General features: G+C 43.2%; 3 protein-coding genes across 5 annotated transcripts; 2 read left to right on the top strand and 1 right to left on the bottom strand.

Moving 5' to 3' along the window:
* The first annotated feature begins 517 nt into the window (after positions 1–517).
* Positions 518–14,339, top strand: smurf1 (SMAD specific E3 ubiquitin protein ligase 1). 2 transcript variants are annotated; one of them, XM_086056288.1, is made up of 18 exons: positions 518–777; positions 6,807–6,845; positions 7,746–7,854; positions 8,144–8,277; positions 8,401–8,466; positions 8,579–8,654; positions 9,010–9,221; positions 9,302–9,386; positions 9,483–9,629; positions 9,962–10,190; positions 10,493–10,596; positions 10,823–10,937; positions 11,020–11,198; positions 11,540–11,677; positions 11,829–11,949; positions 12,040–12,241; positions 12,626–12,701; positions 12,790–14,339. In XM_086056288.1, exons 1-18 carry the CDS (start codon positions 723–725, stop codon positions 12,887–12,889), a joined length of 2,187 nt encoding a protein of 728 aa, XP_085912414.1. In that variant the 5' UTR covers positions 518–722; the 3' UTR covers positions 12,890–14,339. The 2 variants fall into 2 exon arrangements, with proteins under 2 accessions (XP_085912414.1, XP_085912412.1); XM_086056286.1 differs by having other exon boundaries at positions 12,617–12,701.
* Positions 14,340–14,673: 334 nt separating this feature from the next.
* rnf216 (ring finger protein 216) lies at positions 14,674–29,097 on the top strand. 2 transcript variants are annotated; one of them, XM_086056431.1, is made up of 17 exons: positions 14,674–14,933; positions 15,899–16,031; positions 16,166–16,299; positions 17,922–19,121; positions 19,207–19,283; positions 19,561–19,669; positions 19,872–20,033; positions 20,238–20,349; positions 20,448–20,581; positions 20,671–20,721; positions 20,811–20,948; positions 21,525–21,673; positions 21,822–21,900; positions 25,994–26,091; positions 26,837–27,059; positions 28,154–28,223; positions 28,302–29,097. In XM_086056431.1, exons 2-17 carry the CDS (start codon positions 15,962–15,964, stop codon positions 28,682–28,684), a joined length of 3,189 nt encoding a protein of 1,062 aa, XP_085912557.1. In that variant the 5' UTR covers positions 14,674–14,933; positions 15,899–15,961; the 3' UTR covers positions 28,685–29,097. The 2 variants fall into 2 exon arrangements, with proteins under 2 accessions (XP_085912557.1, XP_085912556.1); XM_086056430.1 differs by having other exon boundaries at positions 14,926–15,051.
* A 5,696-nt stretch (positions 29,098–34,793) lies between these two features.
* On the bottom strand, positions 34,794–49,933 carry fscn1a (fascin actin-bundling protein 1a). The gene is made up of 5 exons (XM_086056147.1): positions 48,889–49,933; positions 40,335–40,491; positions 38,190–38,311; positions 37,542–37,709; positions 34,794–36,730 (listed from the first exon to the last, which is right to left on the bottom strand). Exons 1-5 carry the CDS (start codon positions 49,727–49,729, stop codon positions 36,522–36,524), a joined length of 1,497 nt encoding a protein of 498 aa, XP_085912273.1. The 5' UTR covers positions 49,730–49,933; the 3' UTR covers positions 34,794–36,521.
* Positions 49,934–53,334: the final 3,401 nt, after the last annotated feature.

The raw sequence follows: 53,334 nt of genomic DNA, 5'->3' as shown, positions 1-53,334 counted from the left end.
TGCATACTTTTTGTGACATTTTGTTTGATGGTGCATGTGCCGTGAGATTTTTCCAATGTAAAATGTGTCTTGGCACAATAAAGATTCAGAAATTAAAACAAATCCACTACCACTACAAGAACGTAAACCATATTTCTGTTTGTTAGCGTTGTGTGTGCATTACAGGCAGAACCAATTCAGAGATCAGCATACATAATGTTAAGAGAGAAACTATTTAAACTGAATTACATTTGGTGATTTCTTAGTGAAAATGTAATCTTCAGAGGAATCCAGAATCCAAATTAATTTAGACGGACTGGTTTTGTTTGCATGATGCATTTCATTTGGATTAATTTGAGTGAATAATGAAAAATATATCGGCTATTAAACAGCACTTCCATTAAACAAATAAATAAATAAATAAATAAATAAATAAATAAAATAATCCTACTTTGTGCAGGGACTTCCACGGGCACGCCCACCGGACGCGAGCACGCACGGCTGTACAGTTAAGACTGTGACGTCATTACGTGCTTGAGCCTGCCGGAAAATGTTCTCCCGTGTTGTCGGATCTCGAAGAAGCGCAGGACTTTGCCATGAAATAATACAATCGCATCCATGAAGAACCGAAAAACCAACCGCATGTTTGTAATCTGAAGACATTCACCATCCGACCGAGTCACGAAACGGTCTCTTTTAGGAGACCCGAAGGGGAAGTTTGTGGGATCGTTTTTCACGGAGTGATGTCGAATCCTGGAACTCGGAGGAACGGGTCCAGCATCAAAATCCGACTGACAGGTAAAAAAAAAGAATCGAGTCTGGAAGACACCACACACTACGTGTTTCAGTTTCGATATTCGGTGCACTGCGGTGTATGGTTTATGTTAAGGAAGCCTAATATGACAACACGAAGTCGCTTTGAAGGTCTGCTATTTGCCTAAACATCCGGTTTTTGTGCAGTAGACAGAGGCACAAGTGCTAGCTTGTTAGCCGCAATGCAAGAAAGCAGTCCACTATGAAGAAATAATTCACTGTCCCGTGGAACTTGCACCCGAGACAGCAGCCTATTCTTAGCCGCTGGGGTCATTGGAAAACTAGCCGCTGCAAAACCATTAATACGTGATGAATTATTAACACAAGCCAGTCAGCGTTAGCTCGCTCTAACGCTGTAGTTAACGTTGACCGCTAATGCTCGCTAGCTACGCCCGTCGGTGGGCTCAACAACCACCACCCCATTATAACGTTCATGCTTAACCGCAATATGAACGCAAACATTGAACACTTATTTGTAGAGCGATCGAGTCTATCGGTTTGTTGATTTTACCAGCCGATTGCATCTGACAGCTATTTTAATCATCATAACTGATTGACATCGTAATGCTATCCTTAAACGTTACGTCCCCCTTTTTGCCTTTTGGCTGCTTAATTGAACCGTTTAAGATTGTTTTGGGCGTTCAAGCTCTCCTGAGTAGCACATAAAGGAGTCTGTCTGGTACAGGGACACAGCAGGAACAATGGCTTCTCACTGTAGCCGGTGTGACCCCACAGGGCTCCCAGGGGCCTCTATTCAAATGGAAATGTCTCTCTGTGCCTAGGGCCTGACTTGTCGGTCACCTGATGCTAAACTGAGCAACCGAAGAATTGGCTTAATTCTTAATGCACATATGCTGCATCAGAAAGAATCGGCACACCACCAAACAAGGATGTAACAGAAATTGGATGCAGATTAATTATTTACCTTTTGCAATCTAGTAGAAAAATATTTCATTGTTCTGCTACTCACCAGACGTTGCTGGCATTGATAGTTGAATACAGATGCATATTTTGTAATAAATAAAGCCATATTACACCGTCACAAGGCACATTTTTTAGCTAAACAGAACAATCTCAAAGTATTCACTCAGTGGCAATTTGTGCATTTGGTACCTGGGTCTTAAGTATGGATTACGTGTCTACCATCTTGAAATACCACCACTATCATGTTGCACTTTTAGAAACCATCAATAATAAACAAAAACACAATTTAATTTACATCACCTAGAGCAGTTCAGAATTAGTATAGATCTAATAGCTTGACCAAAACATAAACCTTTCAATAATATGCATCATAGTCACCGGAGATGCTGATAGTAAAATGTGTGCAAATCGCTACGGATTTGTTTTGTTAGTTAAAGTTGGCCTTAACAAAACTTGTTAAGGGTTACCGTAACACAAGGTAGATTTTGCTCTGACCAGCCAATCACAGGAGAACATTTTAAATTTGATTGGGTCATGAGGAAGTCCCGCTATAGTTTAAAGTCAGCCAGCTCTACTAATTCACCAAATGCACTTGATCAAACCTGGAAAAGAGGTTAGCGTACTTCCTGTGTATGCCGCGATAGCTAGCATTATAGTGATGCTTTAAACCCGAACTTGCAAAGGTTTTGTTTTCTTTATGGCTTGACTTATGTTTTTGCAAAAAAGTTAAATGCATGTGTATTATTTATTTATATGAATATGGTACGATTATAGTTCAACATGAGCAAAGCGTAAATATGGGATATTGTCATCTTTCGTGGCTCTCAAAGATATTTTTCTTCAAACAAAGGACATTGTATATGTTTAAAGTTCCTACAGGTGATTTGTCCCAGTCTCTTGCTATGGAGCTCCACCATTTACCTGAGCCGGTAGGAAGTGCTTCATTCTGTTTTGCCAAATGCGGATGGTTGCACATATACCAGATTCTGGAGGCCCTTGATGTATTAGATGCATATGGAAGCTCACAGAGATTAAAATCTGATTGGACCAAAAAAAATGTGCTGGAAGCTGTAGCAGTCAAGACAAATGCCACAAAAGGAAGAGACTTTGGGAATTTTACTGAACAAAAATGAGTACAAATTTCATGGAACAAAAAAACAATTTTAGGTTGTAAATGTAGGTTTATTACTTCTGGTAGTTTTTAGGCCACCTGAGAAGGGTTTTCTGGCTCATACTAATCACCACTGTATTCCAATACAAGAGCTATATGAAAAACTGTACACTCTACAAAGACAGGTCAGAGTGGTGCACCTAATAATGTTTCTGGGGTGTTGCCGTTATTGAGGCAGGCTGGTGAAGAAAATCCATATTTGTGATGGTCAGTACCACATGTTGATAAATTCCGGTTGCACTTTTTTGTGACACAAGCCTTGAGAAATCAAACACAATCACATCATTTTTGACAATTCTTGTAGTTATTCCTGTTATGTATCATTTCTGGTGCTTTTCACTTTAGTGTGAGTCAAATTTGTTTTAGAGAGGGAGTAGTCTAACAAATCTGCTTGTCATGGCAGCAAGGATCTGACAGTCCTGAATTTGGATTTTGGCCTCCAATATCGTAATATACAAAATCTCACAACCAGAATGGGATTGATGACCCTTTAATGACCCCAAACGATGTTTTAATTAGTAATGAATACGAGCAAATAAAATTAAAGATGGGAAATAAAATGAATTGATAGGTGAATGGAAGGAGTATATTGTAAATCTAACAATATCGTCGATTTAAAAATGTGGTTGAATGTCACTGACAATCTGTTCAGTTGTTTAGCATCATCAGCCAGATGAGCCCCCCCAATGATAGAAAGCAGAGAAAGTGTGTTCGGTGTGTGTGTGTGTGTGTGTGTGTTACCCAGATGCTCATTAGTTCTGCTTGAATGCAAACAAAGGTTATTGCCCATGACTTTGCCCCGCCCCAACAGGTATGAGGGGAATTCTAATTGGCTGAGGAATGTGTGTTGAACCAATGGCAGAGTAATGCTCTTGGGCTGGCCAACGTGTTTTTGTTGAGTCTGTCAAGCAGAGGGGATGTTTGGCCTACATTAGCACAAGGTTTGTGCGCCTGTGGCAGGGAGACACATACAAAGGCCTGGCCCCCGCTGACTTTATTGTTTGGTATTTGACCGACAGTCTCTAGTGGATACATTCAGCTGATAAAAAGAGCAATGCTATGTATTCATATTCCCACGTGATAAGGTAAAAGGGTAGTTTGAATTTTGGCAAATGTAGCATTGCAACGTCGACAATCATTATCTACTCATAAAATATTGCTCCTCATAGGTCCTGTCACATCGGGTCAATGATTGTATGCGGCGCGTGTCCTTGTGTTGCACTCGCCCCTCACTTGCTTGTCTAAGTGTTTTTAAGAATGTCAAATCAATGGTGGGAAGAGGAGTGACCTTGGTTGGTTGGTCTGCATCTTCAAAGGATCAGTCACTCTTTGAGTAAACCTGAAAAGGATGCTTAATATTTGGTAGTACTGGGCTGGCCAAGCGATGTTTGAAGCATCTGCATAATTCAGTATTGTCTCACAACATTGTCTCATTGTTGCTTGGACATTTTTTATATTTAGATGTGCCTGTACAACATACTGTGATGGTTGTTCCAATTTGTGTTTCTTGTGCCAAATCAGATAATAACATACGGGAAGGAGTGTTTGAAATACTCTGTTATAAAACTGTTTTGTCGGTCCTGAACGAAAACAGAAATGAGACTTAACAGCAACGTATATAGGCCTCGATGGGTGTGCTTTCCACCTATGTCGTGTAATGGCAATGAATATTTAGGCCCCAAAAAACTAAAGCGTGGTTTGGTCAAAGGTGGTATAAAGGGTTGTTTTGTCTAGCGAAGAAGGAGGTTCGTGGGCTTACTGCGCAAAACATTGTCGGCTGAATGTTTGCTTGCTCAGGCAACACGTGCTGCTCTGGTTTGGTTGCCAAGTATTTGGATTGTGTGGCGACTGGCTCATTCAACACGGGACACTCACAAGATAGGGTAGAAATGAAAGAAAAGATGAGGGAAAATATGGATATACAGTGCATAATCAAGAGTGAAAGAATCACAGTCACACCAAGTAGTTTGCGAGTGAGGAAAGGGGAGACAACGCGTTTAGTAGGCAACCTAAGCACCTCTAATCCTCTCACGTCCCTGCCTGAGCCTGCAGCATGTGCACAAACATACACATGTATCCAAGTTTAAAAGCGGACATGCACAAAAATGAAGCAATTTATTTGTATGTGGTTCACTGTGTACATGAAATCCCCTTGTGTTTGGATGCAAGTGATTTTGATCAAATAGTTGCTCTTGGGTTTGTGTTTCTCTTGTCTCACAAGAAGTGATGACAATATCTCACACAAGGCACTCAAACGCTAAAGTCGAAGCAATATTTTATCGATTGAAGCGGAAGTCAACCCAAACATATATTTTTTAAGAATATGTTCTGTGCAGTTGAAACAGCATTCTCATGAATATTGTTTGTGGAATATGAGTTAAGCAACAAAATCCACACATTTTTAGCCATCTCTGGGGTTGGCCATTTTGTCACTTCTGTTGACTGAAAATGACATCACACACCCTCAGGGCTCAGATAACGACCAATCATGGCTCTGCTTTAGAAAACAGGTGAGCCGTGATTGGTCGTTACCTGAGCCCTGAGGTTGTGTGTTTTTATTTTCAATCGACACGGGTGACAAAATGGCCGCCCCCTGAGATGGCTAAAAACGGGTGGATTTTGCTGCTTAACTCGTATTTCATACTAATCATATTGCCTTGTGACAATTAATGGGCCTGCATAGAACATATTCTTGACCAAGAAACTACACATGGCATTGTGTCTTAAAAAAGTAGGAATCATTTCAACTGCAAAACTCTTGCATATCTGTAGCCCGTGTGCTGAAAAATCATGTCGTGGCTTTTGGATTCCTCGAGACAGCAGATGCTCACTTTTGTCAGCATCACCCTTGTGATGTTTCTGCTCGTTTCCCCCAAGACCGGATGAAAAGGATTCTTTCCCTGCTGGCTCCCACCGGTTCTCTCAGGTTCTCTAAAAAAGATCAGGCTTGAATGCCAAAAAGGAAAAGCAGCAGTGGGGAAGTGGAGAACCAGCTGAGCGGCTGTGTATGTATGTGTGTGTGCGTGCGCGTGCGTGTGCGTGTGTATGAGTGTGTGTCTTTACCAGCCATGACCTTGGCAGAAAGAGGAATTTCCTGAAATGCTGAGAAAGGGCCCGTCACACATTTACTGCCACGGAAGAGCTGGACAAAAGTCTGAAAAGAAAGAGCGGTTGAAAAATTCTTTGTCGTACTCGTTTTCCTGGCAAGAGACGGACGGAAGAGCAAAGAGGGACGGGGCGGTCGAGTGGTAGTTGAGCAATGACAGAAAGTATGTAAGCGGATTCGGGATAGATAAATGTGATTCTATCTGTCTCGTGGTTGCGCTTCTCTGGTAGTGATGTCTCTCTGTGGAATGTGTGAGTCAAGGGAAGAGGGAAGGATCTCTCGCAGCCATTCTCCCCGGGTTATTCACAGGATGTAGAGGAGGACACAGCAGACATGTCTGCGCCACCACTGTCACCACATCCTAAACCTGCGGCGGACTGACTTCCTTAACGGCCGTCTGGGCCAAACTGAAGCATTCTACATTTTGAATTAGAGCACAGAGCCAGGATAACATTGCGGCTGGTGGAACTGATCAATTAATAGCAGCCCGTCAATCAATAGGTGATGAGATTACTCTGTACCATCGTCACCATTTTTTCTTCCCCGTGACAGGGTTCACTTTATGGGGCAACTAATCCACAACGAAAATACCATGACATACTGTGGACAATTTAAATAAAATAAATGTATTATCCCACTCTCACTGTGGGTGGCCTCCATGTGTATATCTTGTGCGTTATTTATTTCTTCATGTTTTAACACAGGCAGACAGCTTTTGTGAATAGCAGCATGCATTGTGGCAACCTACACAATTTTACATCACTTGTAATTGTGTGCGTGTTCCATATTCATTCTGTTCTGTCTTCCCTACAGTATTATGTGCCAAGAACCTCGCAAAGAAAGACTTCTTTCGTAAGTTGCTCTTTTGTTTTGCATACGCATGAAGTTTGTGCCACGTTGACGTCTGTAGATCAGGGTTTGATTGAATGAGATTCTTTGTGCAGTACGTCTTATAGTACTTCGACTGTGTTTTCGCTTAGTAACTCTTTGGTTAGATCAATGATTCCCATAGTCCGACATCAATGGTGGCCTGATGGCCCTGGGCCAGTATGGCACTGTGTTGGAATCAACAGTTACATTTACATTGATTATGGTATTTTATCAATAGTACTTTATACAGCCCAAAAACACTACATGCAAAGCAACTACACAGAAATAATAATTTCTTAGAGGCTTAAATAATACAGTATAAAGACGGTAAACATGAAATTATCTTTGAATTCGTATTATATCATGAATACTTGTATTTCGGGCCAATACCAACACCGCAAATTGGTGCCACAGGACCACCACTCAAAAAGACTTAATGTCAGACCCCAATTCTAAAAGTGTGGTCCGGGTACGACTAGTTGTGCATGAAGAATCGCTAAATTCAGTGTTCAAACTGTATATAATGTTACCGTGGTTGAAACATTTTTGAAGTCCTGGAGAGTACATTTGTTGATTACAATTCAGCTGTATTGAACTTTTTTTTGTACAATACATTGGCATTTAATCTTTTAAAAGTGTTTAAGTGCAGTTTTTTCTGTATTCAAGCACAGCGTAAATGTTGTAACTGTTGCATAATGTTACATTGATTAACCAAGTATAATATGCACTTTATAGGAATAAAACCTCTGCCTTGTTTTTGACGAACACTTGGACATACTACTGTATATTTTAACGTTGGTCATAATGGTGGTACTTGGTTTGCTAATTATGTTTGAGAACCACTGAATTAGGTGCTAACAGTTGTGAATGGTGGGCACGCAGGTCTACCCGATCCTTTTGCCAAGGTTGTGGTGGACGGATCAGGTCAATGCCATTCGACAGACACAGTTAAGAGCACACTGGACCCCAAATGGAATCAGCACTACGATCTGTAAGTGTCCTTCGCCCACTCACGACAAACTCTCTTAAACTCTTTGGAGGAGCTGGCCTCTGCTTGCTGTGTCCTCCTAGTTCTGCTTTGGAAAGCGCATGATCCTCTGTCACTAATCACCCGTGGGTGTGTGTTATGCACTTTACAAATGTGTTTCAGTAGGTGTCACACTTCAAACTTCCTTGAACACATTGTGCTGACATTAGGTTGTTAATAGTAGCTCATATTGTTTTTTTTTAAGGGTATGACTCTTTCAAAACAATAGCATTGTGTTTTTTTTCCCCCCCAGCTACATTGGAAAGGCAGACTCGATCACCATCAGTATATGGAACCACAAGAAGATCCATAAACGGCAGGGGGCAGGCTTCTTGGGGTGCATTAGACTTCTTTCAAATGCCATCAGCAGGCTAAAAGACACAGGATGTAAGCTCTCTTGTCTTGTCATGGCGCTTCTTGTACGCAAACCCTCTGCTGCATAAATGTGGCGGGTTGGTTAAAAACAAAAACAAAAAAACAAGCAATGTGTCTTTTTACGTCTCCCTCCAGACCAGCGGCTAGATCTTTGTAAACTGAACCCTTCAGACAGTGACGCAGTGCGGGGACAGATTGTAGGTGAGGCTGCACACAAACATGATGATTCTCTTTTGTCTGTAGAGCCGCCCCAAAAATATTCATGGCTTGACATTTACGTTATGATTCTTTTCTTTTTTTTTTTTTTTTAAAGTGAGCCTGCAGACACGAGACCGCATAGGTAGTGGAGGCCCTGTGGTGGACTGCCGAGGTCTACTTGAAAATGATGGGTGAGTGTGCCGCCAAATGTTTATGCTCCTAGCATCGAATAGTGACACTTCAGGATGAAAATACCTATGATGGTATTTTATCAGGATACATTGGATGGAATTTGTTGATGATGTTGTAATTTGCCAAGATCCCCACATGGTCCTCAAATACGCTCTGAGTGTGCTTTGATCAACATGGTATTGGAATGCATGAGAAATTCCAGATTATGTCCAGTGGGATACATTTTTGTTGTCGTGTCATTCATGCAATTTTACATGGGTCACGTTTAATAAAAAATGTAACATTTTAAGGACAACACGCATTTCCATTTTGGTGTTTTTTTGCAATGTAACATCCTAAAATATGTGTGTGTAGGCCTGTCTTAGAGGGATGTTTCAGTGAAGAACCGCTGCCTTATTCGGACCCCACTGGTGCTGCGGGTGGTGGGAACTGCCGTCTCGACTCACCTAGTCAAGAAAACCGTCTTCAGTCCCAGCGAATCCGGGGTCAGGATTCCCGAGGACATGGCCACACACCTCAGAACAGACCTCACGGACACCAGCCACCCGATCTGCCTGAAGGATATGGTTAGTCCGACATGGCTGGGTCTCATCTCCAAATTGGCCGTCCACTCATCATTTTCTCTTGTTTGTTTCTTTTCATACAGAGCAGCGAACAACAGTGCAGGGCCAGGTGTACTTCCTTCACACACAGACAGGTGTCAGCACCTGGCATGACCCTCGGATACCGAGGTATGAAATATTGCTTCTGTTCATTTTGTCTCCAACAAATTATGTTTGGTTTGTGCAATTTAGACTTATATGCTTGTTTGCATGGTACTGGTGCAGGGACCTGGCCAGTGTAAGCTGTGAGGAGCTTGGTCCGTTGCCAGTGGGCTGGGAGGTCCGAAGCACAGTGTCGGGCCGCATTTACTTCGTGGACCACAACAACAGAACCACACAGTTCACAGACCCACGTCTACACACCATCATCAGGTAGCAGCCGGCTCAAAAGACGTCTATGAATCCAGCCCATGGATGTCTGCACCACATTTAGAGATACCCCCAACACGTGGGGAAAAATAAGTAGTTTTAACACTAATCTGTTGCTAATCTCACTGCTGCAATGCGGAACTCAGACTGGATCTGAACATGACCTACTAAATGTGTGGTTTTATGGAAACGTGGTCTTATGGTAGCTGGTGCGTGGATGTGTAATCTAGTACACACTGTATACTGTATAATATCCATATTTGTTAATGTTTTGAATTCGTAAATGTGTTAATTTAACAAAGTTTTTACCTCGACATGTGTCTTCCCACATTCAGCCAGCAATCCCAAGTGAAGGAATCCCCACAAGCCCCCCAGATGGATGTGGGGGTTGATGAGGGCGGAGTTGGAGGAATGGGCGGCGGCGTCGGGGGCGATGGGGACGTGGCGGCCCGCTATGAGAGAGATTTGGTCCACAAACTCAAGCTGCTGCGCCACGAGCTCTCCCTGCAGCAGCCCCAAGCTGGACACTGTCGCATTGAGGTGTCTCGTGAAGAGATATTTGAGGTGGGCACCATTTTACTGACTTCATTCTTTTCTCCGTTAGTGTGGCCAGCACATGAGTGGCATCAGATATTGTGCATGCAGATAGACAGGAGAAGTGTACGGACTTCTCACAAAAGCAAATATAGTAGTGTGTCTTTTTTTCTCCACTAAGTCATTTTTTAATCAAACAACAGTGGCTTACTTATATAGTTTGTCACTTTATCATGACTTTTGATTGGAAATTTAAAAACTGTAGATATTAACAATGAGGTTTGTGTGTTATAGAAGTTCATAATTAAGGTTGCGCGTATCTGTTGTTTTAGGAGTCGTATCGGCAGATAATGAAGATGAGGCCAAAGGACCTGAAGAAGCGTCTCATGGTTAAATTCAGAGGAGAGGAGGGACTGGACTATGGTGGTGTGGCCAGGTGATTCTCTATTTATACCAGTTTTGGACGCAAAGAACTTAGGGTTACAGTTATTACATGCTTGGGTAATACTGTTGACAGACGTGGTACTCTGAAAATTACAAATCAGAAAAATCTATTCACCATAAACACCTGTATGATAAAGACTGATGTTAAAAAGTGTTTTTCTGTCATTTTTTTGTATGAATGAGTTTGACCTCCATAACATTGTGGTTGTTCTCTGTAGGGAGTGGCTGTACCTGCTGTGCCATGAAATGTTGAACCCTTATTACGGCCTATTCCAGTACTCCACAGACAATATCTACACATTACAGATCAACCCTGACTCCTCCATTAACCCAGTGCGTGCTCGCAGACACATACAACACTCCACAATCGACCTTACAACTCTTATATACATATATTTGCCTGCCCATATTTCAGGACCACCTTTCATATTTCCACTTTGTGGGCCGTGTAATGGGGCTGGCAGTTTTTCATGGTCACTACATCAACGGGAGCTTCACACTGCCCTTCTACAAACAGCTGCTAGGCAAACCCATTCAGCTCAGTGACCTGGAGACCACCGACCCAGAGTTGCACAAGAGTCTCGTCTGGATATTGTAAGTTAGATCACCCGCAAACAAGTCAGCTTGAGAGAACTTTTTATTCTGGACTTCATTTAGCTACATTTGCCACAAATGTGCCATTGTCTGCAGGACAAAATCACAACCCAAATAAGTAAAATGGCCTGACAACATCAACACGCCTTTTGTAATGCAATTCATAAACTAGCCATAGCTGCCTGTGTATAATTAAAGATCTGGATCTGCAACAGCAAACCACTCTATCAACAAAATCATTAATAATGGATACAGTCAAGTGGTAAAAGGGAAGGAAAAGTAAATGCTATTGCATTATTACGCCGATGATGCTCATTGTCATTATGATGTTGTGTTTGCAGAGAGAACGACATCACTTCAGTCCTGGACCACACCTTCTGCGTGGAGCATAACGCCTTTGGGAAGTTCCTACAACATGAACTCAAACCTAACGGTCGTAACATTCCTGTTACTGAGGAGAACAAGAAGGAATATGTGAGGTAAGGACAGTGTAAAAGGGAATTGACGCATACTTCCTACTGTACCCTACACCTAACTATTTAGTCTATGAACAATAATGTCATTATTTCATCAAATCAATGACCACTAAATAAGTGTGTGTGTTGAACATATGTTTATTGTTCTCTTTAGGCTTTATGTGAACTGGAGGTTTATGCGAGGAATTGAAGCCCAGTTTCTGGCTCTCCAGAAGGGATTTAGCGAGCTTATCCCTCAACATCTCCTAAAAGCTTTTGACCATAAAGAACTTGAGGTACATTTGTTTTTTTTTAAAGGAACTGGCTGCCTCCTTAATTTGCTATGTTTATCATGGCCTTTTCTTCCTGTGTTTGTCGTAATTCAGCTGATCATCGGCGGATTGGGGAAAATCGACCTGGCTGACTGGAAGACCAACACGCGCTTGAAGCACTGTACAAGTGAGAGCAATGTGGTGCGGTGGTTCTGGCAGGCAGTGGAGGCCTTCAGTGAGGAGAGGAGAGGACGCCTGCTACAGTTTGTCACAGGCTCCACCCGGGTCCCGTTGCAGGGGTTCAAAGCACTGCAGGGTGGGTCATGCACTGGTTCAGTGGGCCACACACGCACACATCCAAAAATGTCACAAAAAGTATCATGAAATAATAATCTCGTCTCAATATACTCCATGTGAAATTTGGGCCTGTTTATCCGAACACAAAGTTATTGTGTTGCATGAATGGCAACAGGTGGACACGCGGATTAAGTGTGCTTTCTGCCACCTAGTGGATGAGCATTTAATTGATCCGTCACTACATGTCGCTGGTACACACATGCGTTATTTGTAGTAATTCGAATTTTCAGACCAATTAAGTGAAACACCTGATGATTAAAGTAATTAGACTTTTAAAAATGTTTTTTCTGTGTAGTAGAATAGAGCAGTGATAACTAGAATGTATGTGTGTAAGGCTCTACAGGTTCTGCAGGACCAAGACTATTTACCATCCATTTGATAGACGCCAACACTGACAACCTGCCCAAGGCGCACACGTGGTAAAGACACAGCAAATTGACCCCAAAAATACCCCTTTAATTAAAGTGGTCCAGCTTGGCTTTGCTAATTGTGTCCCTCTGTGTCTAGTTTCAACAGAATAGACATCCCCCCCTACGAGTCTTATGAGAAACTTTATGAGAAACTGCTGACCGCTGTGGAGGAGACCTGCGGCTTCGCTGTGGAGTGAAAGGCCCTACAACCAAACTGACGTCCACGGTCACACTTGTGCTTGCACTTGCATTCAACTCTTTGACTTTTTTTTAAACGTACACAACATGCACAGAACATGGAGAATGCACAGAGTATGGCTGGCGGCCAAGCACGGCGAGAACACCAACCGGGCCCGACGCCACCCGAACCGTTGGTAGTTAAAGACGGAAGCACAGCAAGGAAGTCAAATGGAAGAAAACAAAACGTATTTTCAAATCTTTTCACATGTTTTGAAGAAGCATTTTTATCTTTTGATTTTAACGAGCTATGATGTCAACTCCTTGGAATGTCTACAGCCACTGCGAACTTGTCACCAATCAAACAGACACGGTGCAATGATGTCTGGATGGAAAACAAAGCTTAGGCTGACTGTGACGTGTGTGTGAATGAGTGAGAGTGACATCCCGATCGACTGACTTGTACTCATGCGTTCACTTTTGACCACTGTCGCGTATCCGAATGTGTCTACGTACGTATGTGCGCATGTGAGACAGCGTGGGTGGGTGGGTGTGGCATGGCACCTGGCTACGCTGCAAAACGATCAAATGAGCCTGCTCCTTGGTTTGATTACTTTGTGTCTGTCTGTTCCGTTTGTACGTTCCTGCAACCACTCTGATCTTCTCTAATGTTTTATTATTTATTACTAAGTGATTACTGACCAAGCTGCTATACTGTATGCTCTGCAAAGAGCTCACACTAATCCTTTCATACCCTCTCATTGAGTTGATGGGTCAATTCACTTCCAATTCAAGTAATCCACCAAGTGGTTTTTGACGAATTTCTTTACTTTTTTAACATGCATAATGATGCAAATATTCTTGTGAGTGTATGTAAACTATGAATGCTATGGTATGTTTATTGAGATGAAAGGGATCAACCTTACAAGCCCTGATTTTAAAATTTCACTCTACTGAGAGGTCAGTGGGTGCGACATGGTTAATTTCTAAATGAGCCGAGGAAATGCAAAGGAGGACTCCGCTTCAGGAAAGTATTATGTGACCGCTTCAAAAAAAAAAAAAAAAAAAAAAAAAGCTCAAGCCATTGACTCACGTTTTAATATCAACTTTTCAAATGTTCCCCTTTGGCAGCCCCTCATGTTTCTGTCCATTTTTCTCCAGCTCTTTGTCGAGTACTCATTAACCTCAAAGCAGCCATGAATGAACAAGCGCTCTTTAACGTTACCAGTCCTCCACAGATGTGAATCAATTAATAATGAAAAAAAAAGAAGCTTCTGAGAAATGTGGAAGATATCAGGCTTTACTGTAGATTGAAGACTGTTAAGGCAGAATAGTTTCAATCTGCATTTTTGTAGATTCTGAGTTCACTGTGTAATGGATGCAAGAGTATTGAAACTTACTTATGTGCTAAAACATTTATGAAAAAAAATACATTGTAAATAAGATTATATTAAAAGAAATTAAATTGAATATGTACTTGTGTTGTATGATTAATTATTCTCCTTTTTACATTTTTTTATTATTTATTTATTAGTGCTGCGACCATTTAAGTTTTTATTATTCCCACTAGTAGGGAAATAATGTATTGAAGAATGTTATTTTTATTACTCCACTAAGGAAAATAGTGCAAACAAAAACTCACGATGTAACCACGTTTTGTAAAGCACAGTAGTCCTGTATTACAAAGGCAGACACAAAAAACATCATTCATGAGACTTGAGTTGTTCGAAAGAAGTTGTTTTCAAATAAAGTATTTCCCTATTTAGACGACGCCCCCATCCCACAATCAGTATGAAGAGGAGCGACGACAGGCGATGCGATCACAGCATTTTGAAAGGAAGTTTTTGATCGGTCTATTTCCATTGAGCCATTTCCGAATGATGCATGGATGTCAAATTCAAATAGCCATTCAACTAAAACGTGTGTGCTGATGTTAATTGCATCGTGAGCTTTGAGGAGACAATCATGCTCAAAACTAGTCCAATTACTGAGCTGTATTCCTACTCTGAGGGCGACAACTTAATGTGGACTACATTTACCAGGACGCCATTGTCACCAGGCTTTGTACGTATGACGTCACTCACTTCCCGGACGCTCTTGTTTTGGCTGCTTGTTTGGCTTTTCCGTGTTCTATCAGTTGCTAAGAAGACGGTTGTTACTGGCATTCCAGCAAGAAGCAGCGGTATTGTCATGTTTTGTTATCTTTCTACCTAACACGCTGATTCCAAACTGCATGTGCGTGGTTTGAAACACTGTTGTGGAATCTAATTTAGAAGTCCCTCAACTAGTTACCCTGCTGGCTAGCTCGCTAGCTAGCCGAGCTAATTAATGTTAGCTTAGCTGTCAGCATTGCTTTTTCCTGTGTTTAAATTTAATTTGAAAGCATGTGCTTTTCTTCGTGTGTATGTTTTATGGCGGCTTCCTATACACACCGATGCTATTAGTACGTTAGAGCTAATGTCAGCATGATCGAGAACTAGATTTCACATTTCAGTTTTGTGAGCTAGACGTCGTTGATAGCTTTGATAGTCAATTCTATTTATTCATACAACATAGACCGATTTCAAAACTTTATTGTGTTAGTCTTTGTCTTTTAAGTCAAAGTCCTAGCCTCGACGGACGACGTTGCTTGTGTTCTGGTTGCTTCAGTTTACTTTTAATGAACACTCGTCAAGCTCGGGAGTTTTGTGCGTAAGTGACGCCAATCTAAACTCCATAGTGATTCGCTTCGTTGAAATGAGATGTCGGCCTTCTCGCAAATATTGTTCATCTCTTCAACTTCCTGCAAGATCGAGTAACGGAATCCATTTAACGGTGTTACCGATTCAGGATATAAAAAAGCTTCATTGCGTTACAGTTACAGGGAAAAAACATGTAATCAGAATACACGTACATCTATTTTTAAAGATTTGGATCATTTCATAGATTATAATTACCATGCAGACAGAGGGGCGGGTGAGCACAGACATTTTTTTAGATTATTTCTAGATTTTAGAATAGCTGTTATTGAACTGGTTTGTGTGTTTTAGATGGTGTAATCAAGCAGTAACTGGGTACAAGGCAACTTAGGGGGGGCTGGCGAGTTGTGTATCATGATGGCAGATGGATGCAGTGATGACGATGTCATTCACCTGGCAAGTTTCAACATCCACCGAAGTCAAGGTAAATAGGCCCAAAATAATACGTTTAGGGAATTTGAAGCAAACTGTATAAAAGAAAAATCATAACTCATGACATTTTGTTATTGAATTGCCTATCTAGGATGTCTAACAATGTCAATGAATGGTTTTGTTTAGGCTCCAGCGGTCGTCAGAGGGAGCTGATCACAATTTCTGATGATTCTGATGAGGAGACTGTAACTTTGGTCCCCCGCAGTCCTGTATTAGTTCCAGATGATGCTGCTGAAGATGATGATGTCAGCATATTAGAGGTAAGTGAGAAACAATTCTTTCTTCCTGGCTAGATCTTCTTTATCAGCTGATTTAACTTATTTTTTTTAAGTATTAAGTATTCTAAAATGTAGGTATAAAAATTGGCGTCTGTCTCTGTGTATCTGCTTATAGGGGCCACCATTTTTAGGTTTAATGTCCTGTGTAACATGCATTGTTACTCATGTTATGGTATTGGTGCTGCTAGTAAAGGTACATAAAAATACGCAGTGGATTTGCGTTTGTTGTTGTAGCATTATTCAGCCATAGCTCATATCCTCTTGACAGTTAGTAGTTCTTGACAGTGTGGGGTAAATGCTGTAAAAGAATTGAACAAAAATATGTCTCAACGTGCCTAATTTTTAAAATTGTCACAAGATTCAACAGAGTGTGACGGTGAGCAGTCGTAAAGACCAGAGAGACACACTTTAGCTTCACTGAAGAACACACACACGCTCGCTTGCGCATGTAGAGCCTACTTGTGGGACGAAAGTGCGGGAGGGAGAGTGGTGTCTCACATGTGCATGTCTGAGTCTGCCAGAGATTCCGCCAGGAAAGATAAACCTTGTTACAACACAATGCTTCTTACAAATAGTCAATGGTCTTCTTCCTCAATCGGCCCCATTCACAGAAGCATGGCGCGACACCAGACCCGTCACCAAAGCCCAGTCTTAAGGGGGGGCACAGGAAATGCATGAGGCTGCTAATTCTTATTAATACCCGACAGAAAGCGCTTAGTTTGTTCCATATATTCGCGAAGCACTGCCGCTCGCATCTTGAATGGCGCCCTTTGCGACAACAGCAAGCAAGTATCAACACTTTTACAATACATTGCCTTTTTGATTACGTCGACACCGCAATCGCATTGTGAAGATGTCTCGTTCACTTGTTCCTTGGCGATGGACCATCAAGCAAGAACCCACTGGATTAATACCGAATCATTGCTTTTGATTGCATTATGTCATTCTAACTCACTTTACGAATATTATTTGCCAATTTTATGGCTAGTAGAATAGCCACATCCAATATGGCGGATGCCCCTCTTCGACCAGGCCACCTGGTTCAACGGGTTTCCACTACAGAATTTAAAAGAAAAAAGGAAAGGCAAATTTATCTTAATTTTAGATGTCCAAAAACCAAAATGTAAAAAAATCTTTAGACACAGTTCAAATGGCTTTTTTTTTTACTCTTTTTACCAGCAATTGTGTAGTGTGACATCATAAGACACTGGTTCTTTAGATTAGATTACTATATATTGTATAACGTTTTTATTCATTTGACTTTTGTCAGCCTTTATTTTTAAAATTCTTCTTTGTCCATCCTGCATTCTATTGTACCAACATTTAACTTTATTAAGCAGTGGACAGCAGCACGTCTAGTTCTACCTTACACAAGTAAACCATTGCGTGCTACTTTGCCTGGTACCCCAGCAAAGGATGTTTAAAAGTTTCTATATGTTAGTGTGTTTTGTGTGGCACAATAACATGTACACTAAACACCCTTGTAGTTTATGCATCACAGGCTGCAGTTAACACTCCTAGAAATGTCATATTACCTTATCATTATTATTGGCTTCAGTTATAATTGTTGAAATGTTGTGTTTTTTGCAACCCCTTTGCCCTAGGCACTAGCTCCTGCACGCAGACATGTAATACGACCGGCGGCAAAGTGGAGTGGGGCCTCGCAAAACCCTATTAAAGCCGGTGCAAATTCTGCGGCTCTTATAAGGGATCCATGTGCCCCCTCTACCTCCAGAGATGCTATTGCACACGCATCTGTAGTCGGCGCATCTGTACTCACACAGCCAAACCCAATGACAAACCCCCAGCAGACAAAAGCTGGGACGCCACAAGAGATAAAGGTGGAGGCCCGAGGACTTGATTCTTCGACTCAAACCCAATCTACCTCCGTACACACTCCAGTGATCAAACTAGGTGCAGAGCACCTTCGGCCAAGCACATCTGGACTGGCTTGCGCCACGGGACAATTATTTGCTGGGCCACAGCCAAGCACATCGCACAGTGTCGTTTCAAAGACATGCCCTTTCTCTACGAGGTCTCAAGAAAGGGCATGTAAAAGTACCAGCGTTCAGGACAATCCTCAGGCAAGCACTTGGTCTGCAGAGCCGCAGCCGAAAGCCAGCACATCTACACACCTTCAGCCTAGCGGGCCATCGAAATATGTAGCCCAGCTTCCCCTGGGGAAGTTGAACCCCGTCATCCTTCCACAGCAACCGAACATCCAAGCCTTCGCTTTGTTCACGCAGCCGCAGCAGCAGAACAAACCCCGGACTACGCCCCAGCCTGTCTTGCATCCCATGCGCGGCAATCTTATTCAGATTGAACCCCAACCCCTCGCCCAGGCCCCGGCCCATGCTCCGACCCAGGCACCCCAGGCCCGTCAAGTGGCACCTGGAAACCAGTCTGCAGTGCTAATTGCTGCAGCCCCTCAGAGGCTGGGACCTCCAGAGGCGGGTCACCAAATCATGCTTGGGAGCCAGGCAGCTGGGATGGCTGGTTTCAATACCCGGCCACAGGGTGGCACCTCCAGCGCGTTTCCGCAAACCCACATCAACGCAAATTCAAACCATCCCGCTGGGCCTGCTCCAGTTCCAGCAGTTTCGGTTCCCCACAACAGAATAGAGATGAATCAGAATCTGGATCTAGGACCAAACCCAGAAAGGGTGAACCCTGTCCCCGGTCTGGTCGCGTTCCCTCCTGTTCCTGAGGACATTCCCAGAATAGAGGATGCAAGGCCCGGTCCATCTGAGCCTCGAGAGAGGTTGGAGCTCCAGCAGCACATCAGAACGCTCATTACCGGCGTTGTAAGTAATCATGTTCACCACTTTATGTGTCATTTTCTCTGCCATTCAAATATCTGGCCTAATTTTTTTTGTTCTCTTTCTCAAGTTGGATCTCTTCCCAAATGTCCAAGAAGCTTATGTAGCAGAACTGATCCGAACAAATTATGTGAAAGACCTGAATGTGTAAGTCTGCAGTTCTGAAGTGATTTGCTGCTCTGCTAAATGTGAGAACACAATCTAGGGAGAGCATTTGGCAGTGAATTTGGACTCGTATTTGAATGTCAATTAATGAACGTGTTTGTATTATTTCATGATTGTTTGCACTGCTTCACAAATATTGGGTTTGGATGATCTTTAGTAGTCTGGCTGCTACTACTGCCAGATCATCACTGCAGTTAACTAAAAGTTGTACAGTGCACACAGTCATGTTTACATGCACATTTCCTCTGTGGTTTTCAAGCATCTGTAACCTGCTGTTGGAGAACCCAGAATATCCAAAGACAGAGGCTGCTGCAGCCACAGTAGCGCCCACCAGCATTTTACTGGAGTCCGGAGACAGTAACACAGAGGTACTCACACTTGGAAGCATATAAAGAACTGTGACTAATTTTCAATAAGACAAATAATTGCGTGTAAAATATGACACACTGTATATTAAAACACCTGGGAACGCTTTTGAATTGTGCACTACAAGGTACACTGTAACAATACATCTAATCCTAATTTCAGTGAAATAACATGATCTATTTTTATCTTTATGTATCTTTTCAGGTAACTGAGGATCTGTTTGATTACGACAAGCTGGGCCTGGTAGGTCCGGAGACAATGACGCAAGCTGCAGACTTGCTCATGGCAGACTTCCGGATGATCAGCTGTCAAGACATCAAATGGGCCCTCAACGCCCTGAAAGGACACTATGCAATCACACGCAAGGTGCTTGTTTTGTTTTTGTCAAGGAATACAACAGCAAAAAGTCGGTTTGATGGAAGTTGGGCGCACGTTTTTGTTTGATGGCTTCATAACAGCGAGTTTTGTAAAGAAAGCTGAAACTTCTCTTTGTGTATATGATATTGTTTTCACGCTTGTTTATGTTTTAGTGCTTGTACGATGAGTGGCCTCTCTCTTACTCTCTCTTAGGCCTTATTTGAAGCTTTGAAGAAGTTTCAAGAATCAGGCGACTCCTCAGGAAAGCGTCGACGAAGCAGAATGTCCACTGAACGCTGCTACATCGATTTCCATTTTGAGCATGGTGAGGAAAAAAAGCTTGCGTCTGTGTGTGTGAATTGATTTCAAACCATAGAAGTAGACGTGTTAAAGTTATCAGGGAACTTTCCCTCTCTGCTGCAGGTCAGGTAAAGTTTGACAAAAGGATGTACTTTTTGGAGAAAGGCCGACGCTACTGCAGGACGTACATGAATTTGGAAGCTTCTTTACAAAAGGAGCTTACCTTCTTCCAACAGAAAGCCAAGGAATGGGCAGAGGTATTCTCATGCGCACTTGTTTTTGTCCCACGGTGTTACTTTTTGTTTCAAATGTGATTTCAAGTATTTATTTCTTGTTCTCTTTCCAGCATGAGGACTTCCTCCTGGCGCTGCAAGTCAATGAAGATGAATATAAGAAAGTAGGTTTATTTCACTCTCCATAAAATTAAATGTAGTGTTATTTTCCACCCTAATTCTCTGAATCTGTGATTGTTGATTGTTTGTCTAGGACGGTCAGCTGATTGAGTGTGGCTGTTGCTACGGAGAGTTTGCCTTTGAGAAAATGACGCAGTGTTCGGACGGCCACTTGTTCTGTAAAGAGTGCCTCGTCAAATATGCTCAAGAGGCAGTGTTTGGCTCCGGAAAGGTACGTCCTTGATGCCAATAAGCAATGGCTGGAGGTCTCCACAGTACCCAAATATATACTACAGCAAGTGACAGTGGAATACAACCCTTAACTAAATAAATGACCCACTGCATTAATCTTTTTTTTTTCCCCCCACTTAACTGAATTGATCACACACAAAAAAGTTTTAGCATTTGACTTTTGCTGTTTCTTAAGTAATACATTTGATTTCCCCAAATTAGGTCCTTAATGATGAAAACACAATTTTACAAAAAAACTTGTAGGTCATAAAAATGCTATAGTTGTCTGATTATGTCGAATCAGTGACAAGAAAAGTACTGTATTGTTTGGCGTACAATAAATGTATTTAGCCACTTGTCCAATACTTTTGGATGTGAGTGTATAAGGTAGTTTGCATTACTAAATGCTACTGTCTGTAATCAATGTAAAAATGTGACGTTGGGCCCGCCCACCGCTACTTCAGAAGTATGGCAGAGGTACGGGTTTGGATTTATTTCCTAATTGTAGCAATTCAAAATTTGCTGTTACTAAAATACTTCAAATTACTTTGTGTATGTGTGTGCATTGACTTTGCAGTCAGAGCTGAGCTGCATGGAGGCGGGCTGCCTTTGCTCGTACCCAGTCTGTGAATTGGAGAAAGTCCTACCAGAAAACATCCTTTGCAAATATTACGAGAGGCAGGCGGAGGAGGCCATTGCTGCCACATGCGCGGATGAACTAGTAAGGTAAGAGTGAAATAAGTGCGTTTGTTGTAGACCTTTTAAGTTGGATTGCAATGTGTGTCTAGGCTGCATCATTATTACTATTGTTAATATATTTTCTGTGGTTTGACTGTAAACAGTAACGTCCTCTCTTACTTTCATCCGTCCCTAGGTGTCCCTTCTGCAACTTTCCAGCCTTACTGGACAAGGACATGTCTCTTTTTAGCTGTCCCAATCCTCGCTGTCGCAAGGTCAGTCATGTATTTGCTTAAATTGTATCATAATATTTATGGAAGTTTTGTTGAGGCCAAAATGAGTCTGAACTATCAGATGATAAAGGCGAATTCTGTCCGATAGGAAAAACACACTGGCTCTTGTACAGCCTATATTATATTGTCTCAGTTGTAGAGGTGGGCGTTATCGATATCATTGTCAATCTTGCTTTCACGATGTGTCATTTTACATTATCGAGTAGTAAATACTGCCTCGAAATGCGAGTCAGCCGAAGGCCGCAAAGTATGAGGAAATGCTGAAAAATCAGTGTGAATCGACGTGTGTGCATTGGGAATAACATTGTTAGATATGCCAAAACGGTCACCGTGAAGAGCAATTCTGTTTCACCACGAGCCATATTGATTACGAGGAAAACATGGCGACGGCGCAAGCACGCTAAACAAAAGCTTAAACACACACACTCAGAAAAGAGTCGCCGAGTTGAACCAGCAAATAAAAACGCACGCACGCACGCACATACACACTCAGTACTTTAGCGAGCAAGTCAAATGTGACATCCTGGATGATCGGTTAACATTCAGTTTACATTCTTTTAGTCCGCATCATTCATAACTAGCCTGTGTTCCTGAGGCATGTTGCACAAACTACGACGGTATATTAGTGTGACGCCAGCACACACCCTAGTCTACATATCACAGCGATGAATGAGTGGGAAAATGCACTTTTCGGTAAATTGCAGTTTTGTTATTCAACTTTATTCTGAATACGTTGGCCAATGGATGCGAATGGGTGTTGTCATGACGACGTTTTTTTTTTCTCTCGCTGGGTGACACTTCGCCACACATCAAATCAATTTTTTTCCTCATTCTGATTGCTCTAGTGGCAGTGGTACACCAGGACTTACTGCAGCTCAAAATGTCACATCATTATGGAATAACAGCAGAGACAGCTAAATGACATAAATATTCCCAAAAATCAATGTAAGTCTATACATTGTTTTTATTTTTTTATATTGTCGTAGAATATCATTATGCTTTGCAGAAGCCGTATTTAGCAATTTAAAAGAGATGTTGTTCACAAACGCTGTCTATCCACAATTGGTCTGTGAATTAAGTGCAGATTTAAAATGTTTTGTAGAATATCGTCAAATTATCGTTACAGAGTTTTTGGAAAAAATAATTAGATTTTTTTTTTTTTGCCCAAATCGCCCACCCCTACTACGTTGTTTAGTGGAATTATCACAGTTAAGTAGGAGACAACGTGAATGTTTTTGTCCATTGTGACCAAATGTACTGACAGTGAGAGGGTCCAACAAGAATAATGTTGGCGGCAGAGGTCAACCCATGTGTGAGAGCAAGGATTGATGGGCACCAAATGGTTCCATCTGGAGAGGTCGCCGCCTGTTATCACTGCCTCCTCCCACTGTCTGAGGAATGCAGAGGCAATGCTATTCAGTCTCTAAATCACCTTTTATCAGGAAGAAACGCGCACCAACGCACACAGCCCCCTCGTGTGAGCTGCAACCTTTTTTTTTTTTTTTTGCACATGTGACATTTTGTTACTACCTTTCTCGTGGTGTGCCTGGATGGAGATAAAATAGTTGTTGGTTCCTTTTTTCTGAAATCACGTGTTTAACTGCAGTTTAAGTTTCCTTTTGCACCCCAGTTTTTGCAACTGTCAGTAGACAATCTCGACATTCCTACATACTCAAGCCTGGCCTCCTTGTTCGCCTCAACATGTTCTGACTTTTGGTAATCCAAACGCCACATGATGAGCTGTTGAAGCTTGAGTTTTGCAAGGTAGTTGCTGTACGTGTTCAACATCTGATTTTGATGTTGAAAGTCTTGGATTTACGGGATGCAAATACAATAATAAGTACATTTCATCATGGATAACAGCGTCTTTCTGCAAGTGTATTAACCATTACAGAAAGCATGACACAGCTTCTCGTGTGTAGTTTGTACGTTCTCTCCAGTGCGTCCTGGTACTCCAGCTTTCTCATTCCAGAAACATGCATGTTAGGGTACTTAAAGACTCTTTAGTTGTCCATAGGGGTGAATGGGGGTTTTTCCAATTGACAAACGATTGCCAAATGACCAATCCAGAGTGTACCTTTCCTTTTGCCAAAAGTCACATGGGGCAGTTGCAGCTCACCTAAAGAAAGACAAGCAGTATAGAAAATGTATGGATGAATGTACTGTGCGTTTATTCCCATGCAGTTTCACCTTTGAAGCCTAGGGGGAGCCCGTTACTTTTTGAGGACAACGTGTGCTCATTGCACAGCCGCACATTATTTAAGCAAAGGCACACACCCAAGGTCCTTTACTCAAGAGTAATCGCTTTATATGCAACAGCTGCAAACGGTAGTCAGATATTACACATTTGTTTAAAAATGTGCTCTTTGGAGTAGATTGGCTGAAAAAGGATGGCTTTTTGGTTGTGGGCGTGAGTAGATTGGCTGAAAAAGGATGGCTTTTTGGTTGGGGGCGTTTTGCTAAAACCTTATCTGTGAATTAGACGTCCATTGTTAAAGTTGGTAGTTTCCTTTGTTGAGTATGATTCATTTATTTATTTTTTGGGGCTGTAATTCACTGTGAGTCATTGCAGAGCAGCCCCATGGCCTGCTTGGGCAGTGACCAGGGCGGGGCCTTATTATGTAATCGACACACGCCACAAGCCCGCCCACCTTTTTTTTTTTCCTTTGCCTTATGCTTCATCATTGGTAGGCCCCACTCTCCGCACCCATCCATTCGTTTCCCATTGGCCGAGAGCACTTCCTCCTCCATTTCAAATGTGGTTCACTTCAAGTTTGACCCACATTCTCCTCCCCTCCATCCCGCCCTCACCTAATGTATTCCACATGTGCTTATGAGCACATCTGAACAAGCTTGTTCCTGGCCCGCATAGGATTTCTCCATGGCAAATGTAGGCCAGTGGAAAATTGTCTTTGTCCGACAACTGCTGCACATTTGCTCTCTTAATGCAGTAACGTCACTGCACGTTCAAACAGAGCAGTAAGCCTCGCCATTGTTCCTCCCTGCAACCTGTCGATTACCTCAGTGGCTGCAAAAAGCAGCTCGTATCATGGCACAATGCAGACCCCACCCCCGTCGCAACCTCTGCAATAAGTCTTGCGCCACCTTAAAAGGTAATGTGCTGACATGAGTGAAAGAAATGGAGGATGAGAGGAAAGGCATGCTATGAATGAAGGCGTGGAGAACCCCAGGGGATGGCGTCTAATGACAAGTTAGCACAGGAGGAACAGAAGCTCGGGAGCGGCACAAGCTGCGGCTTGAAAGAACGGACGTGGGCCGCATTGTAAATTGTGTTCTTGGCTACTGCATGCGTGCGTGTGAAGCATGTGTGGATAGGTCTGCCATTAAGCAGCCACGCTTCCTGGTAAACATTGAACGGTAGGGGGCGATGGTGAACCACGCTCTTGCCCCTCCCTTTGTTAGCCACCCTTTTTGTGAAAGTACATTTCTGCAGCATGTCACATTTTTATGTTGTCTGTATTTCATGCGCAAATACTCTGACCGTTTAATGCATCACATCAACACACCCAAAACATTCAAATGTGTTATTTTTGGTCAACGGCCCACATGTTGGTCAAAGCGTCGACCACAAGCTGACTGCTAAAGGCTGGTCGGTTTAATCAGTGGCCATCCTCAAGTGCGCCTTTCCTCCGCATAGCTGCATGCCAGCTTAAGTTTCCTCTTTTTTTTTTTTTTTTTTCTTTGTCCTCCATCTGACCTTGGATGAAAGAGCACATGCACTCAACGCCCCCCTCCCAGCCAGTTTTTCAAGGTGGATGAGTGATGACTCAAATATTGATGATGCCTGCCTCCACTTAGTTATGGATTAGCATAGGTTCAGCACGCGCATGGAACGATGCTGTACATGCTGTAGCTGAAGCTCAGAGGATGGATTTGCAGTTTCTAGGCAACCAGGCACTTGGTAAAAGGGCAAATCCCGCCCCACGCGTGCGCGCTGCGGGGCCACACCTTGCCGTGTCTGCAGTGCAGACTGATATTTTTCCCTGGTTTGAGTCCAAATAAATAAATATTTCCAATTCAAATTCATTGTCTTTTTCTTTCTCTCGATGTGTAGGAAAGCTGTCGAAAGTGCCACGTGCAATGGAAGCTGCATGTGGGGAAGACGTGCGAGCAAGTCCTGGAGAAAGACGAGATCCGCATGAGGGTGCTCATGTAAGTGCGAACCCACCGAGAACATATGGGGGGGGGAACACACCCCATTCAGTCGCTTTAATCCTCCATCTTTGCCCCTCTACACGCTAAAGAGGATGCTGGGTAAATCGCTCCGTTTCCCGGACAACTCTACGGGAAGCAAAGGGGCCGGCTGCTTCCCGTGGGCCTGCTAGGCACTACTTCCTGTTTTGAGCCATTGAGTAGATCTTCCTACTTCCTGCTGATGACAGAGACGGGAAGTAGCCTGGTAGAAAGATCAGTGGATCGACTTGATTATTAGCACAAGACAGCAAATTTCAACAGATTATATTACTACATACAAATGGTATTTTTAAAAGAAAACTATTATTTTCGACCACATTACATCTAGACCAGGGATGGACAACTGATGGCCTGCACCCACACTCTGACTGGCCCCTTGATTAATTTCCCCCCGAAATACACAATATCTACGTCATCTACCTAGTTTGATTCAAGATGTAAAACCAGGCTGAAGCTGTCAAAAGCACACAAACAACAGCGTTGTTTGCAGAACCGTTGACGGTTCGTTGAAAGTTTTTGAGGAGTTACTATAATGTGTGTCTTTCAAAAACATTACGGCATTAATAGTGTTGCATACACGTATGGTGGCTTGGACAAGGGATACCTGACCTTGGATTGGGATGATCGCTCTCTCTTACCTGTGTATGGGATTTTTTTTCTTCTTCTTCTTCTTAACAGTCTCGTGTCCTTTTGTGCTCCTCAGTGAGGAGCGCATGACAGCCGCCCGGGTGAGGAAGTGCGTCAAGTGCGGCACGGGCCTGGTCAAATCGGAGGGCTGCAACCGCATGTCATGCCGCTGCGGCGGCTTCATGTGCTACCTCTGCCGAGAGGCCATCACGGGGTACCACCACTTCTGCCAGCACGCTCGCTCGCCCGGCGCTCCCTGCCGGCACTGCCGCAAGTGTTCCCTCTGGACTGATCCCACGGTACACGCACGCGGAGTATATTCTTGTGAATTATGTTTGGTACAGGGCCGCACAGAAGAGATGATTATTTTGAAAATCAGGTGATCAGCCTGTGCCTAATCTTACAGCGAATGCAAATTTATCACAGGAGGTACGTTTCAGACTTGTGTGTGTGTGTGTGGCCTTTGAATACATTCTGTTAGTGTACACCAGGTCCCAACACCTAAAATATGCACAAACGCCCCCACACACTTTGACCCAGACCATCTGGCCCCTGTGGAGGCCCACAGTGACCTGGCAACCAATAGTAGCAATTAGCACCCATGCTGCTCATGAGCCACAGTGAGCTTGTCATTAAGGCGGAGCCAAGAAATGGCAAAATACTTTCAACAAGGTTTGGCGAGAGGCTTGTGGAAAACAGACGCTATTTACCATTAACTGTGTTGAACTGTTTTTAAACTCGAGTAATACAGTTTGAAAGTGAGAGAGTATTTCTTGGCATTAGTGTTTTACTGTATTGGAGGCTTAAGTTTACCAATGTCAACTAGCCCTTGTATTGTGTTGGTCAAAATTTACCCGTTTTTCAAGTCAATTCTGGGGTCAATTTGAACCCAACACAATACAAGGGCTAGGAGTGGGTGGCTAATCAATTTTATCGATTAATTTGACTTTGTCAGGACGTTTTTCTTTATTTAATAGTTTTAGAGCGTGTTTGCTAGTCTTTTTTTTATTATTATTTTTTTTAGAAAAGCTTCGATTTGATTTAGCCTTTTTGGGGGTTTAATTTTTTTATATGGAGTATTTGTTGTGGAAGATAAAAAAAAAAAAAAACAGTAAGTATTGGGGATTAAAGTACAATTCCGAGTTCGACCTTCCTTATGGCCATATAGTAATACTGAAATAATTACAATTTTAAGTATTTCGTTAGTTTTCATTAACTATGACTTTGTTTATGTTTTGAGCTCAGTCACGTAACCAATTACTCGTAAGTCAAGGCTCCACGCAAATCACAGGTGGTGCAGCCTCCAGAAAGCAATCTTTTTCACTTTGGAAGAGACCGCAAACATGTGGCCAACTCGCTAACGTTGCGTGTGTGTCTTGGCGTGTTCCTGCAGCTGGATGACGAGCGAAACATTCAGGAGATCCAGAAGGAGGGAGAAGTGCAGCTGAATAAGAAGTTTGCAGGTGAGTTTGTCTGTGATTTGGCAGGGCCGACCAAGACCTTTTGGTCACTAACTCCCCCCCTCCTCCTTCTTGGCTCAGATCAATTGGGAAAGAGAGTCGGCCCGCCCCCGGAGGCCATCCAAGAGAGCAAGCGTCCTCGTGTGGGTCCGCCCCCTGAAAACCCTCCTCCCCCGGTTCCCCGTCATCCCCAAGCTGTGCAGGCTCCCCTCTTCGTGCCCCCTCGTGCCCATTACCCTCCTGGCCTAGCCCAAGGCCAGATGTACATGATAAACCGGTTGCCCCCGGCGCCCTACGTCCCCCCACTGCCAAACCTGCTCCCCTTGAACAACAATAACCACCACCACCACCACCACCATCAACATCACAATAACCGGCACGGCGACCGGCACCCTCTAAACCTGAACATGATTGATATGCCCATGCACTTTGGGCCCGCCCACCGCTACTTCAGGCATTTGTAACAGACACACACGCAACTGTCAGCTGCAGGCCATGCATACAGTGGATCTACAAATCCACTTCCTGTTTTGAGAGCCTCCTTATTTTTTCAAATCTTTTTCTCGGTGCGCCCGCTTTCTTCCAACCTTCATCTGATGCCAATCGCTTTGCGTTTGCCTGAAGGAACGCGCAAGTGACTGAACTACATCTGTAGAGATACACACACTTGGCCTTCTCACACTGAACCATGGATACCGGCTTGTGTTATTCCACATCTATTAAAAAAAAAAAAAAAAGAAATTCTGAAATCATTGTTAAATTTCCAGTTTATATGTAATTTTTCTGACAAAAATGTTCAGCATTCCCGTCTATACGTCTGGCGAAACGCGTGTGTAGCCATGCGTTTTTCTAATAAAGTTTTCTGTTCACATTTTTATTCTTGTCATACACGTCTTTAATTTTGCGGCCCTCTGGTTAGCACAGCCGCTTCTCAGTTGAGAGGTCGTGGGGTTGAATCTGTTAGCATATTCTTTCTGTGATTGTGTGAATTTTCTCCAGGTACACCATAGGTGTGAGTGTGAATGATTGTCTATAGTCTAGGGTGGTCCAAGCCTCTTGCCTGAAGTCAGCTGGGATAAGATCCAACTGACCTGTGACCCAAATGAGTAATGGATGGAATATACAGAACAACAAGGGCAATTATAGGACAAACCAACAAAAAAGAGGACCAGGCATGGTGGATGGTTTTCTGGGCTTTCCTCTTTTCTGTCTCCCACAAAAATCTGAGTCATGATAAGTGAGCCTTAGGCTGCACAAAATTCACAGCAGAGGATGCATTTAAAGCATGGGTGTCAAACCAATTTTTGCTGTGGGCTACTTTGTAGTTAGGACTTCCTTCAGAGTACTGATGGTGAAATCAAAATTGTTTAATTGTCTCATCATATTGCTAAAGAAGTCAACCCAAAGTTTTTTTCTTTACAATAATATGTTCTATGCAGCCCCACTTGTCTAAACACGGCATTCTGATATTGTGTTTGTGGAATAGGAATTGAGTAGTAAAATCCACCCGATTTTGTCCATCTCGGGGCGGCTGTTTTGTCATCATAAAGTAATGTGGCCTGCCGGATCCGGTCCCCGGGTCTTGAGTTTGACGCCCGTGCTTTAAAGCAATTGCGACGTAGCGATGGGCCGTGAGTGGACTTCTTTGTTCAGCCAAGTGTGCTGCGACTGTGACGAATCGCTCGAGCGTGGCGTGTTTGCATGAGGACAATAAAAGCAGCAGCATGCTCAAGCTTCTTTTACCCGCTTGATGGCTTTCGTCACGCCTGCTACGTATCAAATATTTGTAGTTTCTTATTTCTCGGTCAGCTTGGACCACAGATATGGGAAGCCAGCTAAGCATTTATTCGAATTCGCTGAACTGTCTCTCTGCTAGTCACTAGTAAGACAATTCAGCACACTAGTAGACAGATTGTCTCACCTGTGACGTACTGTACTAGTAAAAACAATAGTAAGCAAAACTGTGCACCAGTTGACAATTGTGTGCTACTAGTATACAAGTGATATAAAACTACTAAATTGACATTTCTATGAAATTTCTTTGCACTAGTAGAACGTTAATAATGAGGCAAAGCTGTAATCATTAGGTGCTACTAGTATTACTCAGCACGTTTTAAAAATCATTCTCAAGATCTAGCACTTCACTAATAGCATTAGTAGCATGCAGATGTCAATTAATAGTTTTCTTTTCCACTAGCATCATGTTCTATTAATGCACCTTAATCGTTTTACTAGTGAGTAGTAATCACACAGTAGTGGGAGTAGTGTTAAAAAAAAAATGGTCGTTTTACTAGTTCTACTAGTGCTCTGAATTGTCTTTCCAGTAAGGACAATTCTGTGTACTAGTAGAAGAACTATAGCTGACTAGCAGAACTGCTTGCTGCTAGCACTACTAGTGACATATTTCACTACTTTACAGCACTTCACTAGTAGCGCACGGATGTCAACCAGTGCAGTTTTGCCTCCTTAGCAGTTTGTCGTTCTGTCAGTGAATGCTTGTGGTTCTACTTGTAATCTGAATTGTCTTCTAGTGAGACTAGTAGTACATGAACAATTTAGTGCGCTGGTAGGATATCGGATAAATAATTCTACAGCTTTTGATATACATAAAGCAAGTACTCATGTGAAACATGAGGACTTCCATTCGTGTTCAAGTTGCTTTTGGTACACTTTTGTTTTCTTGTGATCCAGTCACATGATACAAGTATTTCCCAAACGCCTTGTGGGCATTTTGCTCATTTACGGCCCAGTCGCCCACTTTAAACTGAGGGCTCATCTCATAGGTCAGTGGAGCTCATAAAAACAGCATGTGGACCCGGGCGTATGTTACGAATAATAACTTAATAACATTAGAATGGTTGGAGTGGAGAACAACTCGTGAAAAACAGTTATTCAACTGAAAATTGCAAAATATTTTATAATAACTCTGATACTGAAATTTTCTTTTGTAATAAATATAAAGTACATGTCAAGGAGCCCCTCATCATCCTCCCCAAAATGCCAATCAAACATAACTACTATATTGTTAGCATAATTGCCCAAGATACGTTTGAACGTTTTCGGAAAGCAATAAATAACGACAAATTCAAAACACAATGACAATCCAATTATTGGAGTATATTATAAGATTTGTTTTACGGTTTTGTCTCACCTTAACCCTTTTAAATAAGTAAATAAAAAATAGGTGTGTGTATGTGTTATTTGGCTTTGCTGATTGGGTGATAATCAACTTCTGCATGATAGAGCATTTTGTGGTAAAGCTATCAAATCAACTTTTTCTGTAAGATGAATAAATGAAGTCTTTTTTTTTTTTTTTAATTACCCATTCCAAACTCTGCATCTTCATTTTCTAATGATATCTGAGAAAATCCTATTATACTGCTTATTCTGCCTTTGTCCTTAAAAGACACCCCACGCCTTTCAGATGAAGGATGGGGATTACCAATAATAGTCCATTATCCAGCATTATCTGCTAATGACTCAATTTATCCAAAGCCGAAATGGTGGGTTTAAAAGATGATTCAGTTTAGCGCATTCCTCTCAAGTTTTAATGCTGGCCTTCAACTGAAAGTCCAAATGTAGCACACTGTTACCAAAAGCACTGACACACCCGATGAATAGAAAACAGGCGGATGCATGCCTCCACCTTTCTTATTAGTTGGTAATTATATGAAATATTCTTGTATACTGTTTACACATTTGAATTTCTTACATTTTTATGAAAATAAAAGCCCAATAAATTCCTTGCCTGATACTTTCTTGTACAGCTAAATGAAAAACAGTTGTCATTGTGTCTGTAGCATGTAAAGTAACCTTAGTGATAGCACAAATCTGAAGGTCAATGGTGGCGCCACAGTTCTGAATTCCAAACTTTCAACACACACAAACACACTCATAATAAAAAAAGTGCTTTGGACATGATGACAGCAGAGTGCTCCCATCTACAAAAAAAAAAAAAAAACACAATCAATGAAGCAGACATGACCCATACAAAGTTCTGACACTTCCTGTTGCCCTTGTTCAACTTCCCCTGACTTTAACTATATAATGCCCCCTTTGAAATGACCTTTACACCATTTGCGCGTGGGTGCATGCGTGTGTGCGTGGGTGTGTGTGTGTGTGTGTGTGTCCACAGGGACGTCTGGTGTCTGGTCGCATGTGTTCCCCAGACTATTCCTGTGGACGACATTGTGTGTTTGAGTGTGTGTTATTGTTTCTGTTATGTGTGTTTTTAACGAGTGTGTGTTTTTGCAGCTGTACAGTGTTTGTTTGCATTTTTCACCCATAATATGATCGGTTTTTAGACCTCAGGATATGTGCCCTGTGGTAGCTTTATGCCACGATGTTGAATATTAATTCACAACCTTGCAGCGTTTAATGAAAAAAAAAACAGTCTCACAACTGGCATCTCCCAAGGATGGTGATGCATTGTTCTAAAGATCCCTTTTCTGTGTTTTTACTGCCAGTCACCATAGCAACATGAACAATTCAGGTGCAGCTGTTTTTCAGGGAAGGCAGGAACCATATTTGCTGACTTAAACTGAAGTGGAAGCATAATCCAATAGAACCATCACAGACAATCAGCAAAGGGGGCTAATAATAATATGGAAAAGAGTGTAATTAGATATCATTTTAAATTATATTTCTATATCATAGCCACAAAATTAAAATATGTTGTTTTCTCCTGGCACTCTGGCTTCCTCCCAAATTCCCCCCCAAAATGCATTTTAGGTTCATTTAAGACTTTAAATTGCCCATCGGTGTGATTGTGAGTGTGAATGGATGTTTGTCTATTCAGTCCCCGAGTTTGGCTGGTGACCAGTTCTGGGTGTGGCCCACCTCTTCATTTCTGTAGAAAATGGGATGGCTGCCCCCGAAAGTTTTGAAGTGTAATTGATGTTTAAGATGCTGTAGCTAAAGCCAAAATGGGTGTCTTTTATCAATATATCTTTAAACAGACATTTTTTGTGTGTGTAATGTTTTCTACATGCTGCACACACTTCCGAACTTTAACATTAGCATGTATGCTAACGCTAACGCAACATGAGCGGCAGATTGTAGCGTGACTGGGGTGTTAACTTCATAGTTAATATATTAAGATGCATATTGTTTTGATCACTATCAGAATAATGTGGCCTTTCCAACATTCACATGCATTATATATTATTATTATTATGTATTACCGTATTTGAATATCTTGAGGAGCTAAACTGTTGTCATTGTTCTGCAATCACGACAATGAACGCCTATTCAATGCTGTTGTTTTCTTTGGCGTGAAATAATGCTTACACAGCATACTGAGCCTTTTCCTTATAGGCCTGACCTGTCTGTGTCCCTTTCATGTGAAATTGAATTTGTGTTTGGGAAATCTAGGTGTAATTTGCCCCCCTAAAGAGATTACCCACTGACCCACTGACCCTCTGTCTCGCCTGAGAGAGAAAGAGAAAATAAATGAAAGTTAATATTCATTTAGAGGAAATGTAGGAAGGACTGTACAGACGCATACACGCACCCACACACACACACACACACAGTATAAATGGGGTGAATGTGCTCATCCTAGCAGTTTTCTTGTGTGAGCCAGCCAAAACGTCTATGCAATTAAGGTGGTTGAGACAAAACACATACACTAACACACACACACACACCTAATCCCCTGTCCATCTGCATTGTGGATGATGAACGTACGGACACCCACCTCGCATCGTCACAGCTCTCTTTTGGTTGCCATGGCGACAGGGGGATGAGTTTTTCCGAACAGGGGGTGGAGATGGCGGCCATTTCACACACGCAGCCTCCCTGCCATCCCCTCCCCCACAGCCTTTCCCTGTTGCTCAGGGGGGAGAACAAAAAAAAAAAAAATAATGTGGAGAGCCATCCGTGCCTCCAGCATGACGCTTTACCCACAAACCACTGCTCCCATTTCTGGGATCTGGGTCATATTTTGTGTGACTCATCTTTTTAGGCTAAGTGGAACCGAGGAGGGAGGGCGGCATGGACGGAGGCCCGGGGGGCACCAAGGGTGTGCTGACTGTCGACTGATTGAGGGATTCATGGTCGGGGATGAAAAGCAGGAAGCAAGGGGCAAGGAGAGGTGTTGGGTGGAGGGGGTGTGTGTGTTTGTTTTGCCATGTTGGGCGTCCCTCAGGGATCTGCAGGATGATGGGAGGGAAATGGATTAGAGACTTGCTCTGGAGGCTCCATCATTACATTACCATCGTGACTGGTGTGTGTGTGTGTTAGATTCATGTTTCAACACAAAGGCTCTATTCAGAAGAAAGTGGGAAGGTAGTGCGCTCCCACATGTTTATGTTAGCGGCACAGCACATGGCGCTGCTCCATGTGGTCAGAATAGTTCACGTTTGTTACAACACACATTTGAGATCATTATTTACATTTACCGAATTGGAATAACTCCAGGGCTGATGGTAGATTACTGATGTGATTGTTTTTTTAATTGCTAAAAATATTGTAAAATATTCTTCTGTGGACTATAAGCAGTGTAACAGTGTGAGCGTAAAATAATACAGCCAAAGGAAAATACTTCTGTGGCAAGAATAAAGTAGAAGCACATTGTTCCAAATCCCAGTTTTATTGGTTGTTGGATTTCATGTGAACCAATGGCACGAGAGATGACTCCACAATATCAAACAAATTATACAAAAATAATACAAAAGGAAGTTCCAGTTATACAAAGCAAAGATGTGGATTTTTTTTTAAACCCATCTAATTTCCTACTGCCCAAAACGTAAGCGTAAGGCACAGTCATTACCACATATTTGCCATTCCACATCCGTTTGTCTTAGCCTTGGTTACCATGGAGACAGTATCTCTGACGATAAGTGCACCATTTAGTTATTGGAGATTCTTAACCATTAAAAAAAAAAAGAACGAAATGAGGCGCTGGCTACAATCATGTTTCATTTCATAGTGCTAGTAATTAAAATAAAACAAGGAGGCGCTTAATGGATTGCTATGGAGAAAACAGGCTAACAAGTCAGGACTTCTGTGGAACAGAACATTTAAGTACAACACTTTCTATTTTTTCCTTCTTTTACCATACAAATTCACTGACGCGCCCCCCCCCCCCCAAAAAAAAAAAAAAAATCAAATCTTTCGTCACACCTCAATTAAAAAGGCATATATGACGCTGGTCAAAGTGGAAACAAAAGAACGCAAGCAGCAGCAGCAGCAGAACTGGTTAATGACAAGGCTCTCAAGTGCTTTGTGAAGGATGAGATGCTTCACTGGGTTTGGCTGGAGGAACAAAAAAAAAAAATATCAATTTTTCCAGTTGGTGCAAACGGCACACACATTAGTAGCACCATGCTCCAGTTGTATCGGCTTTGTGCGAGATGACACGATGGTTGAATCCAGTTAAATCGCAAGGCTTGGTCTACATACATAGAGGCTCACATTGTGCTCATTTGATGCAAAAAGCAGCTTTCAGATATTCATTTTCTGGGCTTCCCTACTTCACTTAACCATGATAATGTCTGTGCCTTGGACTTTGACAACACTCCAAGCCCAAAATGTTTTTTGTTTTTTTTTCTCTTTCTTGCTGAGGTGCATGCAGTGACAGCACCCTGGTTTGTTTCTATATCTTTAACTGTTCTGGGAACAATAGGGAGGGGACGGTACATTTACTTCCTACATCCTGTTTGATCCCGAACAAATCAAGACTCCCCACCGACCAATAGGAACACAGCTAAAGGACAACACAGTAAGATAGTTTACATGTGAACAATTTCATATTAAGGAGAAGGCCTTACACTCAACCAAGAGGCCCAGGAAACACACACACACACATCTGGTCTGGTTTTGATAGAAGTTTCCAGACTAACAAATAAATCTGTTTCTACTCGAGCCAGCAAAATAGACCCAACGCCTTGGGAGCAGAATCTGTTTTTTGGGGGATCAAGTAGAACATCAATATACAATAGAGACAAGTAGAAAGAAGACCAGTCGGTGCTAAGGCGAGGAAGGGGTGAGCGATGATGGGAGGGGGGGGGGGGGGGAGGGGAATGAGCAGCGAAACAGGGAAAAAGTGCACAGCCCCGTGGTAACTATGGCAACATACAGAGATCGGCAGCTGGGAAATGGAGGGATATTAAGGAAGGACAGGGAGGCAGAGAATAACCTTCCTCTTCCATCCTTCCTCTTCTCTCTGTGCAGTTCAAAATGTAAAGTCAGACAAGACGTCATATATGAGGATGGGTGTGGGGAAGGGGAGGCGGTGGATTAAGTAGACGCTGCGATGGGCCGGTGCCGCGTTGTGACGACTGCGGGCACCCCCCCCTCTCAATACTCCCACAGCGTGGCCGTCTCGAGGTCATCCGCGTTGGCCTTCAGCACGCCGGCGTGGTCGCCACGGAGATACTTGCCGTCGCTGGCGTGGCGGACGGCAAGCTTGTTGTAGTCGCAGAACTCAAAGAGGAAGTCGACGGGCGTGTCGCTGCTGCTCACCACCGCCTGCTCGTTGCCGACCATCCAGTACTTGCCAGTGGAGTCTGAATGCGGGAGACGCAGGATGATAGGCAAAAAGTCAGAATTGCTGCTTGCCCAAAGCAGAAAACCTACAAAGGCATTCGCTAGTCGAGCGTACTTTCACGTCATGATGGTTGTTTAACAAATTACGATTTTTAATTTTTTTTCTTTAATTTTATTTTAAATGACAAATTGCCTTTTAAGAGGAGGCTAAAGGCAATCGATTTGCATTCCGTCACTGGTTACAAAATGGGGGGCACTTCTCAGATCCACCAGCAGAGGTGCAATTGAGTCAAAATTACTCAAAGCTGGGTCATTGTGGCACAAGTTCAGGACATTTAGACTGGAATCCTCCCATCCCATTAAAAAATGTATTAATTGTTTTTGCCATTGTTTCATTTCATAATAGAATTTAAATGATAAAGTCCCATCTGTTTTTTTTCACGTTTTTGTCATTCTCCAACACCCAGGAAGTAGAGTAGATATAAAGGGACTAAACATGACATGTTGGGATTTATAAGAAAGTGGATTGAATGTTGCTAATTTATGTTTAAAAAAAAAAAAATCCCCATTTTGCAATGTCGTCAAAAACAATTTGGATTTCCCCCGCCCCGCCATAAAGGCGTTTTTGCATAATCCTGCCAACAAACAAAAACATCCGCCTTTGGTGGAGATAATTAACCAAATCAAATCCCTCTTTTTTAGAGTAAATCCATAATGAGCATGATAGACAAACGATGTAATCCTTTTCATGCCTGCAAGTGGTCTGACAACAAAGCGTCTCTGCCAGCTACAGAGCACGTACAAACCCAGTTCAACATGAAGCACGCTGACCTTGCAGGCTGTAGGCTCCATCTCTGAACTCCAGCGTGAAGTAGTCGTAGGAGGAGCGATTGGAGTCCAGGGTCCCCGTCACCTTCCTGCAGCCGATGAAGCCGTGCTCGCCGCGCAGCACGATGATGGGGCGGTTGATCAGCTTCATCAGGAACTCCTCGGACTCACCTGCGAGGTGGAAATGCATGTTTTTAGTCAAGGAGTTATTCACGGCACAGTCCTTATGCGATCTGACTAACTGGAGCATAAAATCTCCAACGTGGAGACAGTTTCTAACAATAGCCAACATTCCTTCGAAAATCAAACACTTTGGCTGTCATGTCGGGATCAAACGCAGCTAAAAAAAGAAAAATAGACCAACTTATGACCTTGTTTAATCAACATTCCGCCTGTGCGCTGAAATAATCCGTCTGACCACGATTTTGACAGTTTCACAGTGAACGAATCACAAATTCAAGCCAGAAAAAAATCTGTTCATTGTACACGAATCCTGATGATGAAATAAGTACTTGCACACTCAAATGCATTTACAATCTTTTTTTTTTTTCACCAATCAAAAACGATTCAAACAACATTTCAGAAGATAATTCATAACCAGAACGACATTACTCAAGGAAACTTCGATCGTCGTCAAGAAATCAAACTGACCGGCAGAGTCAATGGTGGCTGCTAGCTGGCCGTTTTTCTTGGCGGCAACATATTTCCCGTTGGCGGCCCGCAGGGTCAGCCTCTTCCCACGCCACTCGATGTCAAAGTAGCAATTAGCTGACCTACAGACAGAGAAATTAAAAGGCAAGAGCGGTCAGGAAGGGAGGATGATCTCACATTCACGTGGCACCTGCGTGATTGAGCGGCAAGTGCAAACACACTCAGCTGTTGCGCAATCAGTTGAAAGGACAAGCTGCCGCATTTGAAGCAAGCAACTTCATTCGTTTCCCTCCGCTTGGCACAATGTGTTGCTTAAATAACACATTCTGGTGTACATTTCACATACCAGAACCAAACCGGTTTCACCTCAAACATTCTCTTCTAGTTTTCCTCTTTGAGGTGAAACCAAGAGAGGAAATTACATTTAAATGTGGTTGCTTGTGGAAGGTGTCAAGAGAATAGATAGAAGCGAGAGCGCAGTGATGGAATGTGCCCACATTAAGATGCTTGTCTCGTTTTTTTCTTATCTCAAGTCGGCACCTTTGAGATAAGAGTAAGGTTAGTGGGACCTCTCAAGTCAAAATGTTCCGGAGTGCTGACCGACCTCCAATTTTGGTTTTTGAAACCAAGGAAATAATGGAAATGCGTTTGTAGGAGTACTCCTTTCCACAGTCCAACCTAAGATTGCTATCAAAAAAACCTACAGGATTTTTTTAGGTCAAATAATATTTTAACATTAACTGCCACATAGGTGTTAAAAAAGAAAAAAGTTAAACTCTGTTCTTAAAATAAATTACTATTGTCAATGCACGTTCGGCATATTTTTTTTTAACTGTCACAGAAGCGTAAACATTGCCATTCCAAAATTCCCCCTTTAAAAGACTAATTTTTCCACAATTTAAAAGTTGAATAATAACCACTCAAAACCCTCTGGTTGAAATTTCAGTTTTGGGGAGCAGTTTTGTCACAAATGCAGAGTAGAGCTTTTGTTATGGTGCTGATCGGTGTTGTCGAATTACAGACATTGAATGACTTTTCAGACACCTTGTGTGACCATTTTTCTTCTTCTAAAAAAAAATTTTAAAAAAGTTGAATATATATGTTATTGTACGACTTGGTTGTTGAGTTTCACACCTGGGTGTGGGCAAGTGCTATAGAATAAAAAAACACAGTTAACTCTTTGACACTCACTGAGCTGAGGTCTCGAGAGATCTGCTATACAGTAGTTATTTATGCATGATGGTGGTTTCAACTTGAGCAATACAAGGGGAATTAAAAAATAAAATGAAATGTTGATGGATTTGGATTGGAACATTGGTTTTGGCGTGCCCTAGTTTTCTTAAGATTCCTTTATTTTTTTTGCTTGGAAGTGCAATCGCAGTTTTCAGCGGTTCGTACGCAAATTTGGCTATTTTGTTTACGATTGACGTGCCCCATCTCAGTGCTTCCTTGGTGTGCATTTCTGTCATCTTCATATTTTGTCAGCGGAATTAGGCCTTGAGAGACATTGCTGCAACTCCTCAAATGAGTGAGCAACACTCAACGTCACCCTGCCAGATGATCGGAAAAAAAAATGGACATTTTCCCTGCTTACTGAATGTGACTGTTCAGTAGGACAACTTTGGGGCCAAAGAAAGTGCCGAGTGCCTGTCCTATGATAACCGCAAGAAACACCGTAGAATTCAAAAAAGAATTGAGAGCAAAGACTAGAAATGGCAGATTCCTTTCCAGACTCTACAATAAGAGCTGTTCAGTAATCCATTTCATTAGTCTCATATTCATTTCACAGTTTTTGTATGTTCAACTAGTAGTTGGAAGCAATTAAACATTGGAATTGGATTTTCTGTTCTCTTGACCCAGACACCCAGGGATCAGAGTTCAAAGGTTAACTGCCAGCCTTCTGGTTAGATGTGAAAGAAAATCAGTCTGCACAGGTTGTGGCAGCATTCAGTCGCCCACCACATGCCAAAGCCTTGACCTCTGCACCCACGCATGACACGGGTCCCTAGACACACACGCCGAGGCCCTACGCATCTCAAATATCCAGCTGGAACTACAAACTAAGACTAATGATGGACTATCCTCCCCAGGCCCTGAGCTGTGACACGTTGGAACAGGTGATCGTGCTGTCACACACACACATACTTGGTGGAGGCGGTGCACTGCAGGCCTCCGTTGGCAGTGAGGGTCCAGTATTTCCCGGCGGCGGTGCGGAACGCACACTTCCTGTTCTCGCGGCAGATCTCCACTTGGAAGACTTCCTGGTCACCTTCCTCATCCTGATTGGCTGACAGATCCATACCTGGGCGGTAGGGGGGGGGGACACAGCGGTTAGGTTAAGGGGGAGGGGTCGGCTGCAAACGGACATGATCCAGATACACGCATGCAAATCATCTGGTTGGGATCAGACATCCTAAATGAGCAACAGACCGCTTGGATTAGCAGAGGATTTCGCCGCACACACACACACACTCAACCAAGCAAGTACACAACTCCTGACCTCGTTAACACCACGTCGGTCTCACAATGAGCTACAGAGAAGTAAACAATGTCAGTCTACAGGATAGCATACACAACTGTACTCTCATACATACACACACAGTTCATAGAGCACAATACACGCTATTGTGCATTATGAGGTCATAGTTGACCGTTAGCTGGAGGCCCCGATTGAGAGAGAAACATGGGCTGTGTTGGCCTGTTGTGTAAATGTGTGCAGAAAGAAATGCGTTTGAGTAAACCAATGTAATCATGTGCTGTTTTCTTCCCCCCCCCAGTCTTCCTTTTCATGCATGACTCCCTCCTGGATGTCACTTTCCCAGCTTTCTTTTCTCTACAGGCCCACCACTTGCTTTATCAAAATGGAATATTCCACAAGCTGAACAACAATGAATGTTCTATTGGCAACCTTGAGCTGCAGATGTCCAGGAACTTCCCACTCGTTTTTTTCCCCCTCATTTCAAAACCACTTGAGGTCATTTACATGATTTCAAACTGTTCTTATGAAGCCATTGTGACAATTTGTACTTTAGAGCACACTCTGTCTTTCCAACCCAAGCCAAACAGTAACTTAAAAAAAAAAAAAAAAATATGTAGGGCACCAGGAAATTAGCTAGGCTGCATTCCATAAAACCTCTTCCAAAATCAATGTACTTAAAAGGGGAAGTCAACCCAAAAATTTTTTTTTCAAGAACATGTTCTATGCAGGCCCACTAATGTTAATATGAAATATGAAGCAGCAAAATCCACACCTTTTTAGCCATCTCAGGGGGCGGCCATTTTGTCAGTTCTGTCGACAGAAAATGACATCCCAGTTGCTCGGGGAACGACCAATCACGGGTGACCCGTTTTATTAAGCTGAGCTATGATTGGTCGTTATCTGAGCCCTGAGGGTGTGTGATGTCAGTTTCAGTCGACAGAAGTGACAAAACGGCCACCCTCAAGAGATGGCTAAAAACGTGTGGATTTTGCTGTTTAACTCCTATTTCATATTAATCCTATTGCCTTGTTTCAACTAGTGGGCCTGCATAGAACTTTCTTTTTATATGTTTGGGTTGACTTCCGCTTTAAAACAAAGAGACCAAATCTTCTACATGGCTCATCGTGAAACGTAGATCAGAATAGCAAAGATTTCTTTGTCCTGGTACTCACAATTGCGCGGCCACTTGTTGCCAGGCAGAATTCATAGGGCACATTCATTTGTTTCTGTGCCGATACATCAGGAAAAAAAGCCAGCAGTGACAAGATTACATAAAGTATTGTTGAATCCAATGGGACAACCATGTACCAAAAGTTAAAAAAAAAAAAAAATCCAGACAGGCCTTCTGCCCCCACTGAGCAAGACTTGCGTAACAGTGAAGAATTACTGCTCATATTTTGTTTTTAGAGAGGAGGGGCGGGGGGGTAATAGCAAATGTCACCTTATTCCTCATTGGCTGGGCACTCACTAAAAGCTACTCCAAAACTTGAGACAGTCGGCCTCGGCAGACTTACTGAATTTCTGCAGATATGTGTGGATACACACATGCACGCGCGCCAACACACACTCATAGATGATTGAGAGGGAAAACATTACAGACCTTAATGGAAACCACATGCTCAGAAGATGAGAACTAGCAAGAACTTGAAGGAGTGGGAAGAAAAAAAAATGAAGAATTCCATCTTTAAGTCAAGACATCTTTGGAACAGCTTTCTCATCTCGGCCGTTAAGCGCTCAGGCCAACACTCCTTCAGCACAGTAGCGGAGGAGAGCTTACATAAGCGTGTCAGGGGCCAATGAGTTTCATCCATCTCACTGCCGCATTAGTTCATCATAAGTCTTTACATGCAAAAAGGCTGAGCAAGTTGTCATAATGTTACAGCAACCACTTTTCTGAAATGTGCGCATAGCAAGTGAAGATTTCTTGTGATGTGGATGAGAATTGAATGCCCAAAGGAAGTAGGAAGACTATTCTGGAATTCCTACAATGGAGATTGCCCATGTTCACAACTCTACTTTTTTGGGATGAGTTGTCTTTGCGCTATGCAGTGCTCCTTTTTTCTGTATCACAGCGAGATGGTGTGTCATCAAATTACAGTGGATACAGTAATATGTTGGCATTGTGCTGAATCCTTGCATCTCCAAAATCATTTCAGGAGACCCCCAAAACGTCACATTTGTTCAACCATTAACATTGCATTATCAAAGAGAGAAAGCAAGCCATTTAACACTTTAAATTAATTTATAATAATAGCTGACGAAATGTATTGTATTTGTGAAAAAAAATGTTTACCAAATTTTGACGCAAAAAGTGAATCTTGCAATCTTCCACATGCATGAAAAGGTGCAACTTTCAATTTGGAATACTGAATTTGTCAACAAAACTTAAGCATCAGTTTAAATCCGAACATCCCTCCAGAAAACACTTATGTTGTATTGGCAACATGACTAAGCAATTTGACTGCGTTATCTGTACACAAAGACTTGTACTTCTGATGTGACTGACTTTTGAGAGCTGCGAGTATTTTGGAAAGAAAATGACTTTTTCAGGGGAACCATGATGTTTTGCCATTTGTACGAAATGTTTTGATAAAAACGCACTTACAGCTTCGCAAAATTCAATTCCGAGCTAAGAATGCTTTTCTTGGTGGAAATGATAACCTACATATTAGTTTCAGCAGGATTATGTAATTTATTCTTCAGTTGAACCAATTGATATGATGTGAAAAAGAACTTTAAGACTGTGAGTCCAGTGACCTTTGCAACGATCGGCAGCCTTCTGGAAAAACTGACAAGATTTGAATACGTCAGACTTGTTGAATAAAACAAAAGAACATTTGGTGGAATTTGGAAGCGCAGATTAGTCCATCTAAGTTGAAGCAAGAGTCACACCAAAGACTGGGCTCCACTCACTCGTCAAGTATTTGTTGCAAGGACAAGTACAGCGTCTTAAAGCTGCACCTTCATTTTCCATTCTTCCCAAACACAAACTTAGCCAAAACAGAACACCTCTTTCCTACAACAAACGTCATAAAGTGAACTGTGGCATAAACTCAAGTGGAACAATGTTTGGATGTGGGGAAACTGTCTTTTTAAAAACACTCAGAGAAGCCTTGAAGTGACGTCATATCACAAGAAAAACACCGAAATACAAAACACTGACATAGACAAAACATTACAGTGACGCCTGGAGAAACAAAGCCATGACCCGGCGAGTTCATGGCTGTGTGTGCAAAATCCTGATAAGTGTACCCCCTTTTTCACAGATTGTTGGCCACACTTTAACGCGAGCTAGCGCCAGAGGTCTGCTGTGAGCGCACGCGATTGTGCCCGGTTCAATCGCCGCTGTGTGTGCGGTGTGTGTCTGCTATTGTTCGGCAGGCCTGACTGAGGAGGCGGACAGCTGGGGCACAAACGGGGGAAAGACTCCACACCATCAACCTTTGTTCCGATTCAGATGAACGGTACGTCCTGCCATTCCCCAAACCTGACTTGCCTCATCAGGCTGCAGGAAAACGCACACAGCGATGCTCACGCACACCCTTTCTGGATCACTTGAGGTCAGGGAGTGAAATTGATTTTCAACTCACGCTGAGAGTGTGAAGGGCATTTCTGTAGGGATACACCCACACAGGAAGCCAAACTTATAATGAAGTAGATATCATGGAGAGAGCCCCCCCAACACACACAGATGGCCTCAAAGCACATTAACAAGATGGTCTTTAAACATATCAGTTTACACATTCTGCAGCAGCCAGCAAACACTAGCAAGTGATAACAGCAATCACTTGCCCTCTTTTCCCCTTATTGTGTGCGCACGGTTACCAAAAGTTGTGCGTGTCATGTTTCGTTTCCTGCCAGCCGGAGGAGGTGAAGGACACACAACTGGTGTCAGGGCTCATTTGGCAAACCACACTCCGAGCCCTCTGATGTGATACGAAGCTTGGAAGTGTGAGCAGCAGACTATGAAGTCCAACACGAGTTATTTTGCCCAACTTAAAAACGGAAACTTTCAGCATAATTCAGTCCAGTTGTCTTGGTGCAGGGTTACCTAATGACTCCAGCACACGTCTATTTTACATTCCAGTTCATTGATCCACCAAGATCAAATCAACCCCCAAAGCCACAAATTTCATAAAGCTGGCAAATTACACAAACACTTCCTGTTTGGTATTTTAACGAAAACGCATGTGCTTCAAGACCTTCTGTATAATATGTCACAAGTGCTCCTCACATTTAACCATTATTAAACCCACATTGTAGTAAGCCAATATCTCCAAGCAGGCCTTCCTTAATGTATTAGCCAGAATGCAATTTTGAAGTAACCTCATGCATTGTAGTCCAGTGCATTTTGGAAACGTGATGTCATTTGGTGAATTTACACTCAAAAGGTCATAATATTCCTTACATTTTACAGCCAATGCATCGCATTAATTCAGGCCCAAATTCTCCTCTGAGAATGCAATAAAAAGCATTGTTGAGATTGTGAACGCTGACCTCATCCCCCTCCTCATGTTGATGTGGAACCAGATGCAAAAGGAGAGTCAGTGGTCACACAACAGTAGCAAACAGGAAATGATGGCCCCTGAAAGCCGCTCTCTGCCTTCAATCATACCACTTAAAAAGGCCATTGAGCTGATGGCTAAATGAATCCAAATGTAGCTTCCCAGTCCATAAACGGTCTCACTGGGAATTTGGGACCATCTTAGAAAGGACGGACACAAGTGGATGAAATGAGCACCAAGTAGAGTCACTTCCGTAGCAATTAGGAAGGCTACAAGCACTAATGAGGGGACTGCTGTTACATGAATCCAAAAGCCGAACCTGAATTATTGACCTTATAGCGAGATTCTTATTGCAGATTTTCCCCTAATCGGGGTCACTTTTTATGAATTAAGTTTTGGCATCGGTTATTATAGACAGATACTCTCCCTGACTCTAACCCTTCCTATTTATCTGGGCAGTTTTTTTTAAAGTTCGTAATAACCATAACATGCATGCAGAGCTGGGCACTTGACCCTTTTTTGCCGGTCCGGCCGCGACCTTCCACCCTTGACCTGGGTACCCTTCCGGTACCCTTTTATTCATAAAAACTTTAGCGCAGCTTAATATGCCCCTGGACACAAGTTGTTTTGAAACAGTTGCATTCCAAGTCGGGGAGGGCGTCGCTTCAAAAAGACATCGACAACAATGGATATCGTGCCTGCTACAACCATAAAGGGACCGAGATGACTAGACTATGCATTTCATTTTATTGCCAAAGTAGTTTGCGTGCTTGCATCCTCTCTCTCCTCTCCATGTGGGAAACTGTATGTCATCGCAACATGTGACATAATGGACCGATCAGAGCAGCAACAATTCCTGATGTGTGCGTGGCATGTGTTGCAGACCTGTCGCCAACAGCACAATGCGTCGGTCACGTGAATCAATGCGGCATTTGTCGCTCGCGCCAACGCGGGAGTAGAAAGAAGCCTAAAAAGAAGCCTTTCAGTAGGCTGAGATGAAATTTGGCCGCCTCGCGAGCGCGTCACACGCATGAGGGCGGACTAAAATCCACTTCCGGCCATGCTTAATCCAGCCATTTTTAAAAAAAAAAATTGTCAGCCAACACCCCCCCCCGCCCCAAAAATGGACATCCGGCCGGGCCAGAGGGTCCGACCGGTCCGGCCCAGGGACAGGCTGCCCAGCTCTGCATGCATGCTAATGTGCGATCGCCCGTCTATTGTGTTTTATTTACCATGTTAGCATTAAGATGGCAAACTTTGGCTTCAGAAAAATCAGACGGTTTGATGTTTAAATGTGCAATTTTTCATTATTCGGTTTTGTCTCAATTCTCAGGTGGCGAACGTCACATGACCAGAGTCAGAAGACAGGTGAGCCGTGATTGGCCGTCCCCCGGTACCGCTTGGTGGAAGCTGCTCTCAAGTTAGCATTGAACCAAAGCACTACTGAGGTTTTAAGAGAAGCTAACCCAACATTCACACTTGGGCACTTCTGACACAGTCAACAAAAAGACAACTGTAATTTCTTGTCTTTAAGTGTGTGAAGTTGATGACCAACACAAAAATCGATATTTTTATAACACTAAGCAGCATTTGGACTGACATCATCACCCTGGCTTCCGCTAATGCAAGCCAGGCCGCTTCAACCGCCATTTTGGCCCCGGCCTGCTTTTGAGGGGAAGCTAGGAGCGGCTCTAAGTCCACAAACATCTGGAGCCACTTTAATTCCGATCTGCTTTTTAATGCGCATCACAATGATCCCGCCATTTGGCATCGTGAACATTTGCTTCCTCCTGGGATTGTCATTAAAAGACAAGATCCTGCAACATGCACGAGCGGAACGTTAACAGCCGTTTTCACATTTCTGGCATGAGCCCGTCTCGCTACAGAGAACGCCATCGCGTACTTCCGATGGAGTAGTTATTGGCCTCCATTTTGTGGAGACGGGATAGAAAGTGCTGATGGGGAGAAAAGTGGATAAATGATCCTTTGACAAGTAAACACAGCGGGGAGATGGAACAAACGGGCTCAGAGTGTCACGAAGCGATAGGAGCTGAAAAGAGAAAGGAGAAGAGGCCGCCAAACCACAAGGGAGCAAAGAATCCTCAGCAGCGCCTTCATCTGACCACTCATTAAATATAGATTTAGGGGGCATCCGGTTTTGCTATGAAGCCAGCACTCATTGTTTTCCTGCTGATTAAAAGGTTGTTTTTTTTTTCCCTCCAACTATAAAATGCTCATTAACACGGTCAGACTGTTCATTGTAGGAAGTCTTGCCACTGATGACCTTTGCTGCAAAGCAGACAAGCCTGAATGCTGGAAAAGGGTGGGGGAGGTGCACCATGAGGGGAATTATGCAAGAGGTGCGATGAAGGAAGGAAGGAGACAAGCTTTTGTCTACCACAACCATCAAACACTAAACTTGGAAGCTAACATTGGGTCGGCCGGGCTCCTGCAAGCATCTTTAAAAGATATATGGACAAAAACAAATGTTTCATTTGCCGCTTTGGCCATATGGTTAAAACATTCAATGGTCAGAGCGATAATTTGGAATGACAAGCAGACGTTCAAAGGCGAATGACAAAAGAATCCAAGGAGCTGACAGTACTAAAGGTGGGGAAGAGATTTTCTGTACATGCGATGTAGGAGAGCGGCAAAACTCAAAGTAGAGGCAATGATTTTAATGTGAACATAAGCCAAAGACGAGCCCACTAAATAGTTGCGAAACCTAAAAAAAATCTTACATCACAGTGGTGTGATTTTTTTTTTTTACACTGGGACCTTCTAGTTTACATGTGAATGATGGCACATGTGCATATATACAAGCAAGCCTATAAGGCCTCCTTTGTTGGACTCTTTCCATGGCAGTTGTCTGGAAAATTGAAGCACACATGCTTTCTGCAAAAATACACTTGCTAACAGTTTTGTGGTTTCAAAGTCTTTGATTTTTTTTTTTCCCCCCAAACAGGGTGGGGTGTTTTACATCACCGTTTATCTTGTCCCTATTTATACCTCTTAATTTGCACTTGTATCTTGTGACCATGATTGGCAAATAACATTTTGTCTATAATTCCTTTGACATTTTCAGTGTGCAACAGAACTGAGAGTATTATATTGTGTACTGTAGCACAAGATTCCATGCATGCAACATCGTTTTCTCTTGTTTGGGTTACATTTTTAGTTCCTTTCATTCCACAGTGCTTCTTTTTTTTTACTTTGTTGGCTGTTTCTATACTAACACAAGTGGACTGCATGCATACATTTTGCTGCTGTGACAATTCAATTTTGATGCGCAGTATTTTATAGCCACTTAAGTCACAAAGATGATCAAATCTGTGTGTGTATTTTGGTGAGGGGGTTCTCAACCAACGTGTGCGTGCACAGGGGTGGGGGCAGTATAAAATTAAAGGCCAGTGTGTGTGTGCGTAGGCGATTGTGGCATTGGGTGGCAATGCGATCAAACTAGTGTGCGTGCTAATGATAATTAAGTGTGTGAGCGCGCGCGTGTGTGTCTGCGGGGGGTGGCGGCAGTGCGTGACAATGACAAAGATGGTCACATCAGCGCACGTGTATGCGTGTTTGGAGGGGGTGATGGCAGTGTGGCAAAGACGGTCAGACAGCTGTGTGTGTGTGTGTGTGGGGGGGGGGGGGGGGTGACACTCAAACATGCCATCACAGTAACACTTCCTCTGACAGACCCACACAAGCAGACACACACCTTGGCGCGTGGAGACGTTCCTCTCGTTGGCCGCAGTGAGGACCACCTGCGGGTGGCTCTGCTCCAGCTGGAAGAGCTCGTCCTTGCCCACGCGCGCACTCTTGCCAGACTTCATGGTGCCGGAGGGCCCGGACGGCGCCAGGTACTTGCCGCCGCAGTCCCTGAACGCCACCTTGCCGGAGCGAAACTCCAGCGTATAGCCGGTGCTCTTGTCCGTGGCGGCCACCAGGGCGCCGTCGTTCCTCAGGAAGCGGTTGTCGGAGGTCTGCAGGTGGTAGCGCTGCTCTCGGAACACCAGCGTGATGGTGGAGTCCACGCCCCACGGGACGTCCCTGTCGATGGCGATCTCGTCCACCTTGGAGCTCAGGTGCGCGTAGCGTTTGCGCGTCAGGCTGAAGACGTTCACCTGCGGGTGCATGGCGATGTGCACGCTCCATTTCTCCGCCACGGACGCGGTCTGGGCGAAGCAAATGATGCGGTCCTCGGTTCCGCCCAGGTAGCGGCCGAAGGGCTCGGATTGCAAGGACCAGCGGCCGTCGTCGTGCGCCGTGATGATGAAGCGGCACTCGGGGCCCGGAGTCTCGCTGTCCCCGGTCACGTTGCCGTCCTTGTCGGTGGCGATGTAGCGGCCCAGATGTGACTTGAGGAGGAACACGTTGCCGCTGGAGTCGTCTCCGCTCTGCTCCAGGGTCCAAATCTGCTTCTTCTTCATGCTCGAGGCCGAGGCGTTGATTTTGAAGCCGAACGTCTCGGCCGTGAGATATTTGTTGCCGCAGTTGATGAGGCCGAACTGGATCTGCAGCATGTCGCTGGTTCCGTTGGTGGCGCCGTTAGTTGTCATGATGGCTTCGGTCCGGTTCTGTCTGAGAGGGAAATTGATGCAGGGGGGGGGTGGGCAGTTGTGTGGTGAGAGGAGCTGCCTACCGGCCTGTTAAAGGGTGGGATGCTGTGGAGCCTCGCGTGCTTCTCTTTGTTTGAGGAGTGTGTCCGTGAACGCGCGCCCCCGGTCCTCTGCCTGCCTCATCAGCGCAAGCACGCCGCCACAGCTGCAGTCTATATAAGCATCAGTGACGTCACCGATAGACCACGCCCCGTGTGGTACTTGGACAATTCATTCCACTTTTCCAGAGGCGGCAAACGAATTTACACGCTGTACTTAATTAGAAGTAGAGATACTTGTGGAAAAAAATATTTTGGTAAAAGTCAAAGTACTGATTCAACACCTTCATGTATACAGTAAAAGTAAAAAAGTACAGACTCTGAAATGTATACTGAAAGAAAATATAAATGCAGCACTGCACATTTCGTAGTAGCCTACTTGCACAATAAATGTGATGGCACCATGGAAAAATACTGGTCACACCAGATATTGAATGGACCCTGCGGGCAACCCTCACCGACAGTTATTGTGAAGTAGCCTAAAGAAAACCTGGGCGTGCTGTCTAATCAGCATAATATTATGTTACACCTATATGAGGTATTTGTTTTGTCTCCCATGAGTACACACTTGCCCATTTTTTTGTTATTATCATGAAACATGTGTCTCACACTTTAAAAATTGGTTAAGATGTTAAAAATCGTCTGTATACCCGCTTTAAAGGGAAAGTCAACCCGCAAAAATTCTTTATAATAATATGTTCTATGCACGTCCACTAGTCTAAACGTGGCATTTGTGGAATACGGGTTAAGGAGCAAAATCCACCTGTTTTTAGCCATCTCAGGGGGTTGTACATTTTGTCACTTGCTGTCAACTGAAAATGACATCACAGTTGCTCAGGTAACGACCAATCACGTCTCACCGGTTTTCTGAAGCTGAGCCGTGTTTGGCTGTTACCTGAACCTTGAGCAACTGTGATGTTATTTTCAGGTGACAACAAGTGGCAAAATGGCCGCCCCCTTACACGGACAAAAACGGGTGGATTTTACTACTTGACTCATATTCCACAAACACAACATTAGACTAGTGGGGCTGCATAGAACATATTGTTGTCAAGAACATTTTTAGGCTGACATCCCCTTTAAGAGAGGGTTTGTGACATCATGTCATGATGTCAGTCTTATAAGGAAGTTGAATTTTCTCTCTTGATATAACCCAAATAGTGACTGATGTAGATGTAATGGTGCTTGGCCATTTAGAATATGCCAAGTTGAGGATGTAAAATGGTAGTCTATTTTTTTCCCTCTATAAACTTTCTTGCAGCCTCTAATAATATCACACCACCTTCTCTTACTAGTCAGATGGACTCTCAAGTCATGAGGATGTGCATCCTCACACAAAGCTCCATTCACGGCTTCGGCACGCACATCAGAGGGAAGCAGAGAGCTGGCTCTGTAAACAAAGAGGCCAAACAGATCCCGGCGTGCATCCTTTCCGTGTGTGTGTGCGCGACTGTGCAGTCAAACACACATGCAATAAGCATTTCAAGCCATATTTCGCTTCCAAGTGAAAGTACAGATGCTCCTCGGCCGTTAAGCTTTGTGAGTGAGTAGAGAAGTCTTCCGAACCTGATTGGCAGCCTTATTGATGCCCTTGTTGCTATGCAAAGGAAGTGTCTGAGTTGTGGAAATCAATGATCAAGGCTACAACTAGCTTGCTTTAAGTCCAATATGTTATGTCAGCGGTGCTCCGTGACCTCTGACCCATCATGAAAACAGTGACAAGAATAGCATATTTATCCTTCGCTTTTAAAGGGGGCGAAATGGTTTAAAACCGTCATTTAGTGAATGTGGAATTAGACTCCAAATTCTGTGGTGGGGTGAAGTTATTGCCAAGAAAGAAAATATTCAAAAAAAAATAAAATAAAATATTTTCCTCTCTATCCAGAGGATTACATGCAAACAAAGAGGAAATTCCAATGAAGATTGATAATGAACATAATTCAAAAGTATTGATGTGTGCAGATCCAAGTTGGACCAAAATAAAGTGGATGTGGAAATGCTCCAAAATGCAATACAAAGGCGTGACAACAAATGATTGTAAATCTATTACTAAAGACACACTGCAGCCCACAAAGGACATCTAGAGGAAGAAGACGGTGACGTCTACTTCGCAAGGTGCAGACTCGCAAACTGGGCGAGCTGCCTGCTGCAGTGATTAAGCCACGCACACACAGTTCACTGTACACACACTCTGACACACTGACACACTTGCTGCGCTCACTACACCCGCAGATGGCGCAGCACTGCATCGCTGCAGCAAATGAGCATCTGAGGGTCAGTTGCAACTATAGCAGTTGTGTTGTGTTATTAAGCGACATCCCTGACCAAACCCAAAAGCAGATTCTTTGTCTTACAATTGAATTTTCTTCTATTGGGTCTACTGTGATTGGCTGCCTTAGCTTGCTAATGGCCATATGACAACTGCATGGATATATGGAGGTGCATCTTGGGAGTGTGGCAATGAGATGATAATAGGAGGTGCATATTTTTGCTGATAAATAGCAGAGGGGGCGAAGTAGCCCAATGACCATCTTCTTCTTTTTTGGGCCATTGCGAGGAGTTCCACGGAGGGGAGCAGATGAACTGAGCACTTTTTCCAAAGAAACTCTGTCATCACAGCTGATGTTTTCTATTGATTGTATTGACTCTATTAATGGTGGCACTTAGCCCTCTCCTCATTTCTCTTCTCTGCGTCATGTGGCCGCTCGGGTCGTGTTTCCACACGAGCAAGAAAAAACATCAGGAACCCATACCCAAAGACAAAGTGTTCCTGAAGATACAAAGCAGACAGCTTTCACTTGGATCCGACATTTTATCACCCGGAGGGACAAACAAGAGGCACCGGTTCAATGTCAGACCATGACCAAGTTGCAGCTGTCTAACTCTATCTATCGCAAATCCAGCTATGAGTGTCTCACAGAAGTGAGTACACTCATATTTGTGTAAATATTTTCTTGGGGGGTAGAAATAGATGAACGGCAATATTTTTCCTTGGGTATCAGTAGATCATAATCAGCGGCCGATCAACCGGAGCGCCGCGATAGTATAACTAATATACTCAGTGAAAAATGTGGAAAGTTGTATAAGGATGTCAGAGGAACTTTATTAAAATTGAGGGGGCCACATGTGTGTATCATGGTGCAATCACAAAGGAATTTGAGTTTAGCCTGTGAGTGTCTGCACACACAGCTGCAGCCCAACCGAGGGCCTCCTCTCCTCCAACAAAGAGCTGGAAGCCGGAGCAACTGGGTTACCCCTCACACTCGCCATTCTTCTCAACAGGAGTCAGGTCAAAGGTCACAATGGAGCAGTGTGTGTGCCCATGCGTGTGTGCGCTTTGACCTTGCCCCTCAGCTTTGCTTATTGTCATGACAACAGCAACGCAGCCAATAGCTTCCCCCCCCCCCCGTTTAACACATTATGAGGGCGTGTGTGTGCGTGCTTGCGTGTCTGTGTGAATGTAGGCGTCAGTGAATGTGTGTGTGCATATGGAAGGGGTGGCCTGCA

Source organism: Filicampus tigris, chromosome 16, assembly GCF_054856515.1.
Source record: "Filicampus tigris isolate MCC_2025a chromosome 16, RoL_Ftig_1.0, whole genome shotgun sequence".
Classification (NCBI taxonomy): domain Eukaryota; kingdom Metazoa; phylum Chordata; class Actinopteri; order Syngnathiformes; family Syngnathidae; genus Filicampus; species Filicampus tigris.
The sequence above is the reverse complement of the archived record's forward strand: the minus strand, read 5'-3'. Positions and strand labels throughout refer to the sequence as shown.

What these genes read in the sequence shown, in the direction of transcription:
- fscn1a (XM_086056147.1), bottom strand. Translation starts at nt 49,729, where the DNA reads ATGACAACTAACGGCGCCACCAACGGAACCAGCGACATGCTGCAGATC. An exon ending in CAGTGCACCGCCTCCACCAA is followed by an intron (nt 38,312 to 40,334) that starts GTATGTGTGTGT and finishes CTCTGTCTGTAG; the next exon opens with GTCAGCTAATTGCTACTTTG. An exon ending in TGGAGCCTACAGCCTGCAAG is followed by an intron (nt 36,731 to 37,541) that starts GTCAGCGTGCTT and finishes TCCCGCATTCAG; the next exon opens with ACTCCACTGGCAAGTACTGG.
- rnf216 (XM_086056431.1), top strand. Translation starts at nt 15,962, where the DNA reads ATGATGGCAGATGGATGCAGTGATGACGATGTCATTCACCTGGCAAGT. An exon ending in GAACGCTCATTACCGGCGTT is followed by an intron (nt 19,122 to 19,206) that starts GTAAGTAATCAT and finishes CTCTTTCTCAAG; the next exon opens with TTGGATCTCTTCCCAAATGT. An exon ending in TGCGCGGATGAACTAGTAAG is followed by an intron (nt 21,674 to 21,821) that starts GTAAGAGTGAAA and finishes ATCCGTCCCTAG; the next exon opens with GTGTCCCTTCTGCAACTTTC.
- smurf1 (XM_086056286.1), top strand. Translation starts at nt 723, where the DNA reads ATGTCGAATCCTGGAACTCGGAGGAACGGGTCCAGCATCAAAATCCGA. An exon ending in TGGAATCAGCACTACGATCT is followed by an intron (nt 7,855 to 8,143) that starts GTAAGTGTCCTT and finishes TTTCCCCCCCAG; the next exon opens with CTACATTGGAAAGGCAGACT. An exon ending in CTGACTCCTCCATTAACCCA is followed by an intron (nt 10,938 to 11,019) that starts GTGCGTGCTCGC and finishes CCCATATTTCAG; the next exon opens with GACCACCTTTCATATTTCCA.